Source organism: Manduca sexta, chromosome 7, assembly GCF_014839805.1.
Source record: "Manduca sexta isolate Smith_Timp_Sample1 chromosome 7, JHU_Msex_v1.0, whole genome shotgun sequence".
NCBI lineage: Eukaryota > Metazoa > Arthropoda > Insecta > Lepidoptera > Sphingidae > Manduca > Manduca sexta.
In genome coordinates, this window is record NC_051121.1 from 11,837,651 (window position 1) to 11,909,739 (window position 72,089).

The 72,089-nt window shown below is 38.9% G+C and overlaps 4 protein-coding genes and 1 long non-coding RNA gene across 5 annotated transcripts; 3 read left to right on the top strand and 2 right to left on the bottom strand.

Moving 5' to 3' along the window:
• Window positions 1-10,153: 10,153 nt before the first annotated feature.
• On the top strand, window positions 10,154-14,865 carry LOC115453425 (rho GTPase-activating protein 26). The gene is made up of 5 exons (XM_030182115.2): window positions 10,154-10,337; window positions 11,364-11,406; window positions 11,666-11,783; window positions 11,993-12,173; window positions 12,303-14,865. The coding sequence occupies exons 1-5, from the start codon at window positions 10,303-10,305 to the stop codon at window positions 12,472-12,474; spliced, it is 549 nt and encodes a 182-aa protein (XP_030037975.2). The 5' UTR covers window positions 10,154-10,302; the 3' UTR covers window positions 12,475-14,865.
• A 998-nt stretch (window positions 14,866-15,863) lies between these two features.
• LOC115453427 (hamartin) lies at window positions 15,864-24,715 on the bottom strand. Its single transcript, XM_037447600.1, is given in 5 exon segments — window positions 15,864-20,537; window positions 20,539-21,036; window positions 21,305-22,453; window positions 22,642-23,107; window positions 24,509-24,715. Coding segments are annotated over 4 exon segments (2,559 nt in total). The 5' UTR covers window positions 23,098-23,107; window positions 24,509-24,715; the 3' UTR covers window positions 15,864-20,081.
• Window positions 24,716-24,974: 259 nt separating this feature from the next.
• LOC115453424 (apoptosis-inducing factor 1, mitochondrial) lies at window positions 24,975-32,373 on the top strand. The gene is made up of 13 exons (XM_037447737.1): window positions 24,975-25,244; window positions 25,686-25,723; window positions 26,301-26,459; window positions 26,810-26,861; window positions 27,138-27,292; window positions 28,251-28,390; window positions 28,716-28,957; window positions 29,229-29,414; window positions 29,642-29,773; window positions 30,310-30,494; window positions 30,961-31,152; window positions 31,441-31,776; window positions 32,091-32,373. The coding sequence occupies exons 1-13, from the start codon at window positions 25,157-25,159 to the stop codon at window positions 32,160-32,162; spliced, it is 1,977 nt and encodes a 658-aa protein (XP_037303634.1). The 5' UTR covers window positions 24,975-25,156; the 3' UTR covers window positions 32,163-32,373.
• A 1,920-nt stretch (window positions 32,374-34,293) lies between these two features.
• LOC115442460 (calpain-D) lies at window positions 34,294-57,487 on the bottom strand. Its single transcript, XM_037447672.1, has 21 exons — window positions 56,993-57,487; window positions 51,173-51,304; window positions 50,986-51,044; window positions 49,609-50,893; window positions 49,359-49,478; window positions 48,767-48,891; window positions 47,977-48,163; window positions 47,165-47,280; window positions 46,772-46,865; window positions 46,179-46,303; window positions 45,725-45,837; window positions 44,935-45,112; window positions 44,463-44,662; window positions 43,590-43,686; window positions 43,183-43,364; window positions 42,617-42,900; window positions 42,290-42,454; window positions 42,057-42,168; window positions 40,692-40,964; window positions 39,880-40,022; window positions 34,294-39,135 (listed from the first exon to the last, which is right to left on the bottom strand). Exons 1-21 carry the CDS (start codon window positions 57,229-57,231, stop codon window positions 38,946-38,948), a joined length of 4,419 nt encoding a protein of 1,472 aa, XP_037303569.1. The 5' UTR covers window positions 57,232-57,487; the 3' UTR covers window positions 34,294-38,945.
• Window positions 57,488-66,015: 8,528 nt separating this feature from the next.
• Window positions 66,016-67,365, top strand: LOC119193806. Its single transcript, XR_005114054.1, has 3 exons — window positions 66,016-66,235; window positions 66,446-66,594; window positions 67,288-67,365. It is a non-coding gene; the product is annotated as an uncharacterized LOC119193806 (long non-coding RNA).
• Window positions 67,366-72,089: the final 4,724 nt, after the last annotated feature.

Here is a 72,089-nt window from a genome sequence, read left to right on the forward strand (position 1 = left end):
CAACCTACCGTGCTATTTAAATGCGGGTTGGTATGTAGTCAGAGCTTCTATGCATTCACCAAGTGCAGGTGATCTTGGGTTGTGAAATGATGAGAATCGGCATACGCGTTATATTTTTTATACGTAAGTGCCAAAATGATCGTTTTGCACGTGATACTAAAGTGGGGTTTAATACCATGTCGACTGACGAGAGATGATTGCCCCACGGCAGTCGTCTAATTATGCCGGTCTGTTGGATCCGAATATACACAGGCTGATCCCGGAACGCGACACACTTACGTGGGCCACTATGGCGGGTTTTAACACCTTGTGCACGGTGTTCGATATCCGCGCGGATATAAAATATATCCTACCACCAGCAAGAATATATATTTTTAATTTAATTATTATAATCGATGTAATTAATGCTACTGGTATTGTCACTGCATCATGAGCCGGGGAGGCAGAAGATGGAAGCAAGCGTAGATTATAGCGCTAGCAGACTGGAATGTGGACACGTTGCTGACTAGGGATGCTTAATCCTTTGACAGCTATTGACAGCCTGGACTTCGTTTGTGAAAAAGTAATCAGTGGTTGGAAGGAAGGGCATTCTTTCATAATTGTGAAAAAGTTTAACCACAGGTACGGCTAGGTGGTTTTACTGCATTTGATGTTGACTTAGTGGTGTAGATAGAGTACCAATTGTCGAAAGGTCATGATCCTTCGCAAAACGTCACGGTTATGCAGGCCTGTAGTATTGTTTTAATTTTTAAACTGAATTTATTTTTCTCTACGTAACGTAAGGTACATTACATTTGATATAGAAGATACGGTGTATGCACGCAAGTTGAAATCACGCGCAGCTGCGGCGCTCGTTTGGAAATCAAGTTTTACGATTACCCGGCCGACTCGAGTTCATATCTATGTTATAAATAGTTAGAGGTTCCTGTAATGTAAGACAGTTATGTTAATTGGAGTTTAGTGTGCGGATACTAATTCTATGTGTTTTTATATGCTTACAAGAAAAGGAGGAAAAAATAGGAGGGAAGCAGGTCTGGAACGTTTTCAGGAAAGGTTCCGAGCAGCTATCTCAGTGCAATAAGATACCCTGGGGCCGTCCCGTATGCGCCAAAAAAGGCCACCGTGGGTTTTGGTTGGTATGCTGGTGTAGGGTATACAGGGGTTAGGGACTCGGTCCAATGCTCGCTCGGATGATGCTAAACTCCCGAGCGTCGACATTGGTCCGTAAGACCGGTGAAACCAACATAACCATTCCACTGACCCTCCTAGCGGTGGTAGCGACAACGCGTTTTCTCCCCGCAAAAAAGGTTTGGAATATTTTTAATGTAAAGACGTGGTATAGAAAAAAATCTATAACTAAGTACAGTTTTGGCATATTCTTTGATAAAAAAAATTTACATTCCTTTAGCAATTATTAATACCGCGACAGGCGGGTCGCGGTCCACAATCATTTTTCAAAAAAAGGGAACATATCATGCAAAAGCTACAAGCCACCGCAAATCTTTGAAAACGCACATTATACTACAAAATTGTGCAATACATTGCATGTTAAGTTAAAATGTAATCGACAAAAGCTGTTTTCAATAGCACATTGTACAAAGGGACAATCAGTCCTGTTGAGTAACGGCTGGCTTCGTGTACAATATAAGTAGCCAAATGCCGACACATAATTGTAAGAAATGGGCGGACGAATTTGGGCTCCATTGTTTGGGCGCTAAATACGGTAAGAAGTATATTTTGACGTCTGTCGTAATGAACATTGAATTTATGGGTTTGGGTTAAGGCTGTTGATATAGTCAATAGGCTTTATAATCTTAGTAAAATGGAATGTTATAAAATATGTAATCGAAAATACTTGACTCTCGTGTCATCTCCGTGAATAGTCGAATCAATATTATTTATTACTGCCTATCTCATGCTATTCCTACATAACTATTCAAAACATATCTTAGAATTGAAGTGTTAGCTGTAATAAAATAACTGTTCATTGGGTACTGTGGCCCCACCTTACAATCCAAGTCCGTCCCATCAAAGAAGCGGCGTTCTGGAGGCTGCGTGTGTCTGCCAGCTGTTCGCGGCAAAAACTAGCTACAAAAAAACTTAAAGCAAAACCTCTTGCCTTATTATATCTGTTCCCCCGTCCCCCGCCCTTTCCCACACCGCCCCGCACCGCTGCACTCCTCGCCTTTAATCACACGGCATATGTCTCATTGGGGTTATCATTTTATAAGTTATTTCTAATGGGTTAGTTACGGAAGACGGGTTCGTGCGGAATGATTAGGGGTTCGATGGTTTTTTGGATTTTTTTTTTTAATTTTTTGACCATGTTTTTTTTGCGATAAATTTGTTTTTATTTCATCTTAAAATCGGATAGTTCTTATTATTAACAACAGGGCAACATTCTTTCTATATAAGTTATATTTATGATGCAGCTTAGGTCATATATTCCGTCACTATTGATTATTCGCTTATCTGCATCACCCATCTTGGCGAACTCTCATAAATAGCATTAAGAAACAAGAAAAAAAAATGCCAGTCAAGTTGTAAAAGCAATTGAAACCTCGTAAAAATGTTCTTTTTTGCATAGCAAAAGTAAGTAAATACCAGTCGAAGCGTGTCAAAACACGACTGCATGAGGTAGTTCCAGCGGTTCCTAAACTTAGAGGCACCGAACATATATTTTAATGGAAAATGCGTATTATAATTTACCAATTTTGTAACATGATATCTATAAATGTAATATAAAATTCGCTCCAGTGCTAAGAGCCATAAACATAATTAATGAGGTTGGGCGGAACATAGATATCTTTAATTGTACACTGGCGGAATTCATAAGAGTAACTATAGAAACTCTAACCAATAATGTATCGACCATATGAAATAACTATGCATAACTATCTGTATCTGAATTGGCTATATGACTATGTAAATATAATCGCATTAGGTGTAACTCCTGTAAGATTATATTTAATAAATAAATAAATAAAATCCCTTTTCTGCCTGTCCCCAAAAGCTGTCTGACTGTTTGTGATCGATTTTCTCAAAATCTACTAAACGGATTTTTATGAAATTTGGTATGGAGATAGTTTAAGACCTTGGGAAGGTTATAGGCTTTCTATCCCAGGAAAATATATAGCGGGACTTTTATCCCGGAAAACTCCTTCACACGGGCGAAGCCGCGGCCAAAACTAAGTAAATAAATATAATAATAAAATACTAATTTTTATGAGCTCACATCATGCCCCGTTACATTATTGGCAACAATCGTAAAATATCGACTCGTGGAACCAACTTTTGGAGTCGTTGTCCTAAACTAATCTTTATGGTCTTTCACCAGCTCCAAAACAAAGGACCGTGAATGAAATATTTCCATATAATGCGGCTTATCTTTGCTCATTGTTCGGTTCAACAAAATACGGCAATTGTTTGTACTTGCCTACTTAAGGCAGGTTCACACAGTCGACTAATTTTCGTACTGGAATATTTTTATTGCACAACTAATATAGAGTTTATAAAAATAGATATGTTTTTCTATACTAAGAAAGATTTTTAACTCGCGATAATCAGAGGAATCTTTAAACCATTCACTATTAATAATATAATCATAACTAGTACTAGATATCGTAATTTCGCTGAAACTTATAATGAATATAATACGGTCGAATCGAGAACCTTCTCCTTTTTTTTGAAGTCGGTTAAAAATAATATAATGCATACTCGTAAAACAAAATATATTAAAGACCTATTAAGTGATCGATGAAAAATCATTTGTACAGAAATAATAAGGGTATAGTCACGTGTGAAATACCCTTATTATTTCTGTGGATCTGTTTCCTGCTTTGTTTTAGGGTAAAGGGACTCCTGCCGTGTCCTTATTGTTTTGAACGCACGGGCTGCGTGCCGATAAGCCTTACACTTTTTAGTTTAATGTGAAAAAAAATCTTATCTTCAAAGTGTAGGTAGAAATGGGCATTAGAGTTTATAATTGTGGTACGTACGGTAACACGTAGAATTTAGGTTACAAGTTAAACTCACTTGCATATTAAAATTGCTGAAAGAATGGACTTGCTAACCCGTATTGCACCAGTACGTTTGGTATATGACCTAAACAAGCATAGAATATTAAAATAATATATCGCACTCTTAATAAAATCTCTTCATAAAAATGACCTATTTCAAAATTCTTAATTTGTGGCAGTCGTCGGAAAACTAATTTTTGTTTGCTACCTTTTTTTTGAACTTGCTATAAATTTGAGCTTATTAAAGATAGGTAAAAAATGAAACCTATAGCATAAAAAAGAGGGAAAAAACTAAAAGATCGCAAACAGAAATTGGTTGTTTGACGATTCCCACAAGTTAGCAATTTTGGAATGGGTGATTATTTTATTAAGAGTGCGATATATTATAATTTTCTTCCGACTTTTCAAAGACTGCAGCCTTCATAGCCGATGTTAAAAAAGCGTTAATTACGTGTGACTGTTTATGTAAATAAAATTAACTAAAACTAAAACAACCGGATCAAACTGGCGCGTATCACTTTTAACCCATATTTTTATTTATAAAATCGACATCAACTATTTGACCGAGATCTCGCCGCATACATTTTTGATGCAGCATAAATCACATAAAGAGGTTGCGGCTCTCGATCGAGTCGTGACAAGATATGAGACATCATTTGGGCCGAAAGGTGACATATAAAGGTGAAACTGCGCGCGCCAGGGTTGCCAGGTGTTTCGAGATGATTCTATATGCCGTTCAATAAAAAAGGAAATGAATAGCGTTATTTGAAATTGGCGGAGAGTGGATGTTTTTTGTGCATTAGTTTATCTCTTTTTTTTTTGGATAAGGGTCAGCTAGTCATTGCTTTTAGTAAAAAAAGAGAAAATTATTTAAACTGCGTAAATTGGCCTACTTTAGTTGTGTTATTCGAGCAATATGGTGTTTTTAACACATAATGATTTTCATATAAACAATTTTTATATAAAGGTGTACAAGATGATACAACAATTATCATACATGCGGGTTCTATGTCGGAGATAGATAAAGTTTTTAAAACTAGAATCTGAAGTCCACTACTAACCCTAGTCGTCTGCCAGTTAAATCCATTACTAAAACCTGTAAACCCTGAAGTACGGTGCGGCTCTCAGCGGACGGCAGGCGGTGCACGAAGCCCCGGAGATAAGAATGCTCGCGGCAGCTGCGCGTGCGCGGAATGCGCACCTGCCACCTGCCAGCGCCCGCGCATCTCACCGCAACACAAGTCCACACTACACAACTAAGTTGTGCTGTACACCGTACAAATTTGCAACTTATTCTGTTTGTATTTGGATATCTGCGTTTGAAGATGGGTTTTTTTATGAGCATAAAATTAAACGTCTCTTAAGTAATTGTTAACGCTGTTTTGAGTTGCAACTTTTTTATTCGCGTTTGTCACCGTATTTTATGGTCATAAAAACGTTTCATTAAAGTTAATGTTTAAGCTGTTTTAGTGCTTTTTAATGAGCCCTTTAATATGTCTCTCGCGTCTATGCCGGTACCAGTGCGAATTAATTGAATAGACTTATCTGCTTTGGATGTGTGTAGACTGTAGATTCTACCACAGGTAGGTGAAGTAGGTGTGGGCTCATACTTCTTGAACGAATTTTACCCCGAACGTTCAAAATGACTAATTTAACTTTAACATTAAAAAAAAAATTACATGCAATGAATTTTTTACTGCCCATTAATCCTCAATTCGCGTTACTTTAATGGTAATGCATATTCCGAGAAAATGATTAACACGATTACCATGCACTCCGGCGCACCTGTCCGCCGCGCCGTCCACAAAGAAACCTCACTAGCGCTGTAAAAAAAAACAATTTATATTAAATTTCGAACTAGACCTTTACACTCGACTTCGGTCGAACGTTATGGAAGGTATATGAACCGTAAAATTATTTGGGTACAATTGTTCAGATCTATTTCGTATTTTTTGCACGGCGCGTGTAGTACTATTTTGCTTGTAAATCCGTCGCCGCTCCAAATGGTCCCCCAATTTCTATTTTAGGCCAGGGTTTTTTGTTAAGTGTTAACGGACACTTTAAGAATTAAGACGAGAAAGATGCTCGTTGCTTATCTACATAATATTATATTATAAATCGAAGTTATTAATGAATACTTACAGAGTATTATTTTAAGCTTTTTATTAATTACTAGCTTTTGCTCGCGGCTCCGCCCGCGTTGTAAAGTTTTTCAGGCTAAAGTTTTCCATTATAAAAGTAGTAGTTTCCCGGGAGCCTATGTTCTTCCCAGGGTTTCAAACTGTCTCCATACCAAATTTCATCTTAATACATTGGGTAGTTTTTGAGTTTAAGACGTTCAGGCAGACGGATGCAGCGGGGGACTTTTGTTTTATAATATATTTTTATAGAACTTTTTAAGAGGAACAATCCCGTCATACATAATTGTTGCATAACTTTAACCGTTTACGCAGTGCACGTAACGGAAGCTCTCAAAACTAATAAATTGTCCCCGTATTTGCAACATTTTTCATTACTGCTCCGCTCCTATTGGTCATAGCGTGATGATATATAGCCTATAGTACTACACGAATAAAGAGCTAACCAACACAAAAATAAATTTTCAGTTCGAACCGGTAGTTTCTGAGATTAGCCATTACTGCTCCGCTCCTATTGGCCATAGCGTGATGATATATAGTCTATAGCACTCCACGACCAAAGGGCTATCCGACACAAAAAGATTTTTCAGTTTGGACCGGTAGTTCCTGAGATTACCCATTACTGCTCCGCTTCTATTGGTCATAGCGTGATGATATATAGCCTATAGCACTCCACGAACAAAGGGCTATCCAACGCAAAAAGAATTTTTCAGTTTGGACCGGTAGTTCCTGAGATTAGTCATTACTGCTCCGCTCCTATTGGGTATAGCGTGATGATATATAGCCTATAGCACTCCACGAACAAAGGGCTATCCAACGCAAAAAGAATTTTTCAATTTGGACCGGTAGTTCCTGAGATTAGCGCGTTCAAACAAACAAACAAACAAACAAACAAACTCTTCAGCTTTATATAATAGTATAGATACTCCGCCGTCTTAATTGCACTCACGCATATTTTACATTAAAATTATGCGTTAAAAAATTTAAATCCGTCGATCAAGCGAAAGTAACGCGGCCTTCATTATGAGTAAACAGTAAGCACCTGCCAAGTCTACTCAAGCTTGAAATTTACATTCACTAATGGATATGTAATACCTCTCGTCTCTCCCCCTACTGGCTTCAGGATGAATGGGCTGGAACCTGTGTCATAAAAACTGAAGCCTCAAATATACAGACTTACGTTGCCTTACGTACTGTCAACCCTCCCATAACTTTCCGATTTCTATTTATAAAATTTAGTAATGCACCCACTATCTTCGTTATTAGGGAAACATTTACCACCTGTTTGCTTGCCTAAGTTCAAATCTATATATATAAAAATGAATCCCTATTTCCCTTGGTCATCACGCGTGAACGGCTGGACCGATTTCACAATTTTTTTATGTGTTTGTTATTGTCAGGAGAAGGTTCTAATGAAAGAAAAAATTCAAAAAATTGCGTAGATAATTAGAAAATTTAAGAAAACTTAACGAATATATTAATTATAGCGTTTCCCGCGGCTCCGCCCGCGTTATAAAGTTTTTCAGGCTAAAGTTTTAAGGCCCGGGACCCTATGTTCTTCCCGGGGTCTCAAACTGTCTCCATACCAAATTTCATCTTAATACGTTGGGTAGTTTTTGAGTTCAACACGTTCAGGCAGACAGATGCAGCGGGGGACTTTGTTTAATAATAAATTTTTTAGAATTTTTTAAGAGGAACAATCCCGTCATACATCATTGTTGCATAACTTTAACCGTTTACGCAGCGCACGCAACGGAAGCTCTCAAAACTAATAAATTGTCCCTGTTTTTGCAACATGTTTCATTATTGCTCCGCTCCTATTGGTCATAGCGTGATGATATATAACTAAGAGCACTCCACAAACAAAGGGCTATCCAACGCAAAAATAATTTTTCAGTTTGGACCGGTAGTTCCTGAGATCAGCCATTACTGCTCCGCTCCTATTAGGTATAGCGTGATGATATATAGCCTATAGCACTCCACGAACAAAGGGCTATCCAACGCAAAAATAATTTTTCAGTTTGGACCGGTAGTTCCTGAGATTAGCGCGTTCAAACAAACAAACAAACAAACAATCTCTTCAGCTTTATATAATAGTATAGATATATAACTGTCAATTGTTTAAAATAACTGTCAGCGATTGACAGAATGCGCGCTGAAAATTCATAGTTAAGACGGGACAACGTCTGTCGGGTCAACTAGTATAAAATAAAAATTATTGTCATTTATTGATTTAATTGTACCGCCAAGGGCCTTAGTCTCTATGGCAGTGTAACTTCAAAGCCAATTGATCGTTGAACACCCGTTAGCCTGTAAGAATCGCCCGCATCAAGTCCTGAATTCATTACTGGGTCATCTGTCCAAGCACCGTCCGGGACATCGCAAATGTATCGCCCGCATTCAATAGTGGCTGTTTTGTTTTTATACTCCTTTGCTGCCTCGTTAGGGGTAGAGGAAAAAAGGGTCACGCGGCCATAGCTCAGGGCTGGTAAACTTAATGTTTGATTATTTTCTGCCCCTAAGAATCGTTGCTGTTCTAAGTGAATGGTATTATAATGGTTCAATTATTAGTAACACTTATTATGTCTCAAGGTGATGAGTTCATTGCTTTATAATTCAATGTTCAGGGATGACTTGTCATTAACTACCCCGATTTTTACAATGGTATTTTAGTTCGATTGTGGAAAAAAATGTACGCGCGAATTGAATTTCTCGGTGGATTGCTTCATCTCGGAGTTGATGAACTAAAATGAATAAACAAACAAATAACTTTCGGAATCATCTTAGCGTATATTATGTAATATTCTCCTTTTCACAAAAGTATTACTGAATTGTGCATGATATAAAAATACAGTTAGAATGAAATTATTACCCATTTTAGATATCGTTATGGTGTTATGTATTTTCGTCAATAAACAAATGTCGAACTAATTGCTTTCAGCATTTACTACTAACAGTACCACATCCAAACGATGTTTACATATTATAATAATGTAATAATTGTAATTCTGTATACATTGTTATGTAACTACTGTAATGTAAACTTCTCTTGCGGTGCAATACGTGGAGGTCGACTGCGGTTCACCACGGAATCCACCCGTTAGGCTCGGCGCAAACAGGTGCTAAAGCTGCGCAAGCGCAAAGGTTTGTTAGCGAGGGCTACCGAATTACGACTATGGTATAACTTGCATATCCGCTTTAATTTGAAATGATTCTACTTCAAACCAGATCTACCGTGCTCTGTAGTGTTCGAATAAACAAAAATATATTTTCTTTTTTAATTTTCATACTGAAAACATAACGCTACATCATTTTGCCGAAGAATGTTGTGTTATGCGATACGATTCGCCCCAGCTGTTTTTGTATAATCCTTAATAGAATTACAACTAAAGGAACATCCATTCGGCACGACACGCCATCTGTCTCGCGTTTAATATGTGGAATAGTCTTTGATTTCAATCGCTCCGAGGGTAGGCGGGGTTGGGGCAATTTGTGGCACCTGTCGATTTTTGACGCAGCTCAACAAAAAGTAAGAAATTGTCTGTAATATCAAACTTTAAACGTATGTATGTATTTTTAATTCAGAATGGATAATGATTTTAGGGCCTAAACAGATTAAAGTTGATTGTTAACAACATTGTCACCTGCCTTCGTAATAATTTGGCGATACTAAAACTTGATAACAACTAATGGTATCAGATTCCTAAACTTATAAATAATGTCATTTTAATATTGACTGTGGGGTCCTGCTGAATGTCACGAAGAAGCCATTCAAGACGGCGTACTGTCTCTTAGCTTTGAACATACACCATCAATAAACATCTTACGTCCGAACAAAACAAACTGCCCAAAACTTAAACCCCGATAATTCTCCACTCGCACTTAAGCCATAAAAAAAAATCAAAGAGAATAATAAATGAAAGTTATAATAGCTGCACGTTCGGCGATGCTGTCGCGGGCGCGAGCAGGTGTGCCATCAGCGTGCTGCGCAGGCGCATCTGCCGCGATGCGCCAATAACGCGCTGACACCGCTGTATTTAAACGCGCTTGTACGAGTCCTGGCTCAATCGGTGCCTGACTCTCGTGGGACGTGCTCGTGTCGTGTCGTGTTTGTGTGTCTGTCTGTGTGATTACTCGTATACAACATGATTATCTGCCTATCTGGTTTTGTTATTGCCGGGTTAGTATTTGTGTTTATCATTGTTATAGTGTAATTGGGAGTAATCATTTATTAATTCATTTATCATTATGTGCAAAAATAAGTGTTAATTTGTCATTTACATCTATTTATTACGAATTCATGGTATTGTTAGGTACTTAGATATTAAGTTAATTAATAAATTAAGCAGGTTTAATCATAATTATTGCATTAAGTGTAAATTTAATATAAATTATAAATCAGTACAACCGCGATATTTGTCATCTACAATTATACTATAAAAATATTTATTTAACCCAAATGCAAGTTACATTGTTATAATACGTGTCGAAATCTTAGACGCATCTATTCTAGTGATGATTGTTCGTGTCACGTTGTATTGTAAATCAATTGTCACATCGCACTAAGACACGAACGAATGCATTAAGTCAAGAGCGAAAATACATGTTGACGGAAGTCCATTTTAAATGTTAATGGTTGATGGGATATAAAATGTTTTTATATTCGTGGCACAGATTAGATGTATCGTAATGGAGAAAATATAAATCCGGTATAACTGTTTCAATGTAAATATACTACCATGAATTTAACCTTTTTAATGTTTTATTGATTGCTTGTATGATGTGGAATAATTAATAATGCCTTATTACCGGATAATATTTACATATATTGAAATAATACTAAATAAATTCTACCTGCAACCACTTATCGAGAAAGAAACTCATGAAAACTCACCATGTTTTCATATTTTTCTCCGCAACATCACTCATGAGGTGTTTAATTTAAAACCTAATCAACATTCAATATAGTATTATGAGGCATGTTAGTATAAATTTAAAGTTATATCGGTATCAAGTGTCCCCAGTTTCCCCCAGTCTACGGCTACCAAAATCTCACGAAATAGTAGTTTATTATCAATGAATGGAGTGGGTTGAAAGTTCTGTGCTATGATTAATGCTACCTCGAAACCACGTTGATCTTTTTTTTTGACAAATTGTTTGTTTTGTGTGTATTTATATAACTAATAAACATGTTTGCTTGTTACAGAACATCACCGACTTCAATACCGGTGACGTCTCGTAATGATATTGTAAGTATATTTGTCTTTATGCTTTCTAAACAATTTTATAAGACACTATAATTGCTCGAAGATGCAGTCAATATTTGTCTTAAAGCTGCTATAATAAATTTTTCTACATTGACGAATTTCAATTTAAATAGATTAAAAGTGAATATGTTTTATTCTTATTTCAATTATCATTTGAATAATTTGTCTTGTTGGATATCAACATAATATTATATTTATAAATAAATAAGCATGTATGTTAACGAGTTGTGATTGTTATCAGAGTGTGGTGGAGCGGCTGGGCGGCGCGTGCGAGCGGCCGCTGGCGCCGGGCGGCGCGCGCTACTCGCCGCACCACCACCAGCTGCTGCAGCACTTCGCGCCGCCGCTCGCGCACAGAGGTACACGTCTCACCGAAACTATACTAGCGCCGTCTGCCAATTAGGGACACATGCATTTTGAATTCAACTGATATATTTATAGAAAAAAAAAAATATAAATTTATAGTGTTACTTTTCGATGAAGACTTGGGAATAGTGATCTTTAAAAATAAAATTGAATAATACTTTTTCTTAATTTTAGAAATACTAATAAGTATTGTGTTCCTCAGGTGTGGGTCGGTCCAGCAGCAGCTCCGCGGAGTCCGTGTCGAGTCACAGCGCGTCGCCGCCGCCGGGCGCCGTGCCCCCGCCGCCTGCGCTGGCGCCCGCGCCCGGCGCGCCGCCCACACTCGCGCCACACCCGCACGCGCCGCTCGCCTCCGTGAGACCGCTCAACTACAATCGATATACGTGAGTATCATATCAACATTTATAATTATTATTTACATTTACTACACGATTATTAAAAACTACATTAATGATTACTATAATTTAATAACCATAATACGATTAACTAATAATAATGTTTGATTGTTGCAGTCGCGTAAGGACTCTGTACGCTTGCCTGGGGGAGGGTGACGGCGAGCTGTCCTTCGAGCCGAACCAGATCATCACGAACGTGGCGCCCTCCGGCGAACCGGGTTGGCTGCGCGGCACCCTCAACGGCAAGACCGGCCTTGTGCCAGAGAACTACGTCGAACCGCTCCCCTAAACCCCGCCACTGTCCTAGCTGATGCTAGACTATGGACTTACCTGACGAGAAATCTGTCACAATCGTTCAACACGAACGCACTGCAAGACTGGCCTTGTAAACGATATTATACGGTCTTAGTGGATGCGGGACTTGAGCTGACGAGTGAAGAGCTAGCGAGATGGATCGAACCTCAGCGTGTTAACGAGACTGAGTTCTATCTGCCTTAGTGGATGCAGGACTAGGGACGTATTAGGAAAATTTACTGAATTACGAAGTCCTAGTGGATGCGATACTACATTATGTGGTAAATACAGAGTACTCGTGTTACCTCGCTGCGCATGGAAACGAATTTTTGGTAAAAAAAATCTCATCGTCCCCAATAGTTGGTAACAAACAAAATAAATGTCTTCTCAGTCAGTTGGTATAGAGATGATAATTCCGTAATGCATTTGAGAATATGGTTTTGATAAGCAATATCATTGGCGTAACTGAATATTTATAGAGTAAATGGTGTTTAATATAGGTAAGGTATGTGTTCAAAACTAAGTTACGGTAGTGGCGATTTTAAAGAAAAGGTACTTTTGTCCCTCCCTTTACTCTAGTTACGCCAATGAGCACGTTTTGTATTAGCCGTAACAAGTCTGAGACGCTTGCCAGATAGACTTTACTTACATTCCATATCAGCATTCGTAATATAGTAACAGTTTCGCCGTCGACAGATGGCGCGCATCTCACAGTATTTAAGAGCTTCCCGTGTTTATTAATGTGCGTCTGGCTGACACTACGGTGGATTTGGGCCGACGGCAAACTATTTTGGGAGTTTTCATATCAAAATCTTGCACTTTTTGCCTTCAAAGTATTATAATAAGGTTTAGAATAACTAACATACAAAACGCAATTCCGGCCTAAATATATTTTCTAACGATTTACTTGCAATGGCGCCGGCAGCATTTACGTTTAGTTACGAGTTCCTTTACTAGATGGCGCTATTGTGAATTTGTCAGACTGCCACAAATCCACCGCAGTGTGCCACTCCATCCAGCAGGCCTCGTATGTCGCCTACAGTGATTCAAATTACATATCGTAACATAGCTGCCATATCGATTTGTCCATTTTTGGAGAATGTTTATAGAGGAGAGATATTGTGAAGCTGTTTATAAGTGATGTGTTACATCGAGATAGTGTAGCATGATCGGGTGGCGCGCTGACGACCGGGCACAACACCGGAGTTGCGGAAATAGATTTTAAACCACCTCGGAATATATGTTCATTGTTTTGTTAGGGAAGACCCTCAGTCTATGAATGATCAATAAGCAAAAACTGATTGATCATTCATAGCTACGTCTATATCAGAGGTTCCCTAACGTTTTTTTCCCATAGACCACTTTAAAAATTTTGCTGGTTCCGGTGGACCCCCTGCAGCTAAATTTCTACCATATTCCCCCAGAATATGCTAGTTTTTACAAGTAACAGTTGCTGACCTTCTTAAAATATTATCTGTCTACATTGATAGGTGAAGTCAAGCCAACATTCAAGCTCTTTACTATCAAAATCAGATACATTCTTGTGGACCCCCGCTTACGAATTGTGAACTCCTATTTTTTGGTCACGCCAAAGTAGACCTTCGAGTCTTAAGTGAACGCCTGGGGGTCCATCTGAACCACTTTCGGAATCAATGGTCTATACTGTGGACAAAATCAAAGGAAATATATCGGTAAAGGTCCCGTAACGTCTTTATATTTACGCCACAATACGTATTTTTATGTAAGTTTTATACGAAAAAAAAATAATCTTCTCGCTTTTATACTGTATTTTTAAATAGCTGAATAAACGCGTATTTTAATAATTGTGCCAGTTAACACGATTGACTTTCCGTTGATATTAAGAGTGAATGGAGTATGTGCGAATGAATTGTTTTAATTATTTTATGGACAATGAAATGTGAATGAATAAGGTGATAATAATGTTAAGTGGATGGCGTAAATATAAATATGTCGGGGCGGAGCCGTCGTAACTATTTATGGGCTAGCATGCGTGTGCACTATTTTTGTCTCCTTCGCACTCACCCGTCACGTTGCGTGTGACGTCATCGCGCCCACACACATGATGGGTTGAGAGTGTTGTGTGCGGCCTCGTGCGAGCGACGTCGGGCGCCACCCTTATAGTTTCCTATCATTTACGTAGTAGGAGCGCACGTTAAGCGACACCAAATATAATATTTCTTAGTGTTACATATTTTGTTGATTGTTTTTTAACGGTTTCTGTATATTTTGTATATTGTACATAAGAGTTTGTTGATATTTTTAACTATTTATAATTATACTTTGTTGTGAATTTTGTACCAAATAAAATTGTAACGTATTACGCAATGTCCTCACGGATGCCTAATTATAAACGAATATTAAAACATTGCCTTGTTTTATTTATGTTTTTGAAACTAGCAAAATCGTGCAAATAAATGTTATTCATATAATAATACCAATTATATCAGTTTCATCAATAGATTTGGACGATATTAAATTATAAAATCGAAAGCATTACAAATATTACGGTATCGTTTCAAATAATGATAACATGAATACCGCGCGAAAAATTAGTGATTCTATAGAAGCACTTACGAGATGTGGACGACAATTTCGTAGCTTATTGTCCTTGAGATTCAATCGCAGCCAAGGTTTGTATTATATTAGCCTATAAAATCCCAACGATGCATTGGGCGAAGGTTTCCTATGAAGCGCGATTAACTAAAGGTAAGTCGTGTTACTACTATGGAAGGGCTTTTACACTTGTGTTGAAGATAAAACTTCTCGCATTGAACTTGCAGCTGTCATGTACTGTATTATTTTTTGCAGGCTACGATCGGAGTAGACTGTAATCCAATTAAAATGATTACTGTCTTTGGCTTACTTGCGATGGGCGCCAGAATGGCGTATTTGACTCGCTGTTACTTATACCAAATATTAATGATATATAAACCTAACACCGAGAGAGTTATTAAAATTCGTTAAAAAAACAAGTTCCAATCCCAATTGGTTGTGATTCATCCAAATCAACAAGTTATAAGTCTTTGAATGTCGGTAGAAGGGGTAAGTGTGAAAAAAACGAGAAAAGACGCCCAATACGCGCACATGACGTCATTGGAAATTACGTGCGTGCGTGCAAAAGAAATGAAGCAATATCCACTAAGACCCCACGCCTACGCATTACAATACTTGAAATATGATTTACTGCTTTTGCACCAATTTTCACAATAGAATTTCTCTTGCATACTGTTGATGTTCATATAGAATAATTTATAAAATCAAGCATAGGGAATGATACTTCAGTCTGGATTTCAAGGGAGTGCTCTTTAAAGTTGTATGATAGTATACAATCGAGTACAATATTGAGGATATTGAACACAACAATTTGCTGTATATATTTTATTATAACACTTAACATTATTTAAAAATATATGAAACACTGGAAGCGAAAATAACCGTAATTCATATGAATATACAACCGTACCGGATATTTTACATATTTTGTGATAAACTCAACACGAGCGTGCTTTACGTATTATACAAACAATATTACATCTATGACATTATTAAAGGCGTCTCAAGATGGCGGCACACGGAAATTTTGCAACCATTTGTTTATGCAACTTGAAACGAGATGTATAAGACAAAAATAAATATATTGTGCAACTTGAAATAAATGCACGAGATATAGAAGACAAAAAATGCATCTATTTTGGTTCACCACCCATGAATGAAGTGACTGTATTATAATTTCAATGGATTTAAATTTGACTTAATAACTGCCATTTTGTTCAACCAGTATTTTCAAAACAAAGGACAAAAAACAATTTTTTAAATCTTATAAAAATAATAATGAAAAAAAAAATTGCGTAAAAAGAACCTATTTATTTACATTACGTTTCGCAAGGTTGTTTGTAAGTCAATTTATTTTATTGGTTTCATCTTGCGACCTTGCACTACGATATTGGTATGTATCGATCTTGGAATAGGTACCTACACCACGTTAGTTGCTATCATAGGAGCCCAAAACAGATGTCCAAACTCCCATTAGTGAGTCCCGTAGTGTAACTCACGTGGATCAACGTAATATTATTGGCAACGTATAATAGTCACTTTTAGAACCAAAATAAACAGCGCAATAAAGTCATATAACTTTCAAATAGATGGATGGGTTTATTTAAATTAAGGCAGCGAAATACTTCAGTATCTTGAAAATAAATCTCACTATAAATAAACAGGCTATTAGTTGTTAAAATCCGTGCCCCGCCATCCAATACAATTACCCTAAATGCATATAGTATGTACAATAAGCCATATAACACCTAATCAGCTACTCAGGCGTAAGCGTTACGCTGGGCTTAGTACACGATTATTTACAATATCCAAAAATGCCTCGAAATATAACTGTACAGTACTGCCACTATATTATTAAAATAAAAGCAGTTAGGTAAAGTATAAACACCAGCCTTGCACGCGAAATTTAAACAAATACATTATAATTTCTAACAATTGTATCGTTTGGTTAAATTTTAAAGTTTGAGGTAATCGCAAAACTATCTTAACCATCAAATACTGAGATGAAATCTATTTTCAACTAGGCATTAGTCGGAGATGGGTCAAGGCGGTAGATTTCATTTTTTTTTCAGACAGGTTGTAAAGCCCAGAAATATGAGTTAGGCCGTTATAGTATCAACTGCCTCATTTGATGTGTAATAAAGACTCTGCCATAACTATGTAAAATGTTGGTATGTCTATATATCTATCTAATCTGCCCGTACCCACGCACTGCTGAGTATAGGCCTCCTCTTTGTCACGCCACTCTTCTCCGTTTTGTGCGAGTCTTAGCTACTGCTTCCCGACATAGCAGGCCAGGTCTTATGTCCATCGGGCTGGTGGTTTGCCTCTTCAGCACCTTCCTCGGCACCATTCGGTGGTTGCCTTTATCTACCTGCCGTCATACCATCTAGCTAAGTGTCTCGCCCATTTTTACTCCAGTTTGGCGATGCATGTGCTGACGTCTACCCCCCTTATTCATAGACGATTTTTATCGAAGGACAGAGCATTGCTGTGATCACAAGTCTGTTTCTCAGCTTTGTTTATCTGACAGCCAACCAGTTTCAAGTGGTATTTCAATATTATCCAAACACAACGGCCCTATGTCTACGCACTGCGAAGGCTGCCATGCCATCAGCACTGAGAAACAGACTTGTTATCAAAGCAATGCTCCGTCCTTAGATAAAAAACATTTTTGAATAAGGGGGTACGACTTTGGTCCGACGCCGAATTTCCACGTTTGGCACACGACCTACCAAGTGGACACCTAGCATGGCCCGATCCATAGCCCGCTGTGCTACTCTGATCTTGTACAAATGTGTTATGGTGAGGTGTCATATTTCGGCCTTGTAGTGAGCATGGGCAGTACACATTGGTTGTATATCTTGGTCTTAAGACATTGAAGGATTTTTGACTAAAAGCGTCATATAATTTCTCAAAGTGATCTTCTTCAACTGACATACCCGATGAACGATGGCCATGATAAATGTATATAATATATGGTATTATACATTGCCATTGCCTTAAATGGAATAGTAAGCTTGACACGTCATATAAAAATAAGTTTTTGGAACGATTATCTACCACCACTGACAAAATTTGGATGTAATTTATAATGAAATTAGTTATGACTTCGCAACTTGGTCGGTGACCTTAGTCGGTTCCCTATGGAACATATAAAAAGGAATATTTACCATATTTGTTTACATTTCTGGCCCGTCCCAAGGTAGTGTTTACGCTTTAATATAAGTTCATTTGTTCACTTTATTCAAAATCGCTAGTTACTAAAATAATCATATTTGATGTCACAAAACGTACTGATAAACTATTTAAATCTCTATTTATCCACGATCTAGTGATTTCCGTTTCGTTAATTATTTCAATTCTGGCTTGACACACCTACACTGAAATGGAGTACAGTTTATTACAAATGTACTCAGTTTTAACAGTCAAACACAATATAAACCTTTTTTTTTAATCCAAGGGTTGTATTTTTGCATATTACTTTAAAACGCTGAACATACTGAACTATGAAAACGTAAGCTCTAAAATCCGTTCGCATAGGGCTTACTCTTAGACAGTCTTGTCGAAGGTAAACGACAAATCCATACGATTTGCGGAAAGAACCATTCCAAAATATTTTTTGAAAACACAGCGCATGCTATGTAAGGAGAATGGTGGAAATAAATTTATTTTAATATTATCAATGTAATATTAGCTTACACTTAGTCATTGGAAGATAGGCAGAGATGCAACTCGTGTTGTTTAGTGACTATTCAAATATTTAGGCGGCAACACCATTGTCAAATCTGGCATGGATCCAAGCAACTCATGATTTTAGACTTTTAATGCTCTCTAAATCCCTAATCTTAACTACATGCACAATGCAATGCACCAGCTGAATATGGTGCGTCATTCATTCATTCATTGTAATAATATACCTTGTCGCATCGTATTTGTCGCTTACCACAAATAAGATATCAATACAATAAATCGTATTGTATGTGAATAGGTCTGACATCGACTATATTTTTTTTGGATAGATTACTCATGTTTCTGTTTTGGTCTGAATTTGTGTCAACATGAGCGCCGGGAGGGGGGTGCAAGTAGGTGCACGTGCACCCCCCCCCGCCTAGAAATAATTACAAAAAAAGGCACTGAATAAATCTGCAACAATGAGAACTATCGAACACAGAGGGTTTTTATTATAGAAAATTTTCACAAGCCAGCGCGATTTGAATTTGAAAAAAATAATTTACGGTATTATGTAGTACACACCATAGGCGTTGATGCACCTCCCTTAAACTAATCTTAGCGGCACCAGTGTGTCAATGACTACAATACTAAAGGAGCTTAGTCTGGCATTCCGACACAAGCTACGAATCATCAGGCTAGCGAACTGATCGCTGAAGACCGGACGTCCTGGCGACTTAGCCAATCTATATGATTTGTATAGAAAAGCACTGTTTAAAGTTGTTTCCAGTAACCTGTATCTTATGAATACTCATTTTATTTCAATATGACATTAAATGAACATCTTTTTAACAATGACGATTTATATTTTCAATGAACGAATCAAGAAATAGCAAGTCATTAAGTAAATAATTTAAATACCATCTAGAGCATAATCATGTAAAATATACGGCCTACATGTTGTGTTAGCACTATATTTTGTGGGAAACATCTAGGTGTACTGTTACATTTAGAATATAATATACGAATAACATTCTTACATATAACACGAAAATATTCATTTTGTTGCAAATAAACACTTCATTTTATTTTTTAAAAGCACTATCTACCAATAGTCACACTTGATCTCGACGCGTCCAATAACGAGCACTCGTACTCTGCCACCGAAATTAAACGAGGTCGAACGAATCACGAACACTTCACTCGAAAAATAATTACGATATTTACGAGGGTGGAGTCTTCAAGGAAAGAGGACAGCCGACATGAATATATCGTAGTGACGTCATGACAGCGGGAGCGACGTCGCCGGCGCGGGAGTCGCGCGTCTTACCCGGCGACGCGGCCGCACACGACGAATTAGCTGCGCGCCGGCGTCTCCTCCCCGCGCGCCGCCCCCGCCCCCGCCGCCGCCGCCGGGGCCGCCGCCGCCAACCACTCCAGCCGCCGCGCCTCCGTGGCGCGCACCACGCGCAGCAGCGCCGAGTACTTGTCGTGCAGCGCGCGCAGCTTAGCCGCGCTCTCCTCGGCCGCGGCCCGTGTGGCACGCTTCAGCTCCGCCACGGTGGCGTCGCGGGCAGCTAGCGCCGTCTCCAACTCGTGCGCACGCGCCGCCGCCGCATCTGCGCGCGCTGTGGCAGCCTCCGCGCTGGCCTCGGCGCGGGCGCAGGCGGCTCGCAAAGCGCGCTCGTCGATACCGGGACGCGGGGCGGGCGCCGCCGCCGTGCGCGCCGCCTCCGCCAGCCGCGCCTCCCGCTCGCCCAGCACGAGCAGCTCCCGCCGCAGCCGGCGCACGTGCTCGGCGCGGCGCTCGGAGAACCAACGCGGCGCGCGCCAGTGCCTCGACGTGCCGCGCCGCCTCGAACGAGTCGGCGCGCTGCCGCTGCAGCTCGGCGGCGTCCAGGGCCCGCGCTGCCTCGGCCTCGTGCAGCGCGGCCTCGGCACGCAGCCGGGCAGCCCGCTCGGCGGCCAGCGCGTCGTGTGGTTCGGCGGCGGGGGCGCGGCGGGGGGCAAGGGCGGGCGCGGGCTCGCGCGTGAGGCGCGTGCGCAGCTCGTCTCGCTCGCGGGTGAGCGCCAGCACGCGGTCCTGCAGCGCGTGGGTGCGCAGCTCGAGCGCGCGCACCTGCCGACAGCGGCCGAGCAGGCGGCGGTTGCGCTCGGCGTGCGCCTCGCGTCGCCAGCGCTCGTACATGAGCTGCGCGTGCAGTAGCGCCACCTGCTCAGCCATCTCACTCACGCCGGTTCCGGCGCTGCCGGTGCGGCCCGCGTACAAATCCGCGAGGTACGTGTCCAGCCGATCAGATCCCGTCTCGCCCTGCACAATGCAAACAAATTAAGTAAAATAAAACAATTATAAAATATATTCGCCCGCATGAAAATATTTTCCAGAATAAAAGTCCCGTTATATATTTATCCATAATAAAATGTAACCTTCCCAGAGGCTCAAACATATCAAATTTCATCAATATCGATTCAATTATTCAATAGTGAAATCACAACAGATACACAGAGTTACTTTAGTATTTACAAAATTATATGAGTACAGAAGTATGATAATAGATAGTAGCACGATGAAACAACACCTGTCGGGCAGTCTCCTCCGGGAATGCTCGGTAAAAGTCAGAGATGATGAACTCGTAGGGCTCCGGCCAAGTGTCGACGGTCTGCACGGCGACTTCGGAGCGGCGCGTGGAGCCGGCGCGCTCGCAGGACGCGGGGCGGCGCGGCGGCGGCGCGCGGCCCGACGACGACGCGCGCGAGCGACGCGACGGCGGCGAGTGGCGCCGCGGGTCGGGGATGGACGCGCGCTCGCGCCCGTAGCCTTCCGTCTCGGGCCAGTCGTCCGGCGCCGCCGACAGCCGCGTCAGCTCCAGCACCTCGCGGTCTTCCACGTTGAGCGGCTCGCTGTCGGGCCCGGTGGGGCGGCTGGGCTCGGGCCGCGCCACCCCGGCGGCGGGCGGCGCCCCCGCAAACGGCACCGGCGAGTCCGCCGCGCGACGCTCCAGCGCCACTCGCGCCAGCCGCGCCGTGTACGCGTCCCCGGCTGGGGACGTCTCCTTTCGCGGCGGCGACGTGCCGCGGGAACGGCGCCCGATTGCGCGGACTGCGCCGGAGTCGGCAGGAAATCTAAACTGAGCGCGGGTCTCTCGCGCCGGCGTGTTCTCCGGGGTCGCTTCTACGGCAGCTTCGGGTGGCTCGGCCGCATCCGCATCGGCCGGCAGAGGAGTCGGGGGTGCCGAATCAGCACCACAGCGGTCTACCAGCGGGAACCACGGCTCGGCGCCGGGACGCAGCGCGGAGGCGGCGCGTGCGGCGTGCGCGCCCGAGCCCGGCGCCGGCGACTGCGCGGGGGGGGCGGGCGGCGGCGCCGGCTGCGGGGACGGAGCGGGGTCGTCGCGCATCGGCAGCGACAAGCGGCGTGTCTCCGCCACCACGTCATGGATCTCGAGGCGAGCCCATCGGTTGGGGTCGGCCTCGCGCAGCCGCGAGCCGACGAGCAGCGCCGGGTGCAGGCGCACGGAGGAGGCGAGCGAAGCGACGGCGCGCTCCCAGGCCTCACGTGGGCCGTTGTAATCGGCGCCATGTGCCCGTAGCGCCTCAGCCAGCGTGCACGGGTGTGTGGCGTACAGCGCACGGAACAACGCCAGCTGCGCCAGGTGCAAGTGCGCACGCGCAGACGGCGGCGGCGGCGGTTCCAGTAACGCCGGTCGGATCAACGCATCCGCCAGGTCCTGAGAGAGGGTTTTACAATATTTTATTTATTACAGGCATATGATTTTGATTATATTATCTCTAAATTGGATAATTATTCAATACTGAAAGTTATCATCTTTGGCCTTTCTTACAGATTACAGAATAATATATTACCGAGTGAGTACTCGACATCCATAGTCAATATCGATAAGTGAAGTCCACGTACGTGCGGATGCGTGACCACGAGGGAGGGTGCGGCGGGCACGAGGGCCGCGAGCGCGAGCAGCGCGTGCAGCAGCGGCAGCGTCTCGCGCTCCATGCGCGCGGCGCGCAGCAGGTCGCGCGCCAGCGGGTGCGTGGGCAGGCGGTGCAGCCAGGGCGGGCGGCGCGCCACGAGCGGCGCGAGCGCGGCGAAGGCGTGGTGGCGGGCGCCGCGGTCGGCGCGCAGCTGGTCCTGCAGCGCGTCCAGCAGGTGGCGCGCGTGCGCCTCGGGCGCGCGGGCGAGCAGCTCCAGGGCGCGCGCGGAGCCGGTGCGCGCGTGGTAGAGCAGCAGGGCGCGCGTGAGCCAGGGCTCGCGCACGGCGGCGTACAGCGCGCAGAGCGCCTCGGCCGCGTCACGAGCCCCCGCCGCGCCGCCCTCCAGCAGCGCGAACACTTCGCCCACCTCGCACGCCGCCAACATCTCCGAATGCCTACAATAAATCACATCACTTTATATTTATAGTTTCCTAGGCTATGAAATATCAGTTTATTTTGATTTATTATAAATTTATGGATGTAACAACATTAATAAGCCTCGATAGATTGACCCAGTTTCCATACATAACCAAAATCAAACAGAATTTTATTTTCAGTTCTTTGATTAAAAAAATCATACAAATACCTAGTTGTTTGGAACAACCTTATACACAACTTTCTATTTCATTTCTTTTAACATTTTATGTTTTTCCATGACTTGTTAATACAATATTAATGACAATGACCTTTATTATCTATTGGATTACTGGATAGATAATGGAATATTTAAGTGATGTTAAATATCTACAATCTGACATGCTATTTTGTACCTGCACAGTTATTATTAAAACTTATAAAAAATCTTTACATTCTCCATCTGCTTCATATAACTATACCCTGAGACTAGCCAGTTTTTTGCCTAATCATAAAGAATAAACCCACATCCAGCACAATACTGATCAGAACTTACAAAATAATATCACTGGAATCCATGTCACTCCAATAAATTGAACATTATCCACACAATATTATATTAAGATAAAGAAAACAAAAGTAAGCAAATAGTATTTTCCTTTTAAACAAAGACTAACTCATAGTAGTATTACACTATTCAAATAAAAAGGTAATCATTGAAAAGTGACACCATATGTATTTACATAGAGTTCTTTTAATAATAGTTATATGCTTGTATTACAATACAACATCAATTTGCTTAAATAAAATATTGGAGATCTATTAAATTTTTATCTAAAATTCATTGAATAAAGTATTGTATAAAATGTTGTGAAGTAAACTATAGATCACATATGGTTGTAATATGCCTTGATTGTAAATTTTGTTATATAGTTTTCTTCCATGTATGTGTTGCTGTGAACTTTGTTGTCAGTCATTGTATAATAAAAATAAACAATTATACAACTTGCATGTTATATCCCAAGGGTAAAAACATATTGGATATGTTAAGAAATGTTTGTGCGTATGTTGATACGTGTTTGTATATTTATTATCCTGAATGGAATCCTCCCTTCAGTATTGCAGGTCTCTGGTATTCCTACAAGATTAAAGCACAATATTGCATATAGATTTAACCCTGCTGTGTGCTTCAATGTTTAAGTATTCAACACTGACGTCCAATAAATCAACTGCCTTTGTGTAATGTTCGTGCATGATGCAAGAATGCCGGCGGAAATTACCTACCTATCGTTTTTTTATTTTCTACTCTCGCATGCCACATTAGTAAGCGTATTTGTACTCCACGGACCTATCGCGTCGCTCACACGGCGGCGCACACATTGCCTCGCAGCCCGACGCGAATAACATCAAACATAGACAATATAATTATCAAAATATAATACCAGTCAGCACTTCGGAGAGATGTCCCTTGGGTCACCGCAGCAGGAGGAATTTTGATTTCTTTCAGCTCTACTCCGCTCACAAAGTCACGATTGGATCGTTTGGCAAATAAAATTAACGCAAGATAGATTCTAATTTACAATAGGATAGCAAAAAGTAATTTTCACACTTCGGTTCGGCGATTCACTGACAATAAATGACATTGACAAGCATTTGACACCAACAGCTGACATTGTGTATTTTTTTATTTAGAAAGGCGAAGGAAAAATTATTATTCTAATAAATCTTAGTAAAGGTTTCCTTATTTTTAAATTACACAATTTTAATTACACGTAATGGTAATAGTAGCAGATTTATAAGTAGCTATTATATGTACTTACTTTAAGAGATACCCGCAAGCATAAATATTATTATTTATGAAGATCTACCCGAAGTCTTATTAAAAAGAAGCTGGTGTTACTGGCAACATCAGTACGAGATTGTCAAATATTCTAACCTTACTTTGATTTTGCGGACGGAATTTTCTCGTTTCAAATAAACGCGATAAGATGTATGAAAATAAAATTATAGACTAGAGCGAATGCAAACCAGCTCATTCCAAAAAAAGTATTGTTTAAATTCCTATGCTTGTTGTGTACTCATAGTGAAGCATGTTGAGGGCAGTTTCTGTGATATGTACTGAGAGCCAAGCGCTCTTACTGCTCTCACCAGCCAGGAGGGACATTTACAAAATATTCCGTGAGTTTTATTATCTTTTAATTTTATGTTTTTATTTTGCAAACAATAAAGGCAGTTATTTATAACATGGTCAATCCTATAGAACTAGGATATAATCATAAAATTGTATAATATGATGCAACTTTATTATCTGCCTTTGATTGAAAGTTTTCCGGCTTTCTCCATTTCTAAATGGTGTTGCATTATAATACCTGTAGAAAACAGGAGAAGTTATTACTACACTGAACTAGAACAAATTACACTTGTATTGTAATATCTGAGAGATATCTTTCTGTAGTCTTGGTATAACAAACAAACAATTATAGTCCACACTTAAAGGATTTTGATCTTGAAAGGTCTTTTAATTTTGAGTATCTTAGTTCCATGTAGTATTAATTTAATTCCAACCCAGCTTATAATATTATGTAAACTGAATAAATGTATTTTTATGTTTTATTTCAGGTAAAAGCACATTCGCCACAAATGCATCATCAAATCAGGTATATACTGTTCTTGAGTTTGGTGTTCTTATTAAATTTTTTTGCTCATGATTCTGTATAAAATCTCGAATGCCTATCGCACAGTAGGCTTTTAATGACAAAAAGGAGTCTATAATAAGATGTGTGATTGAAAACTTTTTTTTATGTATCTTACATTTAACATCTGCCAATATTAACTTAGTAATCTATTCAGTGTTCAAATGTTACTCCCAAACTTATAAACATTAAATTGTTCACATAAATATGGAATTGTTATAGCTAATATTTTTTTTATGTATCGGTGAAAAATACTATGTAGGTAATTAAAGACAATTTCGCCTTTTTATGTTATAATGAGAATTAACTTCCATAAATAATTACTTGTTAAAATTGCAAGCATCCAAGGAAAGTATGGAGATACAGAACTGTAAGTAAAAAAATCACCTTATGTATGTTGGGAACATAAGAATAACAAGAATACCATGATAATGTTCTGGCTACCTAGTCTTATAGCCTAAGCCATGTTACAAGTACAACAATTTACATGAATCTTACAATCCTGCAGTAAATTCAAATGATGTTCTATAAATGCCCACAGACAGTACTCACGTCTGATAGCCGTGGTGACAGCAGACAAGCTGCGGCGGAGTGTCCCGCGTCGCCGCAGCCTCCCCCGCCGACCCCGCCGCCCCCACCGCCGCGCCAGGCGTGGACGGTGGCAGCCACCGCGCTCGCCATCACAGCATCCATAGGCGGCGTTAGTGTTTAACTTTGTATTTAAACGTTCATATAAAACATCGCAAATTGCATCTTTAGTTTAAAAGTTCAGTGTGCCCCTGGGTACAATCCACATGATGAGCAATAATTTTATGACTTTTTATTACCTGGTGTATCTGTCATTGGGTTTAAGTTAAATATATAGCTATAGGCTTGCAGTTTACACTTATTTCATAATCAGATAGAAATTCCTTTGGTGAACTGTAGGTTCATGAGATATAATATATTTATCTTTGAAGGATTGAGATAATCTGTGTAACTAACAGTTATGAAGTTATGAAGTTTTATACTTCCTAACTTATAGTTTAATAACCTAATAATTTCTTCCAGATATATTTCTACCGTAAAATCAGCGAAGAAGAAAAGAAACCTACACCATCAGGTATAATTAAAATAATTTGTAATTTGAAAGAATATTTTGTTAAAAAAATGGAAAACAACTGCTTCTGGAACTCTTATTAGACTGGATCGACAGTTGCACGCATTTTGATGACACCAAGCAATAGATTATTTTTTGTACAAGACCGTAGCGAAATGTAGTTCCACTGTACCTGATGATATGAGTGGCATTCACATAGAGTATTGATTGGTGGGAGATCAAGCCTCACTAGTTGAAATAAGTATGCCAGCCTGTTCAAACCAGGGTGTTATTTTCCAGATGTGCCAGCTAAAGACAGCAGCAAGGATAAGGAGCTGCCCATTCCCAATTCCGTGGACGCCATGCCGCGGCACGTGCAGTTCCTGCTGGTGGGCGCCGGCACCGCATCCTTCGCGGCGATGCGCGCTATACGCAGCAACAAGCCTGACTCACAGGTTTGATAAATATCCTTTGTTTTCTAATTTATATAATTGAACATTTGGATGCAGATATGTCCCCTTATTCATAGACGTTATTTATCTAAGGACGGAGCATTGCTGTAATAACAAGTCTGTTTCTCAGCTTTGTTTATTTGACGGCTTGCTCTTTGTTCAGCTTTGATTATTTGACAGCCAACTAGATTCAAGTTGTATCTCAATATTATCCAATCACAATGGTCCTGTGTCTACGTACTGCGAAGGCTGCCATGCCGTCAGCACTGAGAAACAGACTTGATATCACAGCAATGCTCCGTCCTTGGATAAAAAACGTCTATGAATAAGGAATTTATTTTATATCTTGTCTGATAATTCGGAAACCAATCAGTTGTGATAACTAATAAGTCACAAGTAAAATTCAATAGTAATGTTAATTAAAGTAAAAAAAATAAATATGTGTGTATTCTTTGTGAAGTATCGCTTGCTTCAACAGTGAAGGAAAACATCGTGAGGAAACTTGCATACCTGAGAAATTCTCTATTAGGAATTTTTAAGGGTGTGTGAAGTGTACATACCCGCACTAGGCCAGCGTGGTGGACTAATGCCTAATCCTTCTCAGTAGTAGAGGAGTCCAGTGCCCAACAGTGGGACAGTATATAATACAGGGCTGATATTATTATTATTATATTAGTTACATAAGTAGTGAGGCAACCCATAGATATTACTCGCAGAGCGTCTGTAGGCTGATGGATAACAATGACTTACTATTTCCTTAACGCGAATGTACTAGTTATTGTCGTCTATTCTAGTACGATACATATTATTTACTATGTATGTAGTACAAATATATCGATGACTATAATGTAATTATTCGCAGGTGTAGGTGAGCCAGTTTTAGGGAACATAATAATAAAATTCCCTTTAAATCTATGTATATATAGTAACTGTATATATATTCTGTACTGTTGTACTTCAGGTGTTGATAGTGGGCTCGGAGATGCAGCTGCCGTACATGAGGCCACCTTTGAGCAAGGAGCTGTGGCGCGAGCCGGACCTGCACAACGCCACAGACCTCGACGCGCTCACATTCAGACAATGGAATGGACGCACTAGGAGGTATGTCCTGTATGATGATGTCAGTTTCAGCTTGTTTGGTATATATTAATCAGTATAAGCGACGTGACAAGGGAGGATACTATTTTCCCATAAAAATCGTCGTAGTAGGAGTTGATTTTGTATGGTTGCTGGGATTACTATTTCCACGCTATTTAGTACCTGCTTGTTTTGGAAGTCCATATCATACCAAAAAACGTATGTCATGGGTTTAGTGAATAATAATAACTTTTTGTAGAGTATTGTATTACATGCAATGAAATATATTAAATAACAGGTTAATTTTTCATTGAACTGGTGTTAATTTTTATTATGTTTTATTTTACAGTGTATCATACGAGCCTAATGCGTTCTACACACCGGTGGAGGAGTTGGGCCGTGACCCCGTGACTGAGCAGGGCGAGGGTGACGCCGAGGGCGAGAGGGCGGCGGCGGTGCGGCGCGTGGGCGGCGCGGCCGTGGCGCGCGGCTGGACCGTCACCAAGGTAGACGCGCTGCGGCACGAGGCCACGCTGCAGTCAGCCGCCGGAACTGTCACTATCACCTATGACAAATGCCTCATAGCCACCGGTGAGTTTGGAACTGAGCGGAGTTATTTATACATTTTAAGGGAAGGGGTGCGGTCAGTAGATTTGATCATGTAATCACTGAATTAAATTTAACTAATGAAATGTGGTTTTTATATTAAATTAATTTTTATTTTTGATTTATGAAATGGGATGCATTTAGTGGCGTCATTGTTATTCAAAATGTTTTTGATATTCGGCTTAGGGTTTAGTAATCGATGCTTATGCACCAGACTGTAGGTTGGTTGCGAGCTGTGTAATATGTGTGTGTGCAGGCGTGGGCGCGGGCACGGTGGCGGCGCTGGGCGCGGCGCGTGCGTGCGGCGCGGCGCGGCGCGTGCGCGGGGTGCGCGACGCGGTGGAGCTGGCGCGCGCGCTGCAGGCGGAGCGCGTGCGGCGCGTGGCCGTGGTGGGCGGCGGCCTGCTCGCCACCGAGCTCAGCGCCTCGCTCGCGAACAAATGTGAGGCAGTATAATCATTAATAACGAGTAAAAATCAATAAAACTAATTTATTTTTATTTTTGAATAATAGGTATCTGCAATACCTTTTTTAAATAACAAAAATATTTTTAAATATTTCGTCTCTATATTCTGTACATCAAGAAATAAAAACGTAAATTTGAATTATTGCACTTGTGGCCGCCTCTTCAATGAACTTGACAGCTAATGAATGTAACATGTTGTACAGTCCGCGACAGCGACAAGTCGGTGGTGCAATTGTACAGGGAGGCGGCGCCGCTGCAGTCGGTGCTGCCGCCCTACCTCGCGGCGGACGCGGCCGGGAGGCTGCAAGACGCCGGCGTCACTCTCATGCCTAATGGTAACTATACTGACTAATTAGCATTTGTATTGTATATAAGATCACTGGTTTATTAGCTTTGGTATTCTTTATTATAGGGATTGGATAGATTAGAGTTTGAGTCATTATTTTTTCTTAATGACTAAAATACTGCCAAGGTATAGATGACAAATCGACATTGCAGTCGCTTGAAAAAAAAAGAAAAAAAATGTGTTAATATTGTATTGCTGATGTAAATTTCGTTATGGGTCCTTTGTTACCTGAAGTAAATAAATAAATAAAATTTTCAATCTGTAGCTGTTTTATAAACAGTGGTATGAATTATATCACAAACAATATAAGTTTTTGGTTCACACATTTTAATTAGTGTGATAAGTATTGAGTTTATAATTATTGCTGAATAATATTTATCAAATTAAAAGGCGGTAAGAGTGTCGGTGTGGTTAGCATTTCCATGAGTGAAGGTGACCATTTACCTCCAAGTATCGTCAGATCGTAAATTTGTCTTCGTGAACTATATAAAAACCAACATCATTTTAATCTCGTAACTTCTCCAGCGGACATAGTTGAAGGCGAGATGGAGGACAACAAGGTGCGCATGCGCCTCGCCAGCGGCGGGACGGTGGACGCGGACATCGTGGTGGAGTGTGTGGGCAGCGAGTTCGACACCAGTCTGGCGGACGCGTCCGAGTTGGAGGTGCATCCGGAACTCGGCGGGTACGTGGTCAACGCGGAGTTGCAGGTTAGTTCTGATATTTATTTTATTTGTTTGTTATTGCCAGGTTTTATGTGAATGTCATACTTCCTTTATTTTATACATTTTTTTTTATTGCTTTGAATAAAAAAATATGTATAAAATAAAGAAGACGAGCTTATCATTCGCCTGATGGTAAAAAATACGGCCGCCCACAAACGGAAGAAACACCACGCAACACCTTGAATTCTATAATATTGTTTGGTATTTCACTGCGCTCGCCTTCCTAAAACATGACATATTAAGTCTTATTATGTCCAGTAGTTACACTGGCCACAATTTCCTTCAAGCCTGCATACAACAGTGACTCCAGAATACAACAGTGACTCCATACTGCTAATTGGCGGCAGAAAGAACATTGCAGTGGTACCTACCCAGGCGGACTCACATATGAGACCTACCAGTAATCCACCGTCCGTCATTAGTATACTGACCGTGTGCCGGTGTTGCGCAGGCGCGCACGGACGTGTGGGCGGCGGGCGACGCGGCGTGCTTCCACTCGGCGCTGGGGCGGCGCCGCGTCACGCACCACGACCACGCCGTGGCGTCGGGCCGCCGCGCCGGAGACAACATGCTCGGCCGCGCCGCGCCCTACACGCACCAGCCCATGTTCTGGAGCGACCTCGGGCCGCAGCTCGGATACGAGGTCACACATTTGTTCTTTTCTTTGTATTTGGCTTACTTATCGGGCAATTAGTAGATACAAAACAAGACGAATTTATAGAAATAAAAAAATTTACAACAAAAGTCAAGAAACCACCACAAAATACAGGTGCATTTTCGTCTCCTTCACTCTCATAGTTTGGTGAAACAGCAATCCGACATGACCAGACAGAGATCAGGCGCAAGACCAACGGCTTTACGTGCTTTAAAAATATTCAACAACAATAATATTTGAAGCGTAAAACTAATATTTATTTTTATTACCTTTCAGGCAATAGGCATAATCGACTCGAGTTTACAGACAGTAGGTGTCTTTTGCGCTGATGCGGTGACCGACGCGACAGCTGCAGTCACCACCGCGGCAGATAACGCCATCACTGCTGGCGACCTGACGCACACCTCGGAAGAAAAGGGGTCCTTCGAGCAGGATAAACGGTCCTCCGAGCCTGACACAACAGTCGCCAAAACCGGGACGGTGGTGTTGCCAGAAGACAGCGATGCTGCCAGCCGTCGGTATGAGCGCGGTGTTGTGTTCTACCTCCGCGAGAAGAGGGTAGTTGGAGTTCTGTTATGGAACTTGTTCAATAGGATGCATATAGCTAGACAGGTATGTTGTCTTATGTAAACCTATTTAAGTTATGACGGCTTAGAAGTTGGTCACGAGCAGTCCACCATGAAACACTAATGTGATATGCTTGCTTAAATAATAGGTGCCTAACTTCGAGCAAGCCCATTCAGAATGGCGTTAATTGTACCGTGGTACAAATATGACAGTGTTATAGTAGCCGGCGGTTTCATCTAACAAAATTTCCCAATTTGAATCTAATTCATCACAAAGTCGGATTGAGGGTATATAAACTCTTCAAAAAGACTCACAAAGATACATTTTTAATTTTAACATTCTTATTTTTTCTTCTACAGGTGATAGCGCAAGGTGAGTTTGAGGACTTGTTCGAGGTAGCAAAACTGTTCTCACTACACGAGGACGAATGATGTAAGATCACACCACTCTCTTAGTGGGGTGGACAGTGACGTACAAATGACAAAGTGCATTTCTTGCTGTTGTAAATATTTAATTATTATATTTAGTTGAATAAAAGTGTTAACAATATGTTTTGTTATTAACTTTACCACCCGATTATAATTTTTATAAGGTATTACTAATTTATGAAATTTTATGAACACAATAAACTTGTTGAATCCATTTTTTGTATTATTTAAATTAAATTATCCATAAACTACACATTGATATTGTTATAATAATGCATTAGAACTCTATGGTAATTTATATAATATATTTTCTTAGACGTCTGTCAATAAAGACAATAAAAACCGTGATTCAAAATAGCTGTATTAATTAATTACATGCAAGATATAACATTTGGCGACGAGGGCGAAACGAACCGCAATAAAAAGAATAAAGAGAGTTATTATTATAATAATAATATGTAAAAAAAAAGTGTAAAATAAAAATAGTTGCCATTACTATAGTGATCCATGTGCCATTACATGAATGGATTGTATTCACGATTTAATTAAAAAAGGAAAAAAATGATGGATACAAGAGAAAACTAAAGAAGAACTTATAATAATTGCTAACAATTTAACAAAGAAACCTTTATTTTCGGACAAGCATTCCATCCAAGACATTAGAAATACTTACGTGAATATATTGACAAAATTTATTCAGAAAGCTGTTCGTCAACTATAAACATGAATTTTATCACAAGTTTAGAGATATTTACTGGTGAAAATTGGAATGCATATCAACAACAATTTGAATGTTTCCTTCTATTAAATGATATAACGAAAGAAAAAAGAGTGCCATTACTTATAACAAAATTAAGCACGAAAGTTTATGATTTGTTAATAACGTTGTGCACGCCGACATCACCAGTAAATGAAACATATGAAAATATATGTGAAAAACTGAAAACATATTATCATCCTGTAAAAAACTATGCCCTGCATCAAGCAGAATTTCGAAAACGATGTCAAAAACCTAATGAAACAATTGAACAATATATAACAGAACTAAAAAAGTTGTCGAAAAACTGTAATTTTAAGATTTTAGATGATGAAATAAAAGAAAGACTACTAAATGGTGCATATTATGATTCAGTAAAATTTGAATTATTGAAGCAAGCCGACCAATCCTTGGTCAGCCTGACTACCATTGGAAAAACAGCAGAGACAGCTTATAAACTAGCCTTCAACCAGGATAAAGAAAAGGAAGAAACACAAATGTTTCAATTGCAAGGAAAAAACTTCAATAGGAACAGAAACACTACCTATCGTTCAAGTATAACACCAACGAATAAACAAAGTTTGTCATGTTTCTGCTGTGGGAAAAATGGACACATAGAAGCAAAATGTTCACTCCGGGAAAAAAATTGTAGTGAATGCAGTATTAGAGGACATATTTTCAAAGTATGTAATAAAAATAAGAAATTTAAGGTAAAGAATGTTAATGTAGTAGAAAGAACAAGTTCAGAGGACGACATTAATGAAAAGGTAGTATCAGAACCAGAAATATTTGAAATTTTTTATTTTAGTGATAAAGAAAAAATTCCACCTGCCTTATTGCAAATTAGTGTAAATGGGAAAATCATTGAGTTTGAGGTTGACACAGGAGCAGACGTAAGCATTATTACTTTAGCTGATAAACATAAATATTTTCCGGATTTCGAAATCAAACATCGTAATGTAATATTCACTAATTTTGATCAGTCTGCTTCAACTCCATTGGGGGTGCCTGAAAACTTAAACTTAAAGTATAAATCTGTCAAAGTGAAGAAAGGTAAATAAAAAGAAAAAATATTAACATGGTCCTGTTTCTAACTTATATTACATATTCGCAAAAACTACAGGCGTTACCTTGGAACTCAGAATTTTATGCGATTCCATATTAGAATCGAATCCCAGTACTTATTTTTTTTTCCTATATTTTACTCCTTGTCAGCCTACATTTTTCAAACCAATATTGTGAATCAATCGGTAGAATGTATATACGTCAGTCGATTCAACGGTTTGAAGATTACGCAAAAATAAAATTTTATTAGCAAACATGTTCGCTATTTTTATGTATTTATGTCGTAGGTGTATGAAAAAAAAAAAAACAAAGTCAAATTTAAATAATTTTATTTCCTTATCGTTACCATAAATAGTTTAACATGCATCGACGTCCGCTAACTCGTAAAATAAGCGTCTTTATGCTACAAAACGTCGCTAAATGTAAACGAAGAAACGCGCGCCCACTCGGGCCGAGTACATACAAACGGTGCAAGTCCGTGCACCATTGTGGCTAACGTCGACTAGGCGTGCCGAGTCGAATGGCTTTCATTCGCTGCTATAAATATGTTGCTTCATTAGGAATGCTTTGTAGCACCGAGACAAACCACGCTATGGAATATATGCGATTCGATTCGGCGCGCTTCGATTCTGTCTAGTCGATGCCAGCCTTTATATTTAACTCTCAAAATATACGTTACGCGGTTACGGATGGAAATTTAACAAGCAGTTAATGAAACTGCTTGGTTTGGGATAGTCTTAAGGCAGTTGAGTGGACACGTTTTTTTAAGGCAAAAGTGCAACATTTTAAATTACCCTCAGTAATATTACAACATCCGAAAACTCTGAAAACATTTTATTATAAGGTTTAAAAGACCAGCCCTTTAAAATGTCTCCAAAAAAGGCGATTGGTCGAGAGCCCAATGCTTTAGTCACGTGTTAGTCTCTTAATCAACCAATAAAACGACACGGAGACATGTTTTTTTGCCACATTCTAAATACATTGGATTCCTTATTAAATCTTTGGTTTAAAAAACTTTTTTACGCAATTTACAGACTCAACTGCCCACATTCTTAATCATATTAAAGTTTGTCATCAAAATTATCATCCGTAAACGCGCACATACAAAATGAATATCAAACGATGGCACGAAACATGTCCTTAAACTAGATACAATGAGAAAATCATATTGCTCCAAAAATTTGGGTAAAATCGGTGTACAAACTTATCGATAGTTTTATGAACTACATTTTGACTATTTAAAAACTTCTTTATTGTTACATTGTGTGCGACAAGTCCGCGGAGTATAAACCACACAACTATTGTACATGAGATTCATAAAAACTGTTTATACGTCACATTTGAACTAGACAAAATCGAACATAATATAAAATTGTCGATGGCGGATTTATTGCTATCTCTAATGACAACAATTTTTGAATACATATATGGAAAAAGTTAATGTAATACCACAGAAGGTTTGTTTTTAATGACTATAAATAATATAAAAATTTAATCAAATTGTGTCCAAATGTCAACATATTTTTTATTTAAACTTGTAGTGAACCTTTATCACATAACCTCTACATCACTATTCAAATATCATATGTATTTCAAACAAAAAAAAAGTTAACAGTAAATCCGCCACCAACTCTCCTAACAACCAGACCATTCGAAAGCAGGTCCAGCAGACTCCCACCTTCACACGCTCTAACACTAACACTAAATATACCATGATTATAATTATGCACATGCGTGTCCGTAATACTTAAACAAAATGAGATATTGCACATGGGTCGTGTAGGCCATTTTAATAATAATGAGCATTCAATTTCATCACTTTGTCACATTATTTTCGAGACTTACAAATGTTTAATTCATTTACGAGTGTTTAATGCGCTACGATGATATTTTACAGATCATGCTTAAAGAAAACAAAACATATATAATACTAGAGTTTTCTTAATAAGTTTTGTATAATTTCAAACTTATTTATTTTTGAGAAAATCATTTTGGGACTATTTTTTTTTATTAAAACTGAAATTGTCCGAAAGTCGTATAGGTTTGTGGTTTTGCTAACTTAAGTCGTTTGTTACAGCCAATATCTGCAGAGATATGTACTGTTTGCATTGCACCTCAAGATTAAAACCCCTTTCAATATAACATCTCGGAGCGCGTTAAACATCGCGATCCTCCACGACTGTGGGCATTCATAGAATGATTTCATCATGTTTTTCGACGAATATGTCCCATATAATCAAAACAATATGAATTAAATTCATCAAACAAAATATACTTAATAAAAGAAATATTAAAATACCGCCATTACAAATAATTACTCCAAAACAACTAGCTATACCTACCGCTAAATAAATCGTTGTAAAGCAATGCAATGGCAAGAATCGTTATCGAATAAACAATTTCATTAAAACGAGTATTATTGGAATGGAACGTATTTTTTAAACATTAAAGCCGATTTTACACTAGCGAGATGTAAATTGTTTAATATTACAAATGTACAGTCAGTCACGAAAATGGCTAAACACATTCAAAAACTATTGTTGATACGTATATAAGAGTTTAAACGCGATTTGAAATTTTTAATTTATTCATCTATTTTTAAGGCTGTCCGTACGTAATATTTTATGTATAAAAACGTTTCAAAACATAATAACTTGTTTTTGGTATTGAAAGCTGTCTGTGATTATTAATTCTTACCTCTCCTCTTTATAATATTGTGTTGCTACAATTACGTCTCGCGAGTATGATCACAGCTTATTTTTTAATTTTATTATTAATATTATTACGAACCAAAGAAACAAACCGTTAAAGCACTATTTATTCGCCAATTTTCTATTATGCTGTATTTAAATCTATGAATTTAATTTTCTTAAATAATTTTCTTCAAATGTTGTCTTCAGTTAATAAAACACCTAACCCAAAATTTCGTGGAAATGTAAAATGTCTTTTTAAATTATTGCAAATTAACTATATATAATTAAATAACATGAAACATTAATTACTAAACCTACCAAGCGAATATATACAAGTTAAAAAAAAAAAACAATATTTTCACGTCCCAATCACATCCTTAAAAACATTCGTGGCAAACGTTTTGAAATAAAAACGTTATTATTCGATTTTTAAAGACGGAAAGATGTTTCAGTCATGTTAATATTTCAAATTTTGATTACAAATGATATAACATTAATTACGCCCATTAAATTGCACACGCACTACGTTATATACTTCACTACACAAAATGAACTACTGTGATGAGATGTTTTAAAAAAACATGATACGACTGTGTTTATACAATGACTTAGTTATAACTACGCGAATGTCCGTTTCGACCCTACATTGACTTAAAGGGACCCCTAATTAAGAACACAATGATGCGACGACGCAACTCCAAAACAGGGCGAAGTCGCATCGTGTTTAAATGTGTTCCCTTTAGGAGTCTAGTTAACTATGGTGAGTAAAAACGGCCAAAGATACATCTAAAGTGGCTTACATGCTAAGATTCTGTCAAAAATAACACTCGGTGCTTTTCTCACGGCAAAGATACCAGCGAGCGGCCGAGTGGGCTGGGAACGAGGTCCACCACTCGACCACCGGCCGACAACGATTACACTAGTTTGTGTAGTAGAAAAAATATTATCACCTACTTATTTGTGTTATCAGCTGACCGGGCTACACCCGGCCGAGTCTACACTACGCGCAGTTCTCAGAAACCTTACTTAACTTACAATAAACAAGTTAACTCTTAACTGACTGGGTTATCAATAACATTTAGTTTTGTGCATGACACGAGGCTCTGGAGCCGAGATCTTACGTTAAGGACGTTAGTTCGAATTCTTGTGATTTGTAATATTTTTTTTTATTTTTTTGTATTAGTAGATTTTTTTTGCAAATTTTTAAGTTACGCTAGTTATCTTTGGGTGTATTGTATGACAATTTTCAACTCAATGACAAGCATTATTAGAATATTATTGTGATTTTTGCGTATTCATAAATTATTATTTCCCTCTTTTATTAGACAGTTTTTAAATTGTACTGTCTTATTATAATGTAAACATAAACCAGAGTGATCATTTTGAAGGTATAAGATAACGTTACAGAAGTAAAAAATAGTATTAAAAGTTAGGAGGAACACATACGTAAAAAGTTTAAATTAAAATCGACTAGAAGTTATAGACTGACGAGTAAATATGCTGCGTGGAAATCGATTTAGTTTTTCCTCTATCGGTGGGGAAGGGCAGTGTACATAGACTTATAAATGTGACTAGACAGAGCTGCCGGGAATATAAATGTACTCTAGACTTGATGTAGAGAAATATGATTTCAAATGATGTAGAATTTATTGTTGCTATGTTTGGAATAAATGCCTTAAAAAGTATCGAATATTTCGTATAAATTTTTAGCTCAAAACCGTGCATAGAAAATCGGATGAAGTTTGAACTAAGAAACAGATTTAAATGTGAGTTTAATTTATTATAATAGTTGATCATTTGAGTCCATGAACATTGTGAGCACTGGTTGCAAATAGATAATACAAATCATTGAAAAGCACATTGGGTAACAAGCATTTATAATTTCGACATAGGGTATGTAGCTGACAGCCCGATATAGGAGCACCGAAGCAGGTCTTATAGGCAGTGTGATTGTCGAAATATATTCGGGCACGGTGTATTTTTGGATAGAATTATGTTTTCAGACCATGCATACTCGATTAATCTCGAAACAAGTCTAGCAATCAGTTCGGTAGTGTTGATAACCTTTTACGATACAATAATTGTTTAATGCTATCAATTGAGTGATTTAATATTGAGTGGCACGCTGGCAGTGCTGTATAATTACGTATTACAAAAGCGCAGACACACAGAAGGTAACACAGTTAGAACTTATCTCGTATGAGCGCTGAGTGTGAGTGAGCAGTCTGGTTGGTGTTGGTGGTGGTGGTGGTGGTGGTGCAGGTGCTGGCGCTATGTGATGAGGCGCGGCGCGTGCAGGCCGGCGAGGCGCGGCGCGAGCGGCGGGCGGTGGCGCGGCTGCGCGTCGGCGGCGGGCGCCCAGTCCTGCAGGCGCGCGCCGGCGGCGAGGCGGTGCGTGAGGCGGTGCGCGATGCTGAACCCGCCCGAGCCCTCCAGCTGCGTCAGCACGATGATCACTTGTCTGCAACAACACGACGCACAGGTTAGTTGCAGCCCGCACAACACCTTCACGCACACGCACACCGCGCACACGAGCATAGGTTTAGTACGATAATGACAGTCGTTGTTAATATCGTAACTCACTTTTCATCGAATATAACGAGATAAGCGGCGATAGCCTACTTGGGTGTGGAACGGATTGCCAAGACGAATGTCCGCAGGTTCAAATCCCAAGGGCACACACCTCTGACTTTTCTAAAAAATCATGTGTGCATTATTTGTGAATTTATCCTTCGCTTTAACGGTGAAGGAAAACATCGTGAGGAAACCTGCACATCTGAGAAGTTCTCTATAGGAATTTCGAAGGTGTGTGAAGTCTACCAATCCGCACTAGGCCAGCGTGGTGGACTAAGGCCTAATCCCTCTCAGCAGTAGAGGAGGCCCGTGCACAGCAGTGGGCAAGTATATAATACAGGGCTGATATTATTATTATTATAACGAGAAGAAAAACCTACATAAAATATTGAAATAAAAAAAAAACATATTGCTATTTTAAGAAAAAAGCAATAGGTCTACAACTTTTTTTTTTAAATATTGATTACACTGCGCCTAAAAAAGAGTTAAAGTACGCCGGACGAAGCCGTACGCATACGATCATACGATACGTCGCACCACCTCGAGCGGTCCACGCACCACACACCACTTTCAAGGTAACATTGAGAAGTTTCTTTTCTATGAAATACATACACGAAATACTGCAACTTGCCTGTGCAATGGCGGCACCGAGTCGATAGTCTTGAGCTCCCCGCGCGTGGACACTACGTTGTAGCTCTCCTGGCAGTCGCACTTCACATGGATCCACTTGTCCGTGTGACGATTCTCCACCATAACCACCAGCCCCGCCCAACCCTGACGATAATATTAACTAAGGTCAGCTGTGTTGATACAAACATAGCATGCATAAGGTAAGCGTAGGTGAACAAGAAAAATACTATAAAATTTACTCTTATTTGAAATTGTGTACCTATGTAGTTCTTTCATACATATATAAGCTCACGCTTCTATCCCACATGGCTTGAGGCACAAATAATGCAGCTATACTACACCGGTCTATACTGTCCTGATGGGGGACAACCCTGGGCCTCGGGTTATTATAATCTGCTGACTGCCTCAGTGGCGTAGTTGTAATTGTACATGGTACACGTACGACTACCGCGCTGAGGTTCTGGGTTCGAATCCCGGGTCGGGCTAAAATAATTGTGACTAGGTTTATTCCATCTTCAAAATTACTCAGTCGCAGTTCAGAGTCAAAAGTTGGCGGTGTAATACCCCTGTGCCTCGGTAAGCACGTAAAGCCGTTGGTCCTGCGTCTGATCTCTATCCAGTAATGTCGGCTTTCCGTCTCACCGAACTATGAGAGTGAAGGAACAGAGTGCACCTGTGTACTGCGCACACACTACTTGTGCACTATAATATATATCCTGCGTACCCAGCTGATCTCCGTTGAGATTGGCTGCCGTGGTCGAAATTCGGCTAGGAGGAGGGTTTATACTCTGCTACACAAAACTCTACACATACCTTAGTCAAGTAGTATGCAGTCATCCCTTGGCGTCCCTCATGTCGCTGCCCCCTAGCCAGGGTGAGGCCGATGATGGCGTCCGCCAGGATGTGGGGGTGCAGCGGTGGTCGCTCCACTGACAGGGGCTTGGAGGAGTGAGCTGCCAGCACGTGTCGCGGCCACGCCGAGCTGTCTGCCAGCTCCAGGCCAGTATGCCAGTGGTTGAATGCCAGACACACGACCAGGTAGAAGCCTTTTTCAAGCATTTTGTGGCAGCCGACAAACCCTCGCACCTGGAGAATCATTTTTATTGTAAAAACAATATTTGAGATTATTGAATATTTTTGTAGATAAAAAAAAGCGCAAAGTGTTTTTAACTGTCTATAATAAAATCAACGCTCTTATAGTTCTTAAGTGGTAGGTTTCACATATGTGAGAGACCAGTAGACGTGACATGTACCTGTAGGTGACTAGCTACCTCACCATTTGTATAAAAAAATAGAAAAACGTTGTAGCAGCATGTTTCTGCGGAAATGTCGAAGCAACAAGTCGCGTAAGACCTAACAATGGCATAGTGATTACTTGCTGTTATTAAGCTCTTCAAGCTGTCTCACACTTTTGATAGTTTTCTTGCTGTGCGATTTTTCTCGTATCTTGTTTTTTTATTCGTTACGTTTTTTGTTTTTGAATCCTTTATCACGCAATTGTCATTTTGACAGCTGGCAAGTGAAAACTGTCACATTTTTTTTAGTCCGTTCGGAAACTTAAATGATTAATATTTTTCTCCCTAATTTTCTCTTGTTCTCCTTGCCCTTTGTGATTGTTATTTTGAGTCTATTTTGTTTTGTTGTTTTTTTTTTTAATGAATGTACATTTATTATGTATTGATGTGTGTAGGTTGGCTGGCGGGTGGCGTAGACTTTGTAGTGCTGCACTGCATCGGTTATAATTCTTTGTATAGTTTTTATTAATATATTATACCAACTAATATTATAAATGCGAAAGTTTGTGAGGATGTACGTATGTTTGTTCCTCTTTCACGAAAAAGCTACTGAACGGATTTCGATGAAACTTTACAGTAATATTGGTTATACATCAGAATAACACATATACTACAATTTATAATGATTTTATGTAATTTGGTCTTAATATAACGATACACATCAAGTAAGTCGAAAAACAAAATTGCTATCTTGGCGTAAGCTGCCGAAACCGCTGGAGTTAGACAAAGATGATATAGCATAGGATTGTTTGCCTTAAATAGCTACTTTCTATCCCGGGAAAATATATAGAGGGACTTTTATCCCCGAAAACTCCTTCACGCGGGCGAAGTCGCAAGCAAAAGCTAGTAATACACAGCATAACATGACGAATGGTAGTCTCACCTGTCTCTTGCTATGCGCCACGAGCTTGCCGACCTGCGCCGTGGGCCCCGACTTGGTCCGGAACACCACCACACACAGGTCCAGCTGGGAACGTTGGCTTTTCGCTGAGTTCCTGAAAATAACCAGCGTTGCAGTCAGTTTTATATTACCACGAAGTAAACAATTCTGAAGGTGAGATATCCATGCCCTGCAGATCCGCATCCAGAATATAACATGCCTTGAATATGCGTTACCTCTGTCCCTCCTGGAAGAGCGTGAAGTCGACCTCGGTGGGCTGCGCGGCCTGCAGCAGCAGACAGGTGAGGTGTCTGGCGGAGGCGAGGGGCGGCAGCACGCCGCCGAGCCGCACCTCCTGCCAGCCGCCGCGCACCTTGCAGATGTCGATGCAGTCGAAGTACCTGCATACCAGTTACGTTCATATACATATTATAACAATAAAAAAAAAGTAAATATCGAGTACCAACATTAAACATGGCTGAGGCCTTATTGATTTTTCATAGCATTTTTCCTATTAATAAAAAAAGAAAACACTTGTTAAGCCACAAATGATATGTACTAACTTGAGCACGTCCTCGAAGCTGATCCAGAAGACGCCCTGGTCCCTGTCGGCGTCGGAGCAGCCCACCTGCGCCCGCACAGCGCGGCGCGACTCCTCGCTCCAGCGCGGACACGCATGCGCCCACGCGCCGCGCCACGTGTAGTGCCCCCACGGGTTGCGCAGGCGCAGCAGGCGCGTCGGGGCTCCGCCGCCGCTCGCGCTGCTGCACGGGATCTCCACCACATCCAGCACAGAGTACGCGTGCCGCGGACGCAGGCCCAGGCGCTGGTACTCCTCTTCGTCCACCTGATAATCCCACACAGTTCAACAACCAAACTAACATATTTTGTGAAGTAAACAAGGAAATGTCACATTCGAGGTTAAGTGTTCTAAGTCATCCAGAACACCTTACAAAGACTAGTAATATAGTCAGTCAGTCAGCAGGAAGAGTTTGTAGAAACTTCTGTATTATCAACCGTTTCAAATAACAAGACACAATTATCTCATACATTTTTATGAAATAGTGTAGGCAGTTTGTTAAGTCTAGACTTTTACATGCTTCTGTATAGATCCATTACAATAAAGTACCTTCATGTTGCCGCCGCCGCAGCTGGCGCCCATGAGGAAGCAGGCCTGGCGCGAGGACAGCAGCTGCGCCCACACCAGGTCGCGGTCCAGCGGCTCCAGCGGGGCGCCGCCCCCTGCACCACCTGCACCCCCCGCCTGCAGCGACACCGACTCGCACGGCGCGCCCGTCAGCGTGCACAGACCTGCGTGTGGTATACATCCTGGTAATTACCCAGTAACTACACATCGAAGCCTATAAACTCTTACAAACAATTACTTTCTCGTTACCTCTCCTCTTATCTTAGGAAACTTTCTCCTTCCACTTTCCTTTGTCGGAACTTCTGTCCCGTCTCGTTGTAATATTAAGCCGAGGGTAACTTATATCACCGTAACACCTAACGTCAATAATAAGAGAGCACGATGGTTACCTTCAATAGCCCGGCCAGAGACGAGCGCCTCGTAGCACCCGTGCAGTTTGGCGACAGCCTTCTCTATTAGCGGCACCCATAATTGTTTTCTCTTCGCCTGTGAACAACACAACATTTTTATTGACGTACGTTAAAGCCTGCCTCGGTGGCGTAGTTGTATTGCATGTCCGGTACAATAGTACTCTGAGGTCCTGGGTTCGAATCCCGGGTCGGGCAGTGATATTTGGGTTTTTCTGCTCAGTATCAGCCCGGAGTCTGGAATTTGTGCCCGATATGGCGTTAGGCTCGCCCCCTATCACATCATGGGACGGAACATACTTGGCGAAAAGTGGGTGCCCTAGTTGCGCCTCTGCATATCCCTTCGGGGATAAAATGCGTGATGTTATGTATGTATGTATGTTATGTATGTTAAAGCGCAGGAAATGAAATATACCGCAAATATTGACAATTTTTTTTTGAATAATGTATATCATTGTATAGTGTATACGATCTGAGTTGATGTAGATGTACGAAGATTGTCAGATTGGGTCCTGTTTTAATGTAATGTTTATTATACCAAATGACATTTTTTGGAGTCGCTGTGGTAGTCAGCGGGGAAAATCTGCAAACGGTATACATACTAACCCCTGGTTTAGCAAAAGTAGAGGCTTCCATAGATAGAGGGGAAGGAAGAGAAAGAGAATTTCCTAGGATGGGCGGTGGGAAAAATAAGGGAAAATGTTTGTGTGCCCTTTTTTAGCCCTCAATGTGTTTATGCAACTACGAGGTATGCGCATTGCACTGTGTGGCTCCGCGTGCGATAAATGTCGCACAATGGGTGTGCATTTGATGTGAAGACTGAGCTAAGTGAAGATATATGTGTAAGCACCGGACCTGCGAGTAGACGAGGTGGCCCTTCTTGTTGGCGGGCAGCAGGTCGTCGAGCGTGACGGTGAGCCAGCGGCCGTCCTTGCAGAGGCGCAGCTGGTAGGCGCCGAGGCGCGGGTCGGCGCGCAGCACCACGCCGCGCACCAGCGCCGAGCGCTCCGCCAGCACCGCCAGCGCCGACAGCAGCCAGCAGTTGCCCAGCACGCCTGCGCACACGCACACCGCCCACACGCGTTACTAACCAGCAATCACGCTAGATGCACGCGCACGCGCTGCATATATACCACCACCGAATAGAAACCGTCGGAGGGGGCCGGTCACAAGCAACATCTGCCTGACTGGAAATCTTCCCCTTCCGTAGAGGAACGTAACTATGTGGTCCTCTACAGCGGTGTCCACTATCCGCCACTAAGAACTAAAAATAAAATGGGTTTCTTCTGTTTTGTTTTTTAATGTCCACATGTGCCTTAGCGGGTACCTTGCGAGATGTCCGAGGGCCTGGGGTCGCGGAACACGAGCCAGGGCAGGCGGTGGTCGGGCTCGAGGTGTATCTGGTGGGGCCGCAGCCAGCGCGCCGCCGCGCCCTCGCCGGAGCCGCTGTAGTACAGCGACTTACACGTCGCGGGGAACGACGAGTCCACATACGGCTCGCCCGTCTGCAACGCACACATAGCTATATACAGGGTGTTGAACAAAAGAGGTATGAATTATCTTTTAAATATTAATACGTAAAAACATAAAATATTTCCTGTGTAATATTTGTTACAAATATAATTAATTCGACAGTCTATTTTCACTGGACTACCACTAGTCTATATTAAATATCTTGAACTGTATACACGGTGAGGCTGACACATATAAGTTTTTATTTTTATAATTATTTCTAATCATTAGCAATGACTATGTATGAAATTTATGAAAAAATGGAAATCCATTTTTTCTTCCCATTACAAACTGAGATTAGCGTCACTTTTTATACGTGTTTGGCAAGTAACCTCAGTGCTCTTGGTGGTAGGCGGAGGGGGGTCCAATAAAATGTCGACTGACTAGAGATGATTATCCCTCGGCTGTCGACACAGACAATTATGTCGGCCTGTTGCAACTGAATATACACAGGGTGATCTCGTAACGCGATACATTTACGTGGGTCACTATGGCGGGTTTTAACACCTTGTGTACGGTAGTCGCTATTGAGGTGGATATAATTTATATCCTACAGCCAGGAAAATAAAAAATAACTATTGTTGTATACATGGACAGCGACTCACGGCGGCACACTGCGCCAGCACCTCCTGCCACTGCGTCCAGGCGTGCGTCTCCTCGCCGAGCCGCAGGACCTCCATCGGCGCGCCCTCCTGCCGCTCGCCCTCCGGCCCCTCCGCTGCGGACACATCTGCTGCTCACTTCCGAACTACACTATTATACATGCTGTTCACCACAAATGTTTGTTCACTCTAGAATCCTATTCAACATTCCTAACTTCTTTATATTGTAGTGAGGAATTTCTTTAGGAAGTTTGAGAACATAAATATAAAAAACATTTTAAAAATAGTGTAAAAACTAAAATGAAATATGCACCATATGAAATATATTTACAAGCATCAAATCTAGCAAAACCCTATTTCTGTTTCGTAGGATGTCCGATAAAAGCCCTGACGCCTTTACTGTGACGTCAATTAGTATCACGTTGTAAGTGTATAGTACTGTGTGTGGTATGCTCACGCTCGTCGTCGTGTTGGTGGGCGGGCAGCAGGCGAGCCCGCGGCGACTGGCACATGTCGCAGCACAGCGCGGCGCCGCGGTTCGCGAACGTGCACTCCGAACACGACCACTCGCCAGACTCACTCCTGAATGCCACACAATCATTATATTACAATTTTCAAATAACTATATTGTGAGTCTTTTATTTTAAAGTTAATGACAGTAATTGCGATGGCCATAAGGCCTATAGTCATTTAATTTGAATAATATCATGGCGCATGGAGTTGATTCCATTATGACATTTACAGTCCACCCAAACCAAAAAAACTAAATGTTAGTGTCTCTGTTATTCAAAATAAACGCACCTTCACACGAAATATTTACAAAGTGTCATTGAAATACAATATCATTGCACCTAAGAATAACATCTACTTGCTGTCAAATGACTTAAGATAACAATTTCTATACCGAATGTAAAATATCTTAATAACTTTTTTTTTCACTACTTCAAACTATTAGCTGTCAAACGACTTAACAATGTCTACACCAACGAATATAAAATATTATCTTTATAATTTTCTCCACTTCTAGAAAAAGTCCAAAGAGTGTCGTACTTAGGTTCAGGCGGCGGTGTTTTGTGTCGCGAGCCGCGCCGCGGCAGCGCCGGCGTGTGGCGGTTGCTCCTGCGCGGAGACGGACTGCGACCACCTGCAAACACAATACCAGCACTGTAATAGATTATCCCACTGCTGGACACGGTTCTCCTCTACCACTAAGAGGTTTTGGATCTTGTCCACGTAGGTGTAGTGCGAGTTGGCACACCGAAAAATTTCGATTAAAATTCTTACAGATGTTTACCTCATAATGATCATGAATTTCAAATTAATCATAATTTACTGATACTCTATGATTTTCATAATGGTCCTTCGAGCCCGATTTTTTGGATCCTTCGAGCTGGATGTATTTAAAATTATCATTGACAGAAAATAAATTCCATAAAGCCTCACTCGATCCGTGATTGTCCGTGGGCGCGGTGAGTCCGTGCTTGGGCACGGGCGGAGTCTTGCACGCGAGGCACAAGCTCGCCGACAGCGGGTTACGCAACGTGCACGAACTGCACGACCTGGGCAAATAAAATACATTAAAGAATAGTTGTATTAAAAAATATATATAAAATTATGTAGCTCGTGAGTTTTAAATTTAATAGCGCTTTATTATATTTCGTTCATTTTAATTTTTAATCTATGAGGACGTACACACTGACATTTTTATTGGTAGGTAGGGAATGGTTTGTTTACTTATTCAAATAAAATAAAATAATTTAGAACTCCTAAAACGACATCTCAGCGACTGAAGCTGTGAGCAAAATTTAGTATAATAGTTCTAATAACAAATTACAAAGTCTAATTACAGCGTTGGCGAAATGACAAGTCGTTAAAACCAAGGATTTGAAACTAAAATTACAACTTATGCGGAGATTTGGCGAGGGCTTGTTATGGATAGTTCATAGTACTGAGCATCAATGTAGTGACTCCACCAGGGCAGTGCCACTGTCTTACACAAGACTAGCGGAAGTAACAGCTTGCTGCGGTGTTTAGTATGGCGAGTGAGTTCGCTGAAGGCGCAAACACCCATCTTTTGTATTCCTTATTCCTTTTCTTTATGGCCGATAATGCACCCATGATATTTCTCATATTGTGTGTACTTATAGATGGTAGACATTCTTTAACATTGGGTGACCTATTCGTGTGTCGATCTATCATGCCATATAAAAACTTTTAAAATAGCATACTATAAAAAAGAGCAGTAATGTGTGTACCAGTAGTCATGCGGCTGCGGCCTGGAGGCGGCGCAGGCGGCGCATGCGCTGGCGTCAGGCTCGTTGAGCAGCGTGCAGCGACCACATGACCATGTCGGCAGCGCCGCTCCGCCGCCAGCACCAGCAGCACTGCCGCTGCCGGCGCCGCCGCTGGAGCTGCCGCTGCCACCGCTGCGACTGTCAGACTCTATAAGACAAATACTCTTATGTATAAATTACATAATATGAATTCATTAACCGCCATTTTCACCAAACGATCCCTATCGCTTTTTTCGGTCTATCTCAAAAATTTACCAATCATAACAAAGTTCTTTTAGACATGCTTACAAATGAGTTATGTATTTTGATTATGAACTAATCAAAATAACTCAATCTCATAATCAGATTGAAGATTGAAATTGGGATTATTTTTTGAAAATGGCTGTGGCTGATGTGAAGTATAAAAATTTGTAGGATCAAATATGATAATTAAAATAACTTTCATAGATCTAATAAAGAAGTTATCACTGGAATGTGTTAATGACGTGAAAAAATGTTATGTCCAAAATTCTACGGGTGATAAGATAACTCGCTACAAATTGGAGAACGCTTGCCTTTTCGTTTAACAAGGCAATAGCGCACTAACATTTTCTTTGCTGTGTGTAATTCCAGTCAGCAATGATCACTGGTAAGTGAGTGTTGTTTAACTTGTTCTTTAATGTTTAGGTATGGTACAGGTTACCACCAAATCATACCTAAACATTAAAGAACAAGTCTTACAATCAAAATTGACCAACATCCAAACACTTACCAACAGCAAACAGCAATTCATCGCTATTCAGGTCATGGTCCAGGGAGGCTATGGGCACGGTGAGTTTCTTCGGAGGGTCAGCTGGCTTAGAACTGCCAGCTTCCGAAGGGTTCCCCGGTTTTGAGCTGAAGGGCACACCTCTCATTATGACATTGACAATGCTATATGAGTTCTGGACTTGTGCCAGTTTAGTTTAAATAATGATGCCAAAAATTATGATTAACAAAACAATGTCAACATTGTTAATTTTTACACTAAACGGGTCAAACAAAACATTTTATGAACTAAAGATAATTTAATAGTGGCTTTGTTAAAAAATGTTATCAATATATTTTTGTATTGTCTAAAGGTCAACGACCCCTAGGAATCAGCTGTTGCATATAACTATTAGCCATTTTAGTCTAGATGATTTACCGTTGATTTCAAAAAAAGATCGAAATTATTTTTTGTTCAATTGCGAAAATAGACTAATACAAAAAAAGGTTTTTTTTATAATTCTTACAAAAACCTTATTTTATTCACTGGATTGGATTGCTTGTCAAAAATACTTGTATACAATATTATGAAAAAAGAGCGTGAGTGTGGTGCCAACCTGTCGGCGAGTGTGACGGCGTGCGGCGGGCGTGCGCTGCGACACACGTCGCACACGCGCGACCACCACGCGTTGTACGCGAACCAGCACTCGCCGCACTGCCACATGCGACTCTCGCGGCTGCACAACACAACACACATTTACTGTACCATACATTCATTGTTGTATACATGCCTATATTTAAGATTTCTTTTCATGAAAAAATATTAAAATTAATTTTGGAAATTTAATGAATATAATGTGTACTCACGCGGCTTGTTGTTGCGTTGAAGGCACTTTAGGCATCTCTCGTGGGTTCTGCGACACTTTGCCGGCGAGCGGGTTGGCGGGCTTGGCACCCACATCCTTGGACACCGAGGGGCCGATGTGCGAGGTGCGCAGGTTCCCCACACCCTCACTCACCGGCGATATGCAGTTCTCAGCTCCTAGCAACTCATCAATTCTCGCGTAATCACCGTCCCCAATGTCGTTTGAGTACAACACTTCATTCTGAGAGTTGCTCATGACCGTCTTCGTGTCCTGGACTGACACGTACGAGTACCGCGTCCCGTTATTGTTCACCTGCAGTTGCAGGTTCAAATCCTTGTACTTGCCCTTGTTGGGTAGCGCGTATATCACTCCCTCAGCGTTCGTGTCCCAACTACACTCTTTGTCCATCAACTCAACACTGTTCTCGTCGATTTTCTTCTCGGCCAATTCCTTCCTGTTTTCAGTCTTCGGCAGACTTCCGCAGTAGCTGGCCAGAGACTTTTGGTAATCATTCAAACTTCGTCTACTGGATATGACCTTTCCCACCGGTCTCTCAGCGTTGGTCTGCTCTGAGAACGAGCGGCGGTAGGTCGGCCGAATTTCTGGAGAGTTCTGCGCGCTGACGGACCGTCGGAAAGACGATCCTAACGCGGTGCCGGTCTGAGGCCAATCAGGAACTGTGATCATAACCCCACCAGACGACGGTAGGGACGTGGCCCCCTCCCTGCCTAGGGTCTCGTGCCGGCCCAAAGTGGTCACGCTCAGGCCCCGTGCATTAGGGATCCGCGATAATGGCGACACTCTGGGCGACAGACACGCTTCACAGTGCGTCCTGATGCCTGAATTCTCCAGGGTGCATTTACTGCACGCCCATTTCTTCAGGTGCAGGGCCTTGCTCTGCTCTCTCTGGTATTCCTTCACATAGTTCAGCTCCCAGTTGGATTTGCTTTCATTGCATTTCTTTGGTCTTCGCGTGACAGTGTGGAGACTCCTGAGGAACGACTCCCGAGGATTGTACTGCGTTGTGTTGCAGTACCTCTCCGACACCATCAAACTAGTGGGCCTATTGATGGTGCCCCTGGTCTCCTCCACATTCCACCACTTCTGCTGGGAGTTGATGACGGAGCCATGCGACAGTGATCTGGTCACGCCGTGCGCCTGATCGGTCAGCTGGGTGGGGGACAGTCTTAGTGACTGTAAATCTAGATTCAGACGTCTTCCGTCCGAGTAATTCGATCTGGGTTTATATGATGGGACAGCCAGGGTGTTGGACCGTATCATAGTGTCTGCAAGAACAAATTGAATGCACAGTATTTAATTATGAAATGTTTATTTTTTAAATATGTAAGCCATATCTAGACATGTTTTGTAAACTTACCTTGTGCAGGATTATCCTTTTCCGTCATCCCTGAAGGTTGATCTTCATCATCCGATAACCTAAAAATTATGTTGTATGTATACTTTAGTAAACAAAGATATCCTTATAATCGTGAAAATATTAATTCATCCTCATTCTACATAATAGACATTTGATAGAGAGTGGTTTATAGTAGGTTGTGTGGCACCTGTACACGGGCGCGTGATGCGCGAGGGCGTCACACGCGGCGCAGCGCCACGCGGCGGACACGTTGCGCAGCCCGCACGCGCACCGCCACGCGCGCGACGCCTCGGGCGCCGAGCCCACGCACGACCATCCGCTGCAACACAATACAGAACACACTCAACATATGCGTCAACATTTACGAAAATATAATACAAATAAATACCTAAGTAATTAAGACAATATTGATATTTTTTTGCGTGAAACAAGTCATTTTTATTTGTGTATCATTTGAACTTTTCTAACAAAATTAGAGTTTTGTCTGATGGATTTTATATATGTCCAAAAACGATTTTTTATTGGACAGAAATTCTAATATAATTTATACATATTTGGATACAACATTAAAAACAAGTATATTGAATATAAACATTTAAATTAAAAGATCCTCTGATTTTAATGGTCTTATTCATAATAAAACTATTAGAATTATCGGAAGTTTATCTGGGCGTTATCGGAGGCATGTAAAAAATTGGTATTCATAATGGTTCAATTGCACTAAAAGTCTCCGATAAAGATGCTTTAATTTATCGAGCCTAACCCCCGTCTTTACACCTATGTTAAGCGTTCGATAGCAAAAAAATGGTTGACGTCGGTCAGCTGTTTCGTGTTTGACGCTTGTTGCCAAAGTCAGTGTGTACTTAGAAGTATACAACATTTCGATCATTTTCGTTTCAAGAAGTAATTTTATTTAGTTACGTATTAAAAATGCAAGCCAGGCTGCTTTAGGTAAAAAAATGTGTCGTCAGAAATTCGATCCGTTTTCTCTGGATAATGATGAATTCCGTAAACGGTATTATTTTTCCAAACATACGGCTGCATTTATAAGTGACTGATAGTCCGCGAAGAGTTGCAGCTTCACCGTATAGGTTGTGGCAGATCACCAGAATTGCAAGTATTAATTAACTGCATTGACATGTTGCGATCGCCATGAAGTAAGTTAATTCTATTCCATATTATACAGACTTCGGTAAATACGTATACCTAATGATGAGCTACTTTTAGATTAGTTTTTTAATAGATGTAAGATGTTGGAGACCTCTATGGATTATCTTAAGCCACTACCAGTGGTATATGTAGCAAAGTGGAGCGTGCGCTTGTACTTATAACATGTTGCAGATTATAACTATGCCCCACTTCGTTTCAGAGGAACCCTTGTTAAGGCTGGAATTTCACCACGTAAAAGACTTCCCATCTATAATTGGTTGTATTTATTACACCCATATACAATAAAAAAATATGGTTGTGATGCAGCCTAATATTATACAGAAAAGGATATTATTTCCTCAATGTTGTTGTTCATAAGATTTAAAGGTTTGTTGTAGGTGACTTGTGATGCTAATCTTCAGATCAGAGAGATTGTTAGATGGCAAAGCAGCACTCATAACTCCCGGATATTGCAACAACAACTTTGGTGTGTGGAAACAGCATTTTCAATGTCTGTAACATGGCATATCTTAAATTTGGCAATGTGAAGACTACTGTTGTGGCTCTTGCAGTGTTGCACAACATTGCAATTGCTCAAAGAAAAATATATGCCACAGAACAATGTTTCCAATATTGAAGAGGTGTCAGAATCAATTATTATCATCATTGAACCAAAATCTAGATTAAAGTTGTTCACACTGAAAGGTAACTAATTATACAACATAATTAAAGTTAGTCATTGTCATTTATTTTAATAAAATGTATATTTTTCTTTTATTAATATATATCAATTTTGATTTTTTATTTCACTGGTGCTCATTGTCCATCTGAATAGCATGTTGCACTTCTACTGTTACAATTTATTCTGCAGATGTGGGACAAACCTGAAATTATGCAATGTATAAGAATTCAACATAATTTGAAATAAAAAAATGTTTATTCAAATATACAACAGTAGTATCCCACAGGATTATAGTATAAAATTTAAATTATTTAATGATGATTTGTTAATACCACCCTTATATTTCCAGGTGGAGGTGGATTACGAGTATAGTATACTAATGCATCATATGCATGCCTTAATCTGTGTACTTTACAAATTGTAAATCATATTTGATTATATGATGACTTGTCATAAGAGCCTTTTATATATTAATGTCTAACATTCGCGTAAACATAAGAAACTTTTATATATATGCCTACATGATAAAGGTTTTTATTTATTTTATTTGTTATTTTAACTAATAAAGACCTCAAAAATGTTTTACTTATGACCTACCTAAAACAACAATGTCCTACATGATTATAGCATAAAATGGATACATACATATCTCCTTTATATTTTCTATTGGAAGTGGGTTCTGAGGAGGCACAATGAGCATGATCTAAAAAATAAAATTGATTTATTCCTTTTATATTTAATTGTGCTGTTTTAACTTTATTATTTGTGCTGAATGCCACCAGGGTACATAATCACCATTGTATATTATTCAAATATTTTATTTATATGAATATTTTAAGAGTGGCTATCATAGTGCGTATTGTTTGACATGCGCAATGCAAGAGTAGCAATATTTCATTTCAGTTAGCACAGCTCCCCCAAATGAATCTACGACATCTATATGAAATTGTAGTTCGTGTCGACATTCACGTTCAAGAATTCATATTCTTTTAGGGAGGGTTTTGGTTAGGGAGCGGGTCCATACCCGGTCCCTAATCAATTACTTCAACATAATCTTGTAAAAAAGCAATAGTTAGTAATGCAGGAATGCATAGCGCAAACGTTCAAATACAGAAAAGAGCTGCACCAACCTTGTCTTCCTCCAACTACTTTTCACTTCTCTATTTTATCTCTCTCCATTTTATTGCATTTGCTGCCTGCGTTCTTCCAAGTTTTACAAAGAATTTAGAGAACATCAAATAAATCTTCCTCCTGTATTTATTTTATTTACTTTTTTGACAAACGCCATTGTGACAATGACTAGACAATTTTTTTTTATTGTCTGTTTCCAGAGACAAGACTTGGTAGTAATTGGTAGAACTTATTTAAATTATTTTTTTTCTACGAAATGGCAACATTGTGCACATTTAAAGGCCTTTTTGTTATCGGAGGTTTACGAAACCATTATGAATAAAAAAAATTATCGAAGGCTCGATAAGCTTAGAGGACGTTTTAACTATTTGCGATTTATACCTTCGATACGGGTTTTATTATGAATAAGACCATAAGACTTTTATAATTTTATTTTACTTAAATATAACTTAAAAATAAATGTTACTATATTGGAACGCACCTCAAAAAAAAGTAAAAATGTCAAAAAACTATTAAATTTGTCTCTAAGATTATTTTGTCACATCACATTACAGCATTACTAACTGACTTCAATAAAGGAGGAGGTTCTCAATTCGACTGTATTTTTTTTTATGTGTTTGTTTCGCGATTACTCCGCCAATTGTGGACTAATTGTCAAAATTCTTTTTTTTTTTAAAGCGGATACTTTTGAAGTGGTCCTATAGGCACCAAGTCAGGATCTAATGATTGGATCCAGGAGAAATCGTGGGCAACCCTCATATTTTAGAGGCTTACACATCGTTTTTCGCAAATTTTATAAAGTAACTTAAGTACTTGGGTAATTATCATCTTAAGCATATTATGAGGCACAAACTCCAAAATTAGTAACCAGTATATAGGTAATGTTAAATTATTTTTTTGGTTTTGGAGGTGGTTTAATTTTTTGTTAAAATGTTTTTATTATAAAGGACAGGTCCACTTTTTGTATGGGAGCTGTTTCTTTATTTGGAACAAATTCCAACCAACCTCAAACTTATTAGACGATAACAAAGCAAAAATGTGGAGCTTGGAATCCTTAAAAGAATAATTTTAGAAACCTCTATTTATAGGAAAAATAACACGAGAAATGTCTTGGCAGAGTTACTCTAAAAAGCCTAATCCCTCCCAGTAGTAGAGGAGGCCCGTGCTCAGCAGTGGGCAAGTATATAATACAGGGCTGATATTATTATTATTAGAGTTACTCAAAAAAGGTAGTTAGTGAAAGGCTGGTAAGATAGTTAGGTAAGGGTTTTTATCATCTGCACTGGTGAGGATTGTGGTGCATCTTCCCTTTATTTTTATAAGGATTATATATATCTTTTTCTTCTTTCTTGCCAGTCCGAGTTCTTTCATACATTTTATGTCCAATATAAATTGTCTGTATTTATATAAGTGAGTTAATTGGTAATTGGTAATAATTAAATATTCTCATGTACCTTGAATTAACATAAGCACAACTATGTTTGCCCAATGTGAAGCATTTTATTTTAATTTATTTATAAGAAATTATAAATTTGGAATAGCTAAACAGTGTTTTGTGTCCTGATGTTAAACATAAATATCAGCAGGAGTAAGTCAAATCTATATTATTATATAAAGCTGAAGTTTGTTTGTTTGAACGCGCTAATCTCAGGAACTACCGGTCCAAACTGAAAAATTCTTTTTGCATTGGTTAGTCCTTTGTTTGTGGAGTGTTATAGGCTATACATCATCACGCTATGACCAATAGGAGCGGAGCAGTAATGAAACATGTTGCAAAAACGGGGGAAAAATTATTCGTTTTCAGAGCTTCCGTTGCGTGCGCTGCGTAAACGGTTAAAGTTATGCAACAATGATGTATGACGAGATTGTTCCTCTTAAAACGTTCTAAAAAATATATTATAAAACAAAGTCCCCCGCTGCATCTGTCTACCTGAACGTGTTAAACTCAAAAACTACCCAACATATAATGATGAAATTTGGTATGGAGACAGTTTGAGACCCTGGGAAGAACATAGGCTCCCGGGAAACTACTACTTTTATAACGGAAAACTTTAGCCTGAAAAACTTTATAATGCAGGCGGAGCCGCGGGCAAAAGCTAGTACTGTATAATTAGACAGGTTTACATTGCACATTATAAAATATAAAATTTTCTAATGGTAATCCATTTAAAGTACTAATTTAGTGGTTTTGTTACATTATCACCTTGGTTCAGGATTGCCATCTATGAGAACAAATATTACTTTTAGGAAAATAAAATATTTTATAAATCTAGTAATATAGAGCATCATGTCACTCTGGTATTTTACCCAATTTATTAAACAACACAAACTTAACAATAAAATAAATTTGAATTATAAAATAAAAAATAATTGGGTGACAATGATGATGATTTATAATCATTCAATGCATTGTGAATAGAAGTACTTTTATGTCCAGCTGTTCTGTTGAATAAAATATATTATTTGTTAGTTATGGTTTTACCAGGAAAAGAAGCAGATTCTGACTTATAAACTCTTTCAGATCAGCATTAAACAGCATACTATTACTTGAAATAGTGTATTTTAACAGCATAATGTATTTAATTTATAATCTATTAACATTTCAAAACTCTATAGAGCTGTACAACATTACTGAAATACACCCATTGTCTGAATATTCTTATTAGAGTTACTTTGTGCCACTGTGCCATTATTTATCCAGTTAAAATACTTACTGGCATATGTTTTCACGACATTGCGCTATGAAATTGGCTTAAATAAATCAATTTTGTGATAAACACGCGATACAACACAATTTTCTACAGCTCGGAACACTGCGCCCACATATAAATACCTACCTATGTTCATTGTACGAGTCGCGACAATAGACACATTACACACCAATTATTAACTCACATACGCACATATAATCATGTCACGCTGTAATTTAGTTAATGAAATACGTTCGGGAACGCGCAACAATATAATACTGACGAAATATAACCTAAAATACAGGTCAACAAAAATCAATAACTTGTACCACCAACAAAAGATATTAATACTCACCTATTGAATTGGTTTTCGGAAGGGATGAAGATCGCCTCAGAACCTGGGGTGGTGCCTTCGCTTTTTCCTGTTCTCGTGGTGTATTCCGATGAAGAATCCCTGCAGTTATCCCTTGATAAACCGCTGTCATGACTTGATACTCTCTTTGTACCACATTTTAAGCACTTCACACTCTCTGTGGGGTTGATTTGGCCGCACGTTTGACAATGCCATTGCAGCACAGATGCGATGGAGCCCATTTTAATTCACACATGGCTATTAAACCATAACAATGCGTCGTTTTTATAAAAACAATTTACGATTTGAGAAAAACGAAAACAGCTGATCCACCATGTTGTTTGTATATAACTTTTTTGTATAGGGGTGTGACGCTGCCAGATATTGTGCTGTCGGTTTCAAAGAATATCAGTAACACGATTACTTTACAGCTCTCAAATGTTCTTTTGATTACAAAACAAATAGTAATAGTAAATTGAAAATTATAAACAAACTGATTGTAATGTTTTTATTTACAGCGTGATAGCTGCCATCTCTTGGTTTTATGAAGACTGATATTACTGTCATGGAGTTTTTAGTTCAGTTTAGTGATTATAGATGGCAATATTTTTGTTGAGAATTTTTGTTTAGAACCTATCCAATATGCATAAATTGGCATAAATACATAATATTATGTACCTATATGCATTTCCAAATTTCTCATCTACCTACTACATAGCTATTTCGTTAATTAATGCTGTTTTTTAATGCTAATGCGATGAAAATAGACAACATTTTAGCTCTTAGTGACCTCAAAATTTTCTTTTTATTTCCATACTTACCTACCTATAATACAGTATGTCATTAATTTTGCCATAAAATGCGAACCACTAAAAATAAACGATCAATGCCTGGATTTAACGAATCCCGTGTCTACACTATCAATCATTGTTGATAAAACGTTCGAAATTTCGGAACAGTCCTCATTCGTAATAATTCATCTGCAATAACTATCAAAAAGCCGCCATAACAGAACGGAAAGCTGATAAATTTTGAATTATCGACTTCAGAAGAGTAACGGTATAATAATTTAGGGTTGGTGTAATAAAAACCCTTATTTTCCGGGGCTACCATGTTATCAACGGACATTCGTGAAATATTCATGTGTGATATCGTTAGGCGTGTTTTGATAATTAATATGGTTTATTTTCCAAGCGTTTGTTATATAAATTTGGTTAAATTCTTTTTTTTTATAAAAAGCTATCGGAGTAGGTAATTATAACAAAATATTATTATAAAGCCAATTTGTTAAAAAAGAAAATAATGCGGAATAGAAACAAAAGAAGTAGAAACCTTTTAAAATTACAATAAGTTCCTTTTTCAAACAAATTAGTTGATGCCCTACGCCTATCATCACAATATTATCCCCATGACCCATCACATCATTAGACGGAAATAACGTGTGTAAATCGTTAGTTTTTTTTTTATATTAGCCCTTTATTTGACACTGCCCGCTACCGAGCATGGGCCTCCTCTACTACTGGAAGGATGTAGGGTGTAGGCCTTAACCTAGCACGCTGGCCTGGCCTGCTAGCAGACTTAAAGATAATTCTCAGGTATGTAGCCTTCCTCACAATATCTACTCGTTACCAATAATGTTTAACTTGAGATCCTCGATCATTTTAATAAAAACTTTCCTCCGGTGAACACTTCGGTATACGCTAGCCACTACAGCGGTTTTTATACGCGATTTATTCCAACAATCAATTCATTGTACAGGCCTTGTTCAGAACCTGGACAGACAATTTAAAGCGGTAATTGCGTACGGTGTTCAGTGTCCATTGCCGCGTGTGTGAGTGGTCAGGAGAGGCAATTGCTAACAGAACTGACGGTGGAAAGCTGAATTATTGCGAACATCTGTCAGCTGCACGATGCATAACGGTGATGTTGTTATGGGACACCGGTTCTCAATCAGAGGGCTTTTTACATACAGTACGGCGGAGTGACGTCACTGCTCCATGTAGTTAGTAACGTCCACATAGAGTTTTGCTGGTGGTAGGATACATTTTATATCAGCTCGAATAGCCATTGTATACAAGGTGTTAAAACCCGCCGTAGTGGCTCACGTAAGTGTGTCGCGTTCCGGGATCTGCCTGTGTATATCCGGTTCCAACAGGCCGGCATAATTGTGTCGACTGCCGAGGGGTAATCATCTCTAGTCAGTCGACAGTCTATTGGTCCCCATTCCGATTACTATTTGGTCGTTATCGGTCAGGTATCGGTCATTTTTCCGTGCCTAATAAAAAAAGGATTGACGGTAGATGATTATCGTCAGTCGCCACAATTTTACCGGCTTGTACGAAACCAGATATACACAAGCTTATCCTGGAACGTGAATTACGTAGGCTACTATAGTGGTTTTAGAGGCCCAGCATATAAAAAGGAATACTGGCTATCATTTAGAAAGGGAAGTTTTTTAGTAACCCGCCTCGACTGAAGTCTAATTTATTATAAGAAAACTATTAAAATAGATTATGTTATTAATAAATAAATTATTATTATAGCATAGTGGCTTAAAGTCTAATTATAATTAGTATTAGTAACTATATTTTATGTCGGGCTCCCTATCGGAAAATTTCGCCCTTCGCCACTAGGCCACCAATCCTTGTGAGGGGCAGAGAAGTTTCAGAAACACTAACACAATAATGTTGTAGCGGCACCCATGCACGTATGACTGTTCGTCCATTGTGCGGACATGATGTATCCTATACTTGAATGCAAATGGCAATGCATTCTCATTAAAATATTTTCTACAGTTTAATACATGAATGTCAGGCATCGAATACCGTAAAGTAGATCTAAATACAGTTTTAGTTTTCTTGATTTATGAGGTTAATTATTCGATGATTACATTTATTTTAAAGAAGCAAGGGTTTTCCGTACTTGAGAGTTGCGTAATACTGTGTTAGACTTGATTTCTTCGAGAATCCGATTTTATGAGAGTTCTTGAACGGTTTTCGAATGTGAGGCCTACTAGATCAGCATAGTGGCCTGGTGATGAAAGACACTTATGATGTAATAGAGATTTTGCAGTAAACAATAAAATACAAGATAATTACTGTAACATTTTCATCGGAATTGTCCCGAAAAATTTTTTTTATAAAAATAACATCACACTTTATTTTTTCACTATTCCACAACAGTTTTGACACGGTCCATTCATATTTCCGCATACCGTTGAAAATGTGTATTGAATTCCAAAAATACATCCCACGTTGCAATTTAAACCATAACCGGGTTCTGTATGGTTGATATTGTATGTTTTCACATCCCATAATCAATCAGTATCAAATTGCGACGGTTTCGGATGGCGCGCGTAATGTTTGGGTTTTATTGCGGTGAAATTTTTTATCGCTTTTATGTTTCGCACGTTCTAAACTAAATATATTTTTGTATATCAATATTGATTTTTTATTGTTTTAATAGTTTATATAAATAAAGCGTTATAAATCTGTATATAAAATATAGTGTTTTGTTGCCTTCCGTCTGTTAATTTGTCACGCGTTTCTATTTGTTAAAACAATTATAATAAAATGTTATGAAAGCTATCATAACCTCCGTTAATTTATATAAAACATTAAGATAAGGTATGCTTAGATCTGTAATATCTAATCTCGCTCGGTGAAAGCCTCCAAAATATAAACTAAGCCTTAATGTGTCTGTAAAATATAATAAGCTGCTTGAGTCTAGACATTAGCTTTATCCTAAGAAATTCAGGGCTGAATTAGCAATTAGCTTTAAGGATTATCGCGTATTGTACAATATTCTGTTGAAGATTAAGATTATCAAATTACTGACATCCTTATAAATATTTTAAAACAATCTATCTGTCTGTCGGAACTCGATAAACTCAAAATCTATCAAACTGATTTTAATGAAATTTGGTATGGAGATAGATTAAGACCTTGGGAAGGATATAGGTTATTTTTTCCCAGGAAACTGTATGGTGAAAGTCAGTGACGTAGTATAATTATACCTGTAAATAGAGTGCTGCGATAAACATGGGTAATGACAGTGCGTGCAACCGCTGCATGGGATTACTCGCAAATGTTTACGAGGTAGTTCGTAGCCCCACATTTGAAGGTGTTAGGGGAATTTCCCAAGTGGCATATACCTTGAATGTTAATGCTTTATATTGCATTTAGCAGGGAGGTCAATACGACGGCGTAATTTTGGCGACCCTGGATTCCCGTTGGAGTATTATGTTTAGATTATTTGCCATATATTTATGTCTATCTATATATTATATACTGGGTGTTATTCACGCCTTCGCTCGCGTCAAAAGGTCTTTGTCTTTACAAAAGTCCCTAAAATAATGTAAAAGCCAGCGCCATTTATTTAAAGTCTGATTACCAAAGCAAATTATCGGGATAAAATATATCCTAAATATTAATCCAGTACAAGATCTAATCGCGTGCCAAATTTCATAAAAATCCGTAAGTTTCTGCGTTTAAAAACATTTGAACAATTACAGACTATAATAAATATTAATAGAAGTTCGATTTACAAAGCACTGCGTGGTATAATACAAATTAAAAACATCATGCTCACGAACATTTTATCGCTTACATTAGTTGGGGTATAATTTATTTGACGAATAAAATTAATGTTAAGTATAATTGAAAAATCAGCTTTTAGCTATTAAAATTTATTCTAAAGCATATAAATTAAAATGCAATTCGTTTATTAATTATGATTAAAATGAAAACGCTTTATTTTTGTAATCGCGTGCTATTTTTAATTGTTTTCGTAATTTGTCGCACAACACCAAGGTCCTTAGCGAGTCCGGGAAATTACGACTTCCGGTTTCCGGTAACGGCATGTACCGAGACGCTTTTCTCTTATTTCTCTTTTTCTCGTTATGTTTACAATAGTACACCACAACGCAAATTAATGACATAATTATAAATTTTAAGATGAATTAATTAACATTGATAGGAGATAAGTAATATTTGTTTCAAGTTTGTGTGTCAAATTATCATATTGTCTAAATTCTAATTAGCCGTATTTGTAATTTGTCATTTAGAGTATTTAGACGTGAGGAAGAAAATATAATGAACAGTTATGTAAATATTAAACTACATGTCCATTATACAGGGTCATTTTATCATTGTGTTAATAAATGATAAGATATTTGTGTATACTATTGGTAGCACTGCCATAAATAATCCATGAATAAAATCACGGTTTTATTTTTCTGCCTTTTTTATAATTTTGTAGTTTAGTGCGAATATAGTGTATGTGCGCGCGTATTTCTGACTGAAAGTATAATGTTAGCGCTGCAAAGAATTTTCTTAGATTAGTAGTATTAGTTGGCATCAGACCGTGTATAATTAAAATTACTCTTTATAAATATTTATTTTGTTCAAATCTTACTTTTTATTTTACATCTATGGTTCGAGTAACTTACTATAAAGTACTATTTTTAAAAACCACTATGGGCTTTCATTTAGTAAAGTCAAAATAACTTTTTATATAAGAATATAATAAAGTCTTGTAAGTTATGCTATCAAAACATATAAACACGTTTCGCATGCAATATTTTATTTAGGTGGATTAGTTCTGAGCCATCGGCCGCTGCCTACATCAAGCTGAGCCTATTGGCTCTTACAGCGACATCTGTCAAAGTTGCGCTCTTCTCTAATCCCTGCAGGGCTGTCCGTACTCCGTGTGGTTGAAACGGGGAAGTAATGTTACTGCAAACGCTGCAAAGTCTTAGAAACGTCAGGAGAAAACTAAAACATTAAAACCGCGATAAAATTCGAAAAATAGTTTAATTGTAAAGTGATGTTAGCTTAGAGGTCTCAGGGTTGTCGCTCATGCATTTTTACTACTACAAAACGGTAGTTAATAGAGAAAATTGTAGGGTTGTCACCTATACGTATTTAATTTCTTCCTTCGTGGAACTCCTTATATCTCTGAAGGGTAGGCAGACGCGCAACTGGTGCACATATTTGAATACCTTCCGTCCCATGATGTGATAGAGGGCGAGCCTATCGCCAAAGCGGGCACAAATTCCAGGTTAATATCGAATAGAAAAGACCAAAAAAACAAATATCACTTTGTCCGACCCAGGAATCTAACCCGAGACAGCGCTGCAGTGGTACAACTACGTCACCTAAGCAATATACATCAAGTGATATATAAATATGGTTGAGTAATATTTTTGGTAACCCCTCGTATTATATCAATGCAACATTACCATAATACTCGAATTACATAATTTTGGAAAAATATCCGTGGTCCCTAGTTTCCCCTCTACTCCTTTTAGATTATAGGGGAGCAAAGTAAGGGTCCAGGGTTTATAGCAATAAAGAAAATATAGGTGGATATTTTACTAAAACCTTTGCAAACTATGCCATACTTAACCCTAAATTCCTTTTGAATTATTTAGGGATACCTCAATTTATTTATTTACTAAGCTTATTATGGGGAACAAAGTGCATAACACTATGTTTGGGAACAAGAGTTTTATGAATTAAAAACATATATAGCGGGACTTCTATTCCGGAAAACTCCTTCACGCGGGCGAAGTCGCGAGCAAAAGTTAGTTAAATATAGGTAATGCTTAAAAGTTCCTAGGGTCAAGCAACATTGTATGCGGTAATCTCGATTACACCCCGACTGACCCTAATTAACTCGTTCGTCACTTCCCACTCAACATTAAACCCTATGTGCATTGTGCATGGTTGACATTTGTTTATTAACGTAAATTTTGACAGATAAGCCCCGGATACGGATGTAGGATGCCCGTGATCTATCAATTACCCGGAGTCCCGTCAGTAATTATTACTGTTTTCAGAGTTTAGTTAGCTTCAGTAATAATATGACTACTATTGTTTTTAATTTATTTGCACTTTATACATAGTATAAAGATGAATGTTAAGGCCGAAAGTTATTACTCTGAGATGCCAAACACATTCTCTTATCTCTACAAAGAGCCAAAATGGTAATCCTGCGCTATACTGAATATCTTTATTATCTCGCTTAGCCGTCGCGGTGACTCACAATAGGGGGCGCTGCCGTCGTGCACCAATCCATAAATTTAGAACTTCGACTTTATGTAGTTTCGGTTGTTTGTAAACCATAGCGCGATCTAATTCTACGTTGGCGCCATCTATTGGGCACTTAAGGTAAACTTGTTTCGGGCAACAAGCAATGTTCATCCTTTACCCTTTACAGTCTTTTCGTTTAGTTTTAATGATATTCGACTCGTTATTATTAATTGTAACTGACTAAATCTTCCATGAGGTTCGCACTGGTGATTTGTAATTGAAAATTCTAAGTTATATGAATAGAGAAGTTGTTCTTTAAAGAAAAAATTTAGAATTATCTCTGTTTAAAGACAATGATACCAACCGAGTATTATATGAGGGTTAGTTAAACTAAAAATAGTTTTGTAACCTCACAATTAGTTGCGAACTGTAAAATACCATAATATAATATTGGAAATTGTTTACTAATATTGTATATAAATTGCCCAAATTCTAAAAAGTTGTTTTCACATTGTTTTGAATATAATTGTAAGTATATTGCACGTACTTTGAATTTTGCTCATTACTTTCGTCATTAGGTTCTCATACTTTTTCTTTCATGAAATTTCAAATTAATATAAAAATTATATTAATTTGAAATTACTTGCTACTTTTACTTTATAAATAAATACGTTATTTGTATACTGAATTGTGTGCGTGTAGGGAAAAATAACACTTGAGCGGTATTTAAGCCGTATATTCGCAAACTAAACTGAACACTATCTTATAATTAGTGGGGTACAATATAAATCTACCCGCATTGTTACAATCATAGTTAAATAATCAATCTGCATTACATATACATATGTATAGTTAATAATAATACTGCTGATATTTTTTACTGCACGCTGTGAGACCTTGTTTATTATTTTTACACATTATAAGAGCTAGCTATAACAACTACTGGATGTCCTAATTACAAATAACTAAACTTAAACGCCTTTTACGACCCAATTTTTCAGTCTGTATCCCTTTGTTAAAAGCAAAACAAGTGCATAAGTTATCGGACGTGTTCCCGGTCCTGGCCCGGGATCCGGGACGACGATTAGCGCCAACTGTTCCAGATTTATATACAAACGGTTGATTGATGGAAGCGTTCTGTAGAAGCTGGAAGCGAGCAGTGCATAGTTTGTAGTAAAGAATCCTTACTAATTATACTACACAAGTTTTACTAACAATTATCAAGCGTTTATCTTCAATTATAAACAAAACATAAACCTCAATAAGAAAATATAAAGCTAATTCTATTAATGAATATGAAATTATAAAAGAACTCAGAACATACGGAGACAGCAGAAATTTACTACCAAATGACCCACAGGGTATTACCGACTGGTATAAAAGACGCAACAACAATTTCGATAAAGTAAAATAACAAAATATCGCATATGTAAGCTAGTATTATTTCGCCACCGGCAATTTCATGAGCCGTTATGGTTATAGCAAACCTCTTTACTCGCGATATGAAAATATTTGATTTGGTTGTAGGCTTGTGAGCGATCGGTAAATCGATTACAGAATCGATTTGGGGAATTGATTCTTCGGCAAACCGAAAACAAATACATTTAAATGGATGAAAGCAAATCTGCCCTTTTTGTAGTTAGGGATTCGAATTTGTTATTACGTATTGGAGTTGTAAAATTTTTGTTAGTCTCCACATGCAGCCCAGTGTCAGCAGTAGACAAAGCGGTGAGACTAATTCCAGAATTTAGTAGACTACAGGTTACTTTTAAAGTATGACTCTTTTAGTAACAAATAGCCAAGAAGATTGTTTTAATTCAAGGCAGAAGAGTGATTACGTAATCAACAATGCAAATATTTTTGTTAAAGCTAAACACAACTAACCGATCCGCCAAACTACAAAATCGATTTTAGCAATCAAATCGATACGGCACATCACTAACCGTAATCGCGAGGAATGGGATGTGCATCGACCATAAATCTCACATAAGAATCGCTCCAATTTCGTGGGCGCGAGACACTTGGCTACATTTGTTACTCAAGTGTCTGATCTTGGACACAGGTGGGCAGGGGCATTTTAAACAAATTGCATTATTTTATTATTCAATTTGTCATTTGAATGGATTGTACGTCAAAGTTTGTTACATTTGGACTTAGAGACTTTCCCGCCCTCATACCCACTACAACTTTTGATTGGGTGTGGACTGCAAAAGTAAGTACATCTAGCAATCTTAATAAGAGGATTTATATCTTAATTATTAATTAATAATAATATAGCCTCATATTCGTAATATAGAAAACAGCTACTTAAATAAATACCTATTTAAAAAAAAGAGGTGATATCTTAGTTGTGCAAAATCCAAAACATAATTTTTCTAAGTCACGTGTTCTATTTTGCCAATCTCTCGCTTTAATCATTAAGGACAATATCAAGAGGAAATCTATATAACTAAAATTCCTACAAAATATTCTCGAAGGCTTGACAATCTGGACTAGGCCAGCACGATGGACTGAAGGCTACCCTTACATTAACAAAGTAAGGTACTATTCCCAGCAGCGAAATAATACACGGTCAGTATACTTATTTATGTTTTGTCACTTCTTATAATGTTTTATCCTTTTTTGTCTGTTTTACTTTTCTACTTATATCTAAATAATAACAAATATTACTATTTTTGCCGCTGTACCAATATATTAATTTGCATGCTGTGGTCTCCTATAATTGAAGAGGCACGTCACATTGCCAATTAAACAAATGCTACGACATTGTATTTATTATATGACGTGTATCCTTCGTTGGAGGTCTTTAAATAAATAAATTACAGTTGTAACTCTGCCTATTTATATCGATGTGGAATGGTTTGCCAGCAAACGTGGTCCCCCCTCCTTAAAACTGGGGGTCCTTCAAATGGAGTGTGAGGAAGCAATTATACAGGCCGGCATGACTGTGCTGACTGTCAAGAGATGCTTGTATCTTTGGTCGGTCGGCACTTTCTATAGACTTCACTTCGCTTAACATCAGAAGAGCCTTATTGCCAAGCTAATAAAAAATTGTAGGATTGAGCAAAATTTATAATAAAAGTATTTTTTGATCGCCAAATATCTCTTACTGTATATTTATATCTGTCGTCTACCTTAACCTACAAACGAAAATGGTCGAGTTTTCCGAAAATTGCCTCGCGGGATCCGGCCGACGCCATCTCGATTGCAATCGCGACTGAAATATCTTTTCTATTTTCCGGAACACTCGTGATGCTGTTACAGCCACTTCCGGTTGAAACTTCCTATTTTTTTCATCCAAACTGGCTTTTCACGTGCGAAAATATATTATGGATGATGCAGGTACGTTTTCAGATATCAAATGTTATTGGAAATTTAAAGTTGGTCATATTTTAAGTTCAATATTGTTGAGTAAAAATTTGAGTTTATCTCTGTCGAAACTGTAAAACTGTCCATACTGACTCCGTGGCGTAGTAGTATTGCATGCGGGGTACGGCAATACTTTGAGGTCCTGGGTTCGATTCCCGGGTCGGACATAGTGATATTTGGATTTTTCTGCTCAATATCAGCCTGGAGTCCGGAATTTGTGCCCTACATGGTGATAGGCTCGCCCCCTATCACACTATGGGACGGAACACACTTGACGAAAAGTGGGTGCCCTGGTTGTGCCTCAGCATCACCCTTCGGGGATAAATGCGTCATGTACGTAAAACAGAAAAAAAAATTTTACCTTTTAAATCCAATTATAATTATCACCTTGACAGAACTATTGGTGTAAATGAAGAAGTATTATAAGTATCAAGATTATATTTATACTTAACTCTTTTAAGATGATTACATAAAGCAATAGAGATGGCTATTATACTGGTCTAATTTCTATTTATCAAGTCGTTACACAAAATTCATAAAAACTATGACGCTACTGAATTGAAAGACTCAAATAACCTAGTCTTTTGGCAGTGTTGAACTAAGATTGAAAAATAATAAAAATAGTCTTAAAAACCAGGCTTTAATGGAAAAGTATTAACCACTTATCTGCCCTAAAACGATACTTTTTTATGAAAGTTTTATCATGATGTATTTTCGAACAAAGCCTGGGACATTGCTGATCGGTTTTTATATCCAAAACACTTATCGAAATTAGGCCACGGAGTAAAAGCACTTTGTGTTGGTAATGCGGCGGTTTCGCGAGACAAAATGTTGAGTTTTTGTCTCAGCTTATTATAGGTTTGTTGTCTCTGAACGTCACCAGGGACGCTAATCTTGATGTAAGTTAAAGATCATATTCTTAAGCGATATATAGAAAGTAATCGTTTAAAATTTATCGAATTAGCAGAGGTATTGGTAGATCTTTACGATTGGTAACATATGTCGAGTCTTTTTGTATTTAGGATGCATCAGGGTGGTAAAATTCTAATGGAAAACTGATTGCCGTTATGGTTTCGTTGTGTTTGTAAAATTGCCCGCCCCGTGACCACAAAAATCTTCGAAACGTCGGGAGAAAATAATAATATAAATAACCGTGATAAAATCCGTAAAAAAAGTTTTATTTCTAAATGATTCAAGTACACAAAATTACTATCTTTCTAATTGTTATTAAGACTTCTAACTTAGACTTCTAAATATTTGCTTCTTAATAAGTGTTTTCATAATGAGAATTAATTACGTACGATAGATAATACAAATTGTTCGTTTACCGGACTTTTATGAGATACTGGATTTTCCAGCGTTTTTGTCTACGACAATAAGTTTTTTCGGGATAAAAGGTCTATAACATTCAGGAGGAATGTAGCTTCCTTTTAATAAAAGTTCAAAATCTGCTTAGTAGTTCCTGAGATAAGCGCGTTCGAACAAACAAACATTTTTTGTATACGTGCACGGAAAAGTGACCGCACTGCACCTGATGGTAAGTGGAGTGGGGTCCAATAGAATGTCGACTGAACGACATAATTATATCGGCCTGTTAGGACCGGATATAGCCAGAACTCTTCAGCTTTATATCATATTTGTGTAGAATAAAGTATAATTAATATAAAACAATAAGAAATATAGTTATATAGTTCATATTCTCATAGTCCGCAGACAATAAACCTCGCAGAAGTACCGACACTTGTATAAAACTGTAAATTTTTTGATTAGGCCAATTTCGCGCGGTTTACGACCCTGGGGGCGGGAAGGAGGATACCAATAATACCGCACCGCATTAATCTTCAATGGCATCAATTTTAAATTGGACCCTATTTGTGTTGCCTTACAAATCCTGTCGATTTAAGTTTTAAGTTTACAGATTTCGATTATAATTTTATAATAAGTTTTTCGTTGGATATAACATATTTCGTTGGAATCTATTGACATCGATGGAGGATATGAAAAGAGCAACATTAGAGTTTCTTGCCCGTTCTTCTCTGGTGGAAAATACTTCCAAATTGATGGAAGAGTTAGGAAGACAGTGAGTTGACAGTCTTACAAATATATCTATACATATTATTACACAAAGTCCTCAAAAGCTGTTTGTCTGTATGTAATCGATTTTCTCAAAATCTACTGAACGGACTTTTGTACGGTTTTTACTAAAAGATAGTGCAATTTTTGAGGAATGTTTAGGTTAATAGTATATTACAATTTTATGTAAATTGTCTGAAATATAACGATTATCCTCGAAGAGGTCGCGTGGTTGTAAAAAATTTCGTGAGTCGGGATTTACACGGGAAATTTTCTTTGACATACTAATATCCAGGCGAAGACGCGAGCCCAGCCAGCACGTTACAAAAGCAACAACAATTTTAATGTTTTTAATATTTCGTATTATTATACCTAATGCTTCACGGTTCTTAGAAAAAAAATCATGAATTATTAACAAGTGAACATGGCATTTCCTAAGCGACAGCCTGAATTGGGTATTTGACAAATTTTCGTAAAGTACTTTAAAATGTTCTAGAGTCTCTAAAGATACGCTTAAAAATTGTTTTTTTTATATTTAGAGCCATTTTAATAGCAAAAAGACAGTTTTAATAAATACATTTTGTGTTTCTCGCTGAAACGCTCGGTCACGTGACAAATAAGGGGCGTGACGTCATGATGTAATAGTCTTAATGTAAACAATACGTGAGATTCGTTTATTATTCAAGATTATAAAAGGCCAATACAATAAAATACCTTATAAGTAGCACACCTGATGGTATTATTAACTACATTTCTCCTGGTTATGGTGGCAGGATTAGCGATGTATGTTTGGTTGAAAATTGCAACTTTTTAGATCATTGGGAACCTGGTGCGATTATACTAGCTGATAAAGGATTCAAGCATATTGAGCAACTGTTATTACAAAAGGGATGTAGTTTAGTGAGACCGCCAAGTGTATCAGTTAAGTCCAATTAAACCAAAGTTGAAGCTCGAAAAACTAAGGAGATAGCAAGTTTACTGATACACATTGAAAGAGTCATCGAACGTCTAAGGGAGTTCTCAATGTTAAAACCGCATTCAGTTGTCAATACAAATTTAATTAAGTTTTTGGACGATTGCATTGTTATTGCAAGTGCCTTAATTAATTTACAAGGCTCCTTAATTAAAAACATTTGACGAATAAAAACAAAATTTAAAATAAAATGTTTTATTTTCCTATATTAAGTTATAAAAATAAGTTTTTACAATAGATTGTAAACATTATTCTTCCAAAACTTTACAACTTTAGATAAAATATCATTTACTTTGATCTCATCATACACTATTGGTATTACATGGACTTTATTATTTTTTTCAAATTCCCAATCTGCCACACAAAATAAACCTTTTGTTAAATTACTCACATACATTTGCAAAAGAACTTAGACTGCAAACTTTTCTGTGATTGTGTTGTTACATAAATAATATTTAAAACTTTTTGGCTTGTTGGACATTTAATTTCAATAACTGTGTCACCCTTTAAAATACCATCTGGCGATGCAGCTACCATTGGGAGTTTTTGGCTGATAATAAAACCACATTCTGCAATCTTGCCATATGTTTTTTCCAACTCCTTTCTTACTACTTCTTCCAATGATTTTCCTCTTTTCATCACTGGAGTATCTGGTACTTAGCTCCCATTATTAAGGCAACCAAGGATCCAACAGTTGCATCGTGAAACATCAAATGCTTTTGATGCTTTTATTCCTGAAAAGAAAATTCATTTTTTTTTAATGTTAAACTAGTGACTGTCTGGTGGCCACATATACATTTATATCCCCACTAGGATGCCCTGTAGAATGGGTGCCCAACACATATTAATGTGAACACTAACATCAAAGACTAGTAAATCTACAAGACTAATTTACATTTTGAGATTGCATCTCACATGGAAACATATAATTCCAATATATATTACTGTAAGACAGCATTTTCCAACCTTTCTTAGCTGTGGACCACTAAATGAGCAAAGATGATCACCACAGACCTCCTTAAATCACAATAAAATGCTTCTCTTAAGCACAACCTGAAACTTCATATAGCTTTAACATTGAAATCAGCCGACTCTAAATATGTCCACAGACCCCAAGTTAGGAATTTTGTTCTAGAACATTGGTTTTAAATATCTTATTAGTTCAATCCTTACAGTATCAAATCACATTTAAAAGGACAACATCACATTTAAAATACAATCAAATACCTATAAATAAATAATACCTTAACTCATGCCATGCTTGAATTTTGTGTTGTGCTCGAGTCAGACTTTCCACAAAATTTATATTTTCTTGTGTAAAAACACCATTAATTTTGGGTAAAAACGTTTCACAGTCACTTCCTTTCTTATGCTTGATGCTCTAATAATGCATTGAGGACTGAAGAATGTCGGGCACTTTGAAATCAGCTTGATGTTTTAGGATTTGAGCAGTACATAAATTCCTTCTTTTGCTTTTGACCAAAAAATCCTTTAAAACTACATCACCAAACTCTTTACATGTTGAAGAAGAATTTCCCTTCATTTCTTTAAGTGTTGTGTACTTCAAGGTGCTTCCTACTTTTGCTAACTTTGATTTTTTCCAATAACATTGTTTATTTTTTAACATTTCCAACTTGTGAAGCAGGGCAGT

What these genes read in the sequence shown, in the direction of transcription:
- LOC115453425 (XM_030182115.2), top strand. Translation starts at nt 10,303, where the DNA reads ATGATTATCTGCCTATCTGGTTTTGTTATTGCCGG. An exon ending in TGACGTCTCGTAATGATATT is followed by an intron (nt 11,407 to 11,665) that starts GTAAGTATATTT and finishes GATTGTTATCAG; the next exon opens with AGTGTGGTGGAGCGGCTGGG. An exon ending in CTCAACTACAATCGATATAC is followed by an intron (nt 12,174 to 12,302) that starts GTGAGTATCATA and finishes TGATTGTTGCAG; the next exon opens with TCGCGTAAGGACTCTGTACG.
- LOC115453424 (XM_037447737.1), top strand. Translation starts at nt 25,157, where the DNA reads ATGTTGAGGGCAGTTTCTGTGATATGTACTGAGAGCCAAGCGCTCTTA. An exon ending in GCAACAAGCCTGACTCACAG is followed by an intron (nt 27,293 to 28,250) that starts GTTTGATAAATA and finishes GTTGTACTTCAG; the next exon opens with GTGTTGATAGTGGGCTCGGA. An exon ending in GGATGCATATAGCTAGACAG is followed by an intron (nt 31,777 to 32,090) that starts GTATGTTGTCTT and finishes TTTCTTCTACAG; the next exon opens with GTGATAGCGCAAGGTGAGTT.
- LOC115442460 (XM_037447672.1), bottom strand. Translation starts at nt 57,231, where the DNA reads ATGGGCTCCATCGCATCTGTGCTGCAATGGCATTGTCAAACGTGCGGC. An exon ending in TGCTGGCGCAGTGTGCCGCC is followed by an intron (nt 45,113 to 45,724) that starts GTGAGTCGCTGT and finishes TGTGCGTTGCAG; the next exon opens with ACGGGCGAGCCGTATGTGGA. An exon ending in AGCTTCGAGGACGTGCTCAA is followed by an intron (nt 42,455 to 42,616) that starts GTTAGTACATAT and finishes ACTGGTATGCAG; the next exon opens with GTACTTCGACTGCATCGACA.